The following is a 54,872-nucleotide window of genomic DNA, read 5'->3' as shown; positions in this document are numbered from 1 at the left end:
CACAGAGATAGCTGCCCCGGTGTCAAATAACATGCAAACCATATTCCCATTCAAATTAATCCATTCTCTAGGGCAAGGATCATGCACTATTTCCTCTTGGATCATATTTATACATTTCGACTTCTCCCTTTTATTCCCATAATTAAATTTTTCCATTTTTTTGACCCACCGCTTCTCGACCTCTGTGGTATATTTTTGCTATCATATAGTCATAAATACTGACATTCTCTCGCCACATGTCCTTCCTTGCGGCATCGAAAACATATATTATTTAAACTTTTATTCTCCGTTAAATTGGATATTTCTATATCCTTATTTTTCCCGCTTTCAAGAATTCTTACATTTGGAGCAATTTGAGCCATATCTCTCTGTGGAAAACCGCCCCTTGTATTGAAATTGGCAACATTGCAAACTTCCCTATTATGACCAAATCGTCCACAACCCGCACAACGTAATTTATCACGTTTTCCCGGGCAATAAGGAGCTATATGTCCAAATTTTCCACATTCGAAACATTTCGTTTCTTGGCAATCTCTTACCATATGGCCCTGTTTTCCACAATTATAACAATTAGATTTTCTCTTCCCCGTGGATTAAAACCTGGCCTTATTTCCATTCGTCTTCCCTGCGAATTTTCTCTTGACCATCTATATGGCCCCAATTGATTGTTCCCTCTATAACGGTCTCTTTTTTGCGTGTTATCAATCCTATCATTTAAATTCAACTTTCTTAGGCTACTATCAGTCCATCCTTTGATCAATTCCTGTACAGGTAACCAGGTTACCTTACCCATCACATCTTCTTCTCCATTATGTCCTTCGATGGTCAATGTTTGACCTTTAATCCTTACATTCCTACTCCTTCTAATTCTTCTTCCAAAAATTAAACTACATATCCATATTATTAAAATGACAAGTGCTCCAAGAATATTATACTGGATCTCCCAGTATTTTATGAATTTCAAACTTTTCATAATCAATTCACAAGAAATTAACTATAACTTTTATAATAAAAATTTTTATCACTTGGAGAGTTAAGAGATAAGATATGATCAGGACTGTGAATATTCCAATAAAGCACATATATATAAATATAATGGCTAAAACTTATATGTCACTACTATTCTTTGTATGATATTTTAGTTTACTCTGTTTCAAATAATTAATTCACGAAAATTAATGTAAAATTCGTTTTAAATTTCAGCAATTTAACTAATAATTTCACACAACAGTTATAATTTTTGGAATAGAGTTTTACTCGCTCTGATAATATTTGCAAATATCAAGCGACTTATTCGCTTTATATTTTTTTTAAATAGCGCTTTACTCGCTTTAAAAATATTTGCGAATCTCCCGCGTTTTATTCGTTTCAATTTCCTTTGTAACAGCGCTTTACTAGTTTTAAAAATCTTTACAAATCTAGCGTTTTATTCGCTTCAATTTTATTTGTAATAGCGCTTTTTTCGCTTTACTAATTCTTGTAAATTTGACAGCCGTTACTCGCTTCAATTTTATTTGTTTTAACGTTTCCGCCTTACTAATTTTTGTAAATCTCACAGCGGTTATTCGCTTCACTTCCATTTGTATTAGCGCTTTTTTCGCTTTGACAATATCTGAAAATTTATCAACGCTTTACCGTTTTAACTTATTGTGTTAGCGCTTTTTACGCTTTGACAATATCTGAAAATTTATCAACGCCTTACCGTTTTAACTTATTGTGTTAGCGCTTTTTCCGCTTTGACAATATCTGAAAATTTATCAACGCCTTACCGTTTTAACTTATTGTGTTAGCGCTTTTTCCGCTTTGACAATATCTGAAAATTTATCAACGCCTTACCGTTTTAACTTATTGTGTTAGCGCTTTTTCCGCTTTGACAATATCTGAAAATTTATCAACGCCTTACCGTTTTAACTTATTGTGTTAGCGCTTTTTCCGCTTTGACAATATCTGAAAATTTATCAACGCTTTACCGTTTTAACTTATTGTGTTAGCGCTTTTTCCGCTTTGATAATATCTGAAAATTTATCAACGCCTTACCATTTTAACTTATTGTGTTAGCGCTTTTTCCGCTTTGACAATATCTGAAAATTTATCAACGCCTTACCGTTTTAACTTATTGTGTTAGCGCTTTTTCCGCTTTGACAATATCTGAAAATTTATCAATGCCTTACCGTTTTAACTTATTGTGTTAGCGCTTTTTCCGCTTTGACAATATCTGAAAATTTATCAACGCCTTACCGTTTTAACTTATTGTGTTAGCGCTTTTTCCGCTTTGACAATATCTGAAAATTTATCAACGCCTTACCGTTTTAACTTATTGTGTTAGCGCTTTTTCCGCTTTGACAATATCTGAAAATTTATCAACGCCTTACCGTTTTAACTTATTGTGTTAGCGCTTTTTCCGCTTTGACAATATCTGAAAATTTATCAACGCCTTACCGTTTTAACTTATTGTGTTAGCGCTTTTTTCGCTTTGACAATATCTGAAAATTTATCAACGCCTTACCGTTTTAACTTATTGTATTAGCGCTTTTTCCGCTTTGACAATATCTGAAAATTTATCAACGCCTGACCGTTTTAACTTATTGTGTTAGCGCTTTTTCCGCTTTGAAAATATCTGAAAATTTATCAACGCCTTACCGTTTTAACTTATTGTGTTAGCGCTTTTTTCGCTTTGACAATATCTGAGAATTTATCAACGCCTTACCGTTTTAACTTATTGTGTTAGCGCTTTTTCCGCTTTGACAATATCTGAAAATTTATCAATGCCTTACCGTTTTAACTTATTGTGTTAGCGCTTTTTCCGCTTTGACAATATCTGAAAATTTATCAACGCCTTACCGTTTTAACTTATTGTATTAGCGCTTTTTCCGCTTAGACAATATCTGAAAATTTATCAACGCCTTACCGTTTTAACTTATTGTGTTAGCGCTTTTTCCGCTTTGACAATATCTGAAAATTTATCAACGCCTTACCGTAACTTATTGTGTTAGCGCTTTTTCCGCTTTGACAATATCTGAAAATTTATCAACGCCTTACCGTTTTAACTTATTGTGTTAGCGCTTTTTTCGCTTTGACAATATCTGAAAATTTATCAACGCCTTACCGTTTTAACTTATTGTATTAGCGCTTTTTCCGCTTTGACAATATCTGAAAATTTATCAACGCCTTACAGTTTTAACTTATTGTGTTAGCGCTTTTTCCGCTTTGACAATATCTGAAAATTTATCAACGCCTTACCGTTTTAACTTATTGTGTTAGCGCTTTTTTCGCTTTGACAATATCTGAGAATTTATCAACGCCTTTCCGTTTTAACTTATTGTGTTAGCGCTTTTTCCGCTTTGATAATATCTGAAAATTTATCAACGCCTTACCATTTTAACTTATTGTGTTAGCGCTTTTTCCGCTTTGACAATATCTGAAAATTTATCAACGCCTTACCGTTTTAACTTATTGTGTTAGCGCTTTTTTCGCTTTGACAATATCTGAAAATTTATCAACGCCTTACCGTTTTAACTTATTGTATTAGCGCTTTTTCCGCTTAGACAATATCTGAAAATTTATCAACGCCTTACCGTTTTAACTTATTGTGTTAGCGCTTTTTTCGCTTTGACAATATCTGAAACGCCTTACCGTTTTAACTTATTGTGTTAGCGCTTTTTTCGCTTTGACAATATCTGAAATTAAACGCCTTACCGTTTTAACTTATTGTGTTAGCGCTTTTTCCGCTTTGACTATATCTGAAAATTTATCAATGCCTTACCGTTTTAACTTATTGTGTTAGCGCTTTTTCCGCTTTGACAATATCTGAAAATTTATCAACGCCTTACCGTTTTAACTTATTATGTTAGCGCTTTTTCCGCTTTGACAATATCTGAAAATTTATCAACGCCTTACCGTTTTAACTTATTGTGTTAGCGCTTTTTCCGCTTTGACAATATCTGAAAATTTATCAACGCCTTACCGTTTTAACTTATTGTGTTAGCGCTTTTTCCGCTTTGACAATATCTGAAAATTTATCAACGCCTTACCGTTTTAACTTATTGTGTTAGCGCTTTTTTCGCTTTGACAATATCTGAAAATTTATCAACGCCTTACCGTTTTAACTTATTGTATTAGCGCTTTTTCCGCTTTGACAATATCTGAAAATTTATCAACGCCTTACAGTTTTAACTTATTGTGTTAGCGCTTTTTCCGCTTTGACAATATCTGAAAATTTATCAACGCCTTACCGTTTTAACTTATTGTGTTAGCGCTTTTTTCGCTTTGACAATATCTGAAAATTTATCAACGCCTTACCGTTTTAACTTATTGTATTAGCGCTTTTTCCGCTTTGACAATATCTGAAAATTTATCAACGCCTTACCGTTTTAACTTATTGTGTTAGCGCTTTTTCCGCTTTGACAATATCTGAAAATTTATCAACGCCTTACCGTTTTAACTTATTGTGTTAGCGCTTTTTCCGCTTTGACAATATCTGAAAATTTATCAACGCCTTACCGTTTTAACTTATTGTGTTAGCGCTTTTTCCGCTTTGACAATATCTGAAAATTTATCAACGCCTTACCGTTTTAACTTATTGTGTTAGCGCTTTTTTCGCTTTGACAATATCTGAAAATTTATCAACGCCTTACCGTTTTAACTTATTGTATTAGCGCTTTTTCCGCTTTGACAATATCTGAAAATTTATCAACGCCTTACAGTTTTAACTTATTGTGTTAGCGCTTTTTCCGCTTTGACAATATCTGAAAATTTATCAACGCCTTACCGTTTTAACTTATTGTGTTAGCGCTTTTTTCGCTTTGACAATATCTGAGAATTTATCAACGCCTTACCGTTTTAACTTATTGTGTTAGCGCTTTTTTCGCTTGACAATATCTGAAAATTTATCAACGCCTTACCGTTTTAACTTATTAGCGCTTTTTTCGCTTAAAAATATATGTAAATCTCTCCGCAATTAACTTTCAGGTTCTAGTGTTCAACACGGCACCAATTTCTTATTTTTATATATTTTTATATGTTTCGAAATTTCTTAGATATTGATATATTAATGTATCAATTTGGTATTTACTTTATTTCCACAAAAAAATAGAATAAAAAAAAATATAATAATCATAATTCTTCTTTTTCAGGGTTTTTATAACCCACATAAATAATAATAAAAAAAATATTGATAAAAACAAATAATATTGATTAAAAGAAATAATATAGACAAAAAAAAATAATATTGATTAAAATATTGACAACAAAAATATTCAAAATGACTTGCTATAAAAACAAAAAAAATATTTACAACAAATAACAATAAAAAAATACAAATTCTCTTTTATTTAATAATCCTATCCTTTCAATAAAAGAGGTAACTTTATTTCCTAAATTATTTTTCCATTTATTTTAGTATAAGTCTATTTCAATTATATCCCACCAATAAAAGATCTGTGATAATTAATTTTTCCTATTAAGCACCATCAAACCTATCATTGACCCTTAATAAATACAAAAATTTTCATGAGTCACAAATATATTATTTTCATTTTATTTGATTTTAGATTTTTATGAGTAAATTTATACCCAAATTTTACGTGACATAATAATTTACTGTTATTTATATATTTTTTAAATTAGTTATATTATTTTATATAGATAAGCAATGAAAAATATAAATTTTTTTATACCTAGGAATTCAATCTTTAAAAAAGATGTAACATTATTATCTATTTATTTTAGGATAAGTCAATTTCAATTAAATCTCACAGAGACAGAGAAAGGATCAAATTAAAAAATATATAATTTACATCTATAATTATATCTGTTAAATAGACACAGTGGCAGGCAAAGATGAGAACACAAAAATTTATTTATAAAAAATTAATTTAACATTGTTGAACATGTCTAAATTTTAAAGTTTATATAGTGTTATAAAATAATATGAATTTGTATAAAATAAGTTTGTAAAAGTCGCGATATATTTTATAAAAGGTCATAAGCGATATATTTTATAAAAGGTCGTAAGCGATATATTTATAAAAGGTCATAAGCGATATATTTATAAAAGGTCATCAGTAGAAATCGCGATGTATTCATATATTATAATTATTTTAATCTTATTTGAATTAATATAATTTATTTATTTTATTTTAAATAATTATCTCTAACATTTCTCTCTCTCTGAGAAGTCCAGTTACCGCGGTCGTCGGTTCAATTGGTTGTTGAACTGTTTTGTTTGTATGTCAATTTGTGGCATCAATAACTTTTAGTAGTATAATCATCATCGTCTTGGTTATCCGTACCACGTGTTAATTTGAGACAAAATAGCATCATCGTGGTGTTTATTAAGTTGTCACAATTTGAGATTAGTTACATCAAGTTTATATTCTTTAATTTCAATTATGAATATTCCCATTTATTTTTAATAAATTTTATCAAGTTTATATTTTTTAATTTCAATTATGGATATTCCCATTTATTTTTAACAAATATTATCAAGTTTATATTCTTTAATTTCAATTATGGATATTCCCATTTATTTTTAACAAATTTTATCAAGTTTATATTCTTTAACTTCAATATGGATATTCCAATATATTTTTCACAAAATTTATCAAGTTTACGTTCTTTAATTTCAATTATGGATATTCCAATATATTTTTCACAAATTTTATCAAGTTTATTCTTTAATTTCTATTATGGATATTCCAATATATTTTTAACAAATTTTAATTTTCATTTTAAACATTAATTTACGATTACGAATATATTTTAAATCTTTATTTTAAATATCATTAATTTAAGAATATCAACTTAAATTTTCAATTTACTTTAAATGTTTTATTTATTTTTTTTAAATTAATTACTTTAAATTATTTATTTTAAATTTTTCCTTAACTTTCCCGAAAATCTTGAAAGTAAGGTAGGATAGTTTGGCTTTATCGAAATTTATAAACTATATCATAACTTGTCATAAATAATATCACATCAGTACTATATTATTATAACAAATTGGAATGTTAAATTCATCATTAATCGGAGTTTATAGAATCGTTTTTTGCCAGGGGGTTGGTTTGAATTTTCGTCATCATATTTAGCTTTAGAGTCGTATAAGAATCATTTTTCGCCAGGGGTTGGTATAGATTTTCGTCATCATAGTTAGCTTTAAAGTCGTATAAGAATCATTTTTGGCCAGGGATTGGTTTAAATTTTCGTCATCATAGTTAGTTTTTGAAAAATATCATCCAATAATAATTTTATCTTTAACGTTCTCATCTATAGCTTGCCAAGTGCCCATGCGTCTTAAATTTATATTTAATTTTAATTTAGAATTTTTAAAATTTATTAATGAACCTTTACCGCTGCCACTATGTTAAATAGACACAGTGGCAGGCAAAGATGAGAACACAAAAATTTATTTATAAAAAATTAATTAAACATTGTTGAACATATCTAAATTTTAAAGTTTATATAGTTTTATAAAATAATATGAATTTGAATATAAAATTAATAAAATAAAATAATTTTGTAAAAGTCGCGATATATTTTATAAAAGGTCATAAGCGATATATTTTATAAAAGGTCGTAAGCGATATATTTATAAAAGGTCATCAGTAGAAATCGATTTTAATTAATATAATTTATTTATTTTAATTTTATAAATAATTTTCTCATCTCTAACAATATTCAAACAAAATGATTATATTATTCATTTGCCTCTAACTATTCTCATTTCTAAAAAAGTTTTATCTTTTGTTTAATTATTATTTATTGCTATTTAATATATTTTATTTTTTAATTTAATTTTTTACAAATAAGAATAGTTGAAAGCAAATAAGTAATTAAATTAGTTTGTTTGAATTATAGATGTAAATTTTATATTATTTAATTTGATCCTTTCTCTGTTGTGAGATATAATTATTGACTTATCCTAAAATAAATGTATAAAAAAGAATATCATCTTTTTTTTGAAAAGATAGGATTCCTAGGTATATGAGAATTTATGGTTATTCTTATCTATATAAAATAATATAGATAACTTAATATAAAAATAACGGTATCGCGTCATTACAGAGAAACCATTACAGAGAAAACTATTATAGAGAAACTTTTACAGAGAGAACAATTATAGAGAATGTCGTATATAGAGAATGATTTTACAGAGAATTATTTTATAGAGAATGATTTTATAGAGAATAATTTTATAGAGAATGATTTTACAGAGAATGATTTAATAGAGAATGATTTAATAGAGAATGATTTAATAGAGAATGGTTTAATAGAGAATGATTTAATTGAGAATGATTTAATAGAGAATGATTTTATAGAGAATAATTTTATAGAGAATGATTTAGAATGATTTTATAAAGAATGTATTTTATAGAGAACTATTTTATAAAGAATTTTACTTAAAGATATGATTATTTTATAAAAAAATGTTATATATAGTCATAGGAAAAAAAGAGTATTTAACATAATTTTAAATATTAAAATTACCTTGTATAAGCGAGTTTTCGATTATTAGATGAATTAATGGTAGAATAAAATTTTGACATGATTTATAAGGAATTTCACGAAATTTATTTTTAAAGATAAGTACAAAATAAAATAGATAGTGTTGTTATAAGTTACTTTGACAATGTAATGCAACTAGTTGAGTTAGTAGTTAAATTTTGGATGATATAACAAGTCCAGTTAATAGTTTTCTTTTTTTAAATATAAATAGCCATTAGTTACAATTATTTTTAGTGGATAGTAAATTCAGGGCTAGCCGGATCGATTAAATTACGTTAAATCGAATATTTATATTAATATAAATTCATTGGCTAAGATTTAAATCATATAATAAAAGAATGTTAAAAAAATTTACAAATTTAAATTTATTATTTAATTATATTTATTGAAATATATAAAAATTAAGTAACCAGTTAATTTTGCGCGGATGGCTATTTCATATGTCTTAGTGCATATAGCGCACGGTTCAAAAAAATCCGCTAATTTGCAATGCATACAAAACTGAAACAAATTTTGCTATGTACATAAAAATGTTAATGTCACTGGCATATGTACCAATTGAGAATGTAATTCATGGATTCGAGGAATTATGTGCCTCTAAATTTTATCAAGAAAATATTCTCTCCCACTTGATAGAATACTTTGAAGTAACGTGGATTGGAAAAATGATAGCGATGGAGAGGAAGTCGCCAATATTTAGCATTTCTCTATGGAATTACTACGAATTGACACTATCTCGTGAACCGAATACAAAGAATTAAGTGGAGGACTGGCATCAAAGTTTTTCGTCTCATATAAGTTCCCATCATCTAACGATCTGGAAATTTATAAAGAGTTAGTAATTATATTATATTATAAATTTTAGCATTTTAATTTTTACCACTCAAAGACGAAGATAGCCTGAATTGTTGAATATTGGAACAATATTCTTTAGGACTATTGGCACCGTTGTCAAAGAAAGAATATCGCGAAAGATCCAGATTTTTCTAATTGTTGAAGATTTTTATTCAAGAACCATACTGGATTATTTAAGGGCTTTATCCCATAATTTAAATGTTAAATTTAATCATATAATTGTATTTTTTATATTGGTATATTATTTATACTATGTTTATTTGGATTTTTTATGAATAAAAATTTATTTGATATTTCGAAATGAATATTGCTAAGCTCAGTATATTATCAAGGTTTATCTTATAAAAAATTCATATACAAATAGTATTAAACATATTCTTTAGGTCACATTGCCAAAGTAACTTTTAACAACACTATATATTTTATTTTGTATTCTTATCTTTAAAAATAAATTTCGTAAAATTCCTTACAAATCATGTCAAAATTTGTTTATCTCTTAGTGACAAATAACTTTTAAATTAAGAATGGATTATCGGTGTGTCTCATCTATAATTGAAAATTTTTAAGAAGAATAATAGAAAGAACTAAATAAATTTTGCTGAAGATAAAAAAAAGCTTATAGATGAATATTTCTACATTAATTTTGTCAAATTAAGTGGTTACCATTAACTAGCTACACTTTAACTAAAAAATATTTATAACTAGTTACATTTACAAAATCGTAACTGTAGCTGGCTACATTTTTAGAAAGTATGTCAAAAGTAACTAACTAGTTACTTAATTTAAATAAATATAATTAAATAATAAATTTAAATTTGTAAAATTTTTTTTTATTCTTTTACTATATGATTTTCCTTACAAATCATGTTAAAATTTTGTTCTAACAGTAACCGAGCTATACCTATTTAAAAAACGTGAAGTTGGCAGAACGACTTGAGGTGCAATTAACAAAAATTATGCTATTATTTAGAGCCTTAATTGCACCTAATTGCACTTCTATCCGGCCATCAGCAGAATGAACCGTTCGTGAGTTATGAGCAAAATAAGAAAGTGTTGGCACTTTGCCAAAACCGAAAATAAATTAGATTACCTTTTGAAACTTGGCAATTAATTAGTTTACAATTTGTGCTTTTTTAATATTCCCAAAACGGGATATCCGTATCATTAACCGCAAGCGAATAATATTTATTTATCTGAGAAGAGTGAAGTAGGCGGAATAATTTATAAAAAGTGAGGTGCAATTAGGGATACTTATGCCAATGTGTAGCCCTTTAATTGAACATCAAGAATCTTTAAACGGCATAACAGCAGAATTAACCGTTCGTGAGTTATGAGCAAAATAAGAAAGTGTTGGCACTTTGCCAAAACCGAATATAAATAAGAATAATTTTCGAAACTTGGCAATTATTTAGTAATCAATTTGTGCTTTAATATTCTCAAAACGAGATATCCGTATCATTAACCCCAAGCGAGTAATATTTGCTTATTTGAGGAAATTGGCGGAATTATTTATAAAAAGTGAGGTGCAATTAGCGATACTTATGCCAATGTGTAGCCCATTAATTGAACATTAAGAATCTTTAAACGGCATATCAGCTATGAGCAAAATAATAAAGTGTTGGCATTTTGCCAAAACCGAAAAAAATTAAGAATAACTTTCGAAATTTGGCAATTATTTAGTATTTAATTTGTGCTTTAATATTCTCAAAACGGGATATCCGTATCATTAACCGTAACCGAGTTATATTTATTTATATGAGAAGCGGAAATAAGCGGAATTCTTTGTAAATGTGAGGTGCAACTAGCGATACTTATGCTAATGTGTAGCCCGAACATACGGCATATCAGCAGAATTAACGGCTAGTGAGTTATGAGCAAAATAAGAAAGTGTTGGCACTTTGCAAACCGAACTTTCGAAACTTGGCAATTATTTAGTATTCAATTTGTGCTTTAATATTCTCAAAACGGGATATCCGTATCATTAACCACAAGAGAGTAATATTTATTTATTTGAGAAGCGGAAATAAGCGGAATTCTTTGTAAATGGGAAGTGCAATTAGCGATACTTGTGCTAATGTGTAGCCCTTTAATTGAACATTAAGAATCTTTAAACGGCATATCAGCAGAATTAACGGCTAGCGAGTTATGAGCAAAATAGGAAAGTGTTGGCACTTTGCAAACCGAAAAAAATTAAGAATAACTTTCGAAACTTGGTAATTATTTAGTATTCAATTTGTGCTTTAATATTCTCAAAACGGGATATCCGTATCATTAACCACAAGCGAGTAATATTTATTTATTTGAGAGGCGGAAATAGGCGGATATATTTATAAAAAGTGAGGTGCAATTAGCGATACTTATACCAATGTGTAGCCCTTTAATTGAACATTAAGAGTCTTTAAACGGCATATCAGCAGAATTAACGTCTAGCAAGTTATGAGCAAAATAATAAAGTGTTAGCCAATGATATATATAACTATAGATTGACGATTCATTCATTCAATGCATTATAAAAGTGTCCACACATTGTAATCAGCTGTAGCGCCATTTTGTAGTTTGGTTATCCATTATTTGTCAGCAAGAAATATTAATATATAGAAAACAAGTCTACTACGATAATTTAGTTTTAAAGGTTTCGATTTATGATATAATATTTTATAGTATCTTTTATTCTTAAATTTTCATAAGACTTTTTTTATGAATGTGGACTAGGTGATTATATTTAAAAAATGAATCTAAGACTAACCCACCTTTTAATTTTTTAAAATATAGTTTAACTTAATTCTGCACGGATTTATAAATCTTATGTTAATGCATCTAAGGATACATGCAAAACAGATCTTTTAATATCACTATCATTTATTATTTTATTTAGATAATGGGAGTGTGCTGTGTTCATAATTGTAATAAAACAAATAAAATGGAATCTAATACACATATTTCTTATCATAAGTATATATATTATTTTTTATATGCAACATATTTATTACATAAAGCATTATTAAGCTACAAACATTGAAAAAAAATCCTTATTTAGTAAAAATATAAAGTTTTCTCATTTTTACTGCTAGGACAAATAATGCTTCTTCCTCTTGAGTTGATAAGATTTCTATTTTGAACTTTGCCTAAATATTTTTCTGGATAAAATATTAAGTTAGCCATTTTTAAAATACATATTTACTATGATACAGTTTCATTTTTAAATATTTGTAAGAAATATGTAAACCATATATATATTAATAGAGGCTCTGCCAATCAACAAATTTTCACTGATTCAATACTATATTACTAATAACTGATCTGATATTAATATTGATTGTTATATACTATCTATCTTTGTATCAATGTCATAAATATATCTTATATTTTACTCATTATTATTCACCTATTTTTAAATATAGATTTCCATTAAAATCCAAAGAATTATTGGAAAAATGGTTACATGCTATAAATAGAAAAAATTTTATGCCTAATAAATATAGTATTATTTGTGGAAGGCATTTTAAAAATACTTGTTTCATTCAAACTATATCTGGAAAGATTTTATTGAAGGAAGATTCTATTCCATCGATATTTAGTATATCTAAGCCACTTCATGATGTATGTTAACAATATCATTACATAGTTAAAACAATATTTTAAAATATATACTTTTTAGATAACGATTGTTTATTCAAATATACAAACACCATTAAAAAGTGATATATTATATGAAAAAGATCCAATTATACATATAACAAATAATCATAATTATTCCGCGACATATGAAACATTAAAAAGAAAAATTATTTACCAAGAGGCTATAATTAAACGCTTAAAAAAAAGAGCACATGCTTATTATAGGAGCTCAAAAAGAGGAAAAAATAAAATAATCAATTTACAAACAATAATCACTTCACTAAAAGATGAAAATTTGTTATCAGATGATGTCGAAAATATTATAGACAGGCACTTTACAGGGACATCTGCTATATTCCTTAAAACACATATACACAGTGGAGGCATCTCAAACCCACAAAAAAAAATATATACAAGTGAATTCCGTCAATTTGCATTGACTATGCATTTTTATTCACCTAAGGCTTACAGATATCTCAAATCACACTTTTGTATGCCTTCGGAATCCACATTAAGGGCATGGAGTAGCAAGATTGAAATCATGCCAGGTTTATTATAATAATTTTAAAAAAAATAAATTAAATTAAATAAAGGTTTCCTTTATATTTCATTTACCCAAATTCAAAGCTACCAAAAAAAATCAGAAAAGCAGTTATATTGTGTACTTAGCCTTGATGAAATGCATATTAAAACACAAATAGATTATGACCCCCACAAAGCAGAATATCATGGTTATGTTGATTTAGGTGATGGGACAAAATCAACAAAGGAAGATAAATCTTGTCCAGAAGCAACAAAGGCACTGTTTCTTATGGCTACATGTCTTAATAGCAGCTGGAAAATGCCAATAGCCTATTTTCTAGTTTCACAAATGAATTCAGATATCCTAGCTAATTTAGTGAGAGTTGCATTGTTCAATATAAATGAAACAGGAGTTATCTGTAAGGCCATAGTATGTGATGGTTGTGCTGTTAATAAAAAAATGAGCAAACTGCTTGGTGTTAGTATGGATCCTGATAATATCATTCCATATATTGAGCTGGAATTTTATGAATCAGAAAAAATATACATGTTACTAGATGTTTGTCATATGCTCAAATTACTTAGAAATCTATTAGCGGAGGAGGAAATTTTAATAAATGAATCAAATGGAGAGGTAGCTAGCTAAATTTGGTTAAATATTTATTTTGTATTTATAGTTAATAGATTGGAAGCATATACAAAATTTACACAAATTGCAGGAGTGCGAAGGTTTACGTGCTGCAAATAAATTGCGCAAAGCACATATTGCTTTCCAAAAACAAAAAATGAAAGTTTGATAATAAATATATAATTATTAAATATTTTTTAAGGTAAAACTTGCTGTTCAAGTTTTTAGTGCATCTGTTGCAAATAGCCTTCTTTTTGCCCAGCATCAGGAGATTCCTGGATTTGATAATTGTGATGGTACAATTAATTTTATATTGATGATAGATCAGTAAAATAAAAATTATGATATAAATTTATGAATAACTTATAGAATGTTTGATTATCTTAATACAAGAAATTGTCTTGGTAAAGGATATAAAGCCCCTTTATATAATAATACAATTGCAGATTATGAAAATCATTTTGACAAGTGCATTAAAACTTTAAAATCACTCAAGTTAACAAATGGAACTTATGTCTATAAGTCTAATAAAAAAACATGTGTAGAAGGGTTAATTCTTTCTATGAAAAGCATCCTGGAAATGGGGAAGGAATTATTAACTGGGGAAACCCCAAAAATGAAGTATTATATTTAATTTATAACAAGAGTTATTCATAAAGCTATTATATAACAATTTTTTAAGGTTCTTTTTAACATATAAAACCTCTCAAGACCACCTAGAATTATATTTTTGTAGTATTCGTAGCAGAGGTGGATTTAATGATAATCCATCAGCATATCAGGTTCGATCTGCTGTTCGCATTTCCTTAATGGCAAAATTGGATGCTACAATTACAGGAAATTGCATTTCCTTAGATAATACTCAATTAATATGTTCAAATTTTCAAAATAATCATGACGATGATTTTAATTCTATCAAAACTATTTCAAATCCAATAATACCCCAGGCATTATCTTATTATTTTAGCCAAACAAATCCTCATATCCCAAAATTATCATTATATTTAGATAATGTAACAACTTATATTTCGGGATATATAGTACAACAACTTATTAAAGAAAAAAAGGTACGATGTGATGTTTGCATTAATGCAATGGTCAGTGATTCATATATTGATAATAATATAAATAATATGCTCATAAATTTTAAAAATAGATATTATGCCGAATTTGTGAAAGTTCATTTAGAACTTATCAAAATGATATTAAACGTAAAAATATTATTAAAAAAATGGAAGTGTTGGTTTTTTCCACAATAATTGGTACAAATATTTTTATTGATCTTACTGAACATATTAATGAACATGAGATTGGTTACAGCCATTTTCAAATTCTTGTAAAATCAATTGTTCAAAGGTAATCATTTATTAGTTTTATACTATTTTTTTAAAGATATTTAAATATTAGATTTTTTCATTTTGCTGACTTGAGAAACCAGGAAATGAGAACTGGTATGAGGCAAAATCTTACAAAAGCAATACAATTTAATAATCAATAAGTCATGTAAATTAATATTTATATCTTCTTTTATTTTTTAAAAATTATATTGTATAAAGAACAGGCCTTATATAAGACATATTATAAAAATTATGATATTATATATAATCTATGCTAATGTAAATATATTTTATTTTTTATAGGTGATGATAGAATCAAAAAGGATGAATGTTTATAATCAAAGATAATATGAATGTGAATCATCACATTGTTAAAAATACATTTTGTTTTTTAAAGTGTACTCTATATTTTTATATATTTATTGTATAAACCTTATTTAAATGATTTATATAATAATTTAAACTCATGCAAAAAATGTTATTATTACACTATGTTTTTATTGAAAAAAAAATAAAAGATGTTTTCATTTGTCATTTATAATTAAGATGAAATAATTAAAACAAAAAAAATTATAAATGATTATTACAATAAAAATTAAGTAAGATGAGCTCTCAACCCATCTTTTAAGATAGTTTAACTTATTTCATCTAGAACACATAATCCAAAATAATTTTTAATTGACAGGATATTTTTTTATAAAATCTTATTTTCTTAACATAATTAATTAATCTTCATCTACTTTTAGAGTATTGTAGATTTTATTTAATTATATCTATACAGATCTCTTTTTTTGTATAAATTTTGATTATTATTTTAAGGTATAAATTACTTACCTAAAATTAAAAGTACCAGCAACTACAATAAATATAAGTACATCATTTTTATTTATTAATAAGATATGAATCATAAAATATTATTATATTTAATAATAAGGATTCCATAAATGAACAATAAGTGGATAATAAGATTTTTAATGAAACATCAAGTGAATTTGATAAAATTATAAAAACTAATTTTATTAAAAAAATTAACAAATATATATAAAAATATAAATGATTTTGATATTTGCAATTAATATGTATAAAATAAATTAGATATTCTAATAAATGATTGGGGGTTAAATAATTGAGGAATGTTTAAAAATAAATTTATTTTTATAATAATATTAATCAAATAGATAAATTAACTTAAAACTATGATTGAAAGAAGTATTTTCTTGACTGAGTCAAAGGAATCTGTGTGATTTTTTTGGCAATTATATATAGGCAGTGGACCTTATTTGGTTGAATATTTGAGGGTGTATTAGATATAAGTATGGAATATTTTGTATGGGTATAATTTTGGTGATTTTTGTTTCAGTGATGTTGTAGCAATCTATGTTTCTGAATAATTTCTGGGTGAAAGTAATTTAATGATATTATGTACTACTATTGGATTAAATGTTGAGTTTTTTTATTTTAGAGAATACCCATGTAATTTAATTGAAGATCAGTTGAGGTTAGGATTCATTTGATTATTTTACATAATTACATTAAAAATTATTAGTAAAATTGTTAAATTTTTAAAAATTATTATCATTATTGAGGCATTTGATCAACGTACAAGCTACAAAATGGCGCTACAGCTGATTTCAATAGGTGGACGTTTTTTTATGCATGATCGTCAATCTATAGTTATATATATCATTGGTGTTAGCACTTTGCCAAAACCTAAAAAAATTAAGAATAACTTTCGAAACTTGGCAATTATTTAGTATTTAATTTGTGCTTTAATATTCTCAAAACGGGATATCCGTATCATTAACCGCAAGCGAGTAATATTTGCTTATTTGAGAAGCGGAAATAGGCGGAATTTATAAAAAGTGAGGTGCAATTAGCGATACTTATGCCAATGTATAGCCCTTTAATTGAACATTAAGAGTCTTTAAACGTCATATCAGCAGAATTAACGGCTAGTGAGTTATGAGCAAAATAAGAAAGTGTTGGCACTTTGCCAAAACCGAAAATAAATTAGATTACCTTTTGAAACTTGGCAATTATTTAGTATTCAATTTGTGCTTTAATATTCTCAAAACGAGATATCCGTATCATTAAGAGTTATATTTATTTATTTGAAGCGGAAATAAGCGGCATTCTTTGCAAATGTGAGGTGCAATTAGCGATACATCTTCATAGACAATTTTATCCCGAATAAAATTTCATTGCTATATATAAAATTTATAACTTCTCTATTTCTTGTGGTATATTGTCTTTTTCCTTAATTATATAAGAGATACGAGATGCCTTAGCGAGAGTAAAGAACTCTCTTATTTAATCTAAAAGATAAATTTATCAATAATCTACATAGGCAACAATTACCAATTTAAATGATATAATTATCAAATTAATTTAATAGCATTTGATGTATAGGCTGCAGGGGCGTCGCTAGCCTTTACAATCTCAGGGGGCTCAACTAAAATAATTTTATGGGGGGCTTCCTCCCCCATACCCCCCATTTGCGGGACTTCGGCCTGCTTTTGCCCGGCCTTCGGCCGGGTTTTATATTAATATTTTATACTTTTTAAAAATTTGCTAACTGAATAATTATTCTGAATTTCATATTTTGTCATTTATTATATTAAGCATACAAAATAAACTAGCATATAAATAATTAAAACAATATAAGACATTTCTAAAAATATTATTTTTTAATACAAAATCTATTTATTACAGTATAAAATATTTTCGATTGCTGATATAAAAAAAATTTGCGTCTAAAGAATTACAAGTGATAAAAAAGGTTAATTAATTCATACATATGCCTCAAATGATAGCAACTTACATTGACAAAAGATCAAGAAACTAATATAACACTCTGTTACCATTTTTAGATAATGTTTTATAGAATGGACTAATATGAAAAAATTGATAGGCCTAACCAAATCAACGATTCTTGAAGAAGAGAACGACCAATCCAAATTAAAAAAAATTTATTTTTTAGTTCAAGGGGATATTAAGGAGCCATTAAAAAAAAATTTTTGCTTCAAGGGGCTATTCAAGTTTTTCAGGGGGCTCTAACCCCTGCCCCCCCCTAGTGACGCCACTGATAGGCTGTAGTTTTTCTTAATAATTATGATTGCATTATCTGAATCATTAAGGATAGATCTTTAAAAATTACATAAAACACTAAGTTATAGAAATAGATTTATTCTTTCGATATGATATATTTAAATATAACTTTATTTTTAATACGTCTCATCAGCAATGAAGATTGCTAGATATTTTTTAATCAATTATTCTTTCATCATTAGGGTCATCTAATATATTAACGTCTCCAAGACATTACATTTTTGATATATTAATTATTCAGAGTCAGGACAAATCTTACTCTAACAAAATTCACTGGTAAATACAATAAGGAAAATTCTATTAACATTCTTATAAGTATAGCAACGTAAAATTCTCTAAATAAATATGGCTTTTTATGTAAACAGAGGCATATATTTATCTATTTGAGATAACGAGATTTTTATCTAATAAAATTCAGTATGTTGTCATAATATTATATTTTATAAATATAAAATGTATGACTTTAGATCAATAAAATTTGCTGGAGATCTAGAAACAATCACCAATAAAGTTAAGGAATCATCAGTTCAATTTTTTGTAATTTACCACCGATATGTACTCTCTCATGCAGTTTTTTGGAAGTATGGTTGATATCATGGCTTTTAATAGCACCTAGACTATGGAACATGCTCAGATTTTTATTTTAAATCGATTACTTATATGTATAAGAAAATATTGCTAGATGTTTAATAATATGGTCAATATATTTTTACTAAAATCATGAAATATATTTGTATGTAGTTGATCTGGGCAATATTTATTAAAAGTTATCATTTCTTCTGGTAGCCAATAGGGCATAAATAATTCACATGGGTAAATATGGTTCTGCTATATTAGATATATTCAGCGTCTACATTTACAATGGATGCAATTGATGATTAGCAATACAACAATATATTTAACCCTATCCATAAAATATTTATCATGCCCCCTTAAAAGTGCTTACCCTCCTACCCCCTTATAAAAATTAGGCAAAATGTACTTACACCCCACCCCCCCCCCCTCCCACCCCACCCCTATTCATGTAGATGCTGGATATATTAATTGATTTATATGTATAAATCTAGGATTTGATATAGATTGTTTGCACATTCAAATGACTTTCAAAGAATATATTTTTACTGGTTTCGAATTCTATATTTCATGGTTTCATTTGCTTTCAATACGCCAGGAACTAAATTTAATTTAGCACTTCTTCAATTTTTATCCCAGTAAGCGGTCTTTTATAATTATTATTATGCAATTTTAATTTAAGATATATAATTCACACATAAATTATACATATATAGTATATATTCTTTTAATCCTTAACACCTCAGCTGAACACTGTTTACAAAAAAGCAAAAAACAAAAAAAATATTTTAAAAAAGCTAAAAAAAACAAAAAAAATAGCAAAAATACTAAAAAAGCAAAAAAAAAATAGTAAAAAACAAAAAAACTTCTCAAATAAGCAATTATTACTCGCTTGTGGTTAATGATACGATCCCGTTTTGAGAATATTAAAGCACAAATTGAATACTAAATAATTGCCAAGTTTCGAAAGTTATTCTTAATTTTTTTCTGTTTTGGCAAAGTGCCAACACTTTCTTATTTTGCTCATAACTCACTAGCCGTTAATTCTGCTGATATGCCGTTTAAAGATTCTTAATGTTCAATTAAAGGGCTACTAATTGGCATAAGTATCGCTAATTGCACCTCACATTTTATAAATAATTCCGCCTATTTCCGCTTCACAAATAAGCAAATATTACTCGCTTGCGGTTAATGATACGGATATCCAGTTTTGAGAATATTAAAGCACAAATTGAATACTAAATAATTGCTAAGTTTCAAAAATTATTATTAATTATTTTCGGTTTTGGCAAAGTGCCAACACTTTCTTATTTTGCTCATAACTCACGAACGGTTAATTCTGCTGATATGCCGTTTAAAGATTCTTGATGTTCAATTAAAGTGCTACACATTGGCATAAGTATCCCTAATTGCACCTCACTTTTTATAAATAATTCCGCCTACTTCACTCTTCTCAGATAAATAAATCTTATTCGCTTGCGGTTAATGATACGGATATCCCGTTTTGGGAATATTAAAGCACAAATTGTAAACTAATTAATTGCCAAGTTTCAAAAGGTAATCTAATTTATTTTCGGTTTTGTCAAAGTGCCAACACTTTCTTATTTTGCTTATAACTCACGAGCGGTTGATTCTGCTTATGTCCGGATAGAAGTGCAATTAAGGCTCTAAATAATGGCATAATTTTTGTTAATTGCACCTCAAGTCGTTCTGCAACTTCACGTTTTTTAAATAGGTATAGCTCGGTTACGGTTAGTGATACGGATATCCGGGTCTGAGAATATGAAAGAGTAAATCAAATACTACATTATTGCCAAGTTTCAAAAAAGAATCTCTTTTATTTTCGGTTTTGGCAAAGTGATAACACTTTCTTATTTTGCTCATAACTCACGATTGGTTCATTAAGCTGATGTCCGGATAGAAGTGCAATTAGGTGCAATTAAGACTCTAAATAATGGAGTAACTTTTGTTAATTGCACCTCAAGTCGTTCTGCCAGTATCAAAATTTCACAATTTCCTTATTTTGCTCATAACTCACGAACGGTTCATTCTGCTGATGTCCGGATAGAAGTGAAATTAAAGCTCTTATTAATGACATCAATTTTGTCAATTGCACCTCAAGTCATTCTGCCAACTACGGAGCTGAAAAACCTTGTGCAAAGATAAACAAATAATTTTCTGTACCGATTAATAATTCAAAAACTTCCCTCTCTTATATAAGGTAATTCTAATATATAATATTATGTCAAATACTTTAATTTTTTTTCCTATGACTATAAATAACATTTTTTATAAAATAATCATATTCTTAAATAAAATTCTTTATAAAATAAATCTCTATAAAATAATATTCTTTATAAAATAATTCTCTATAAAATAATTCCCTATAAAATACATTCTTTATAAAATAATTCTATAAAATACATTCATTATAAAATAATTCTCTATAAAATACATTCTCTATAAAATCATTCTCTGTAAAATCATTCTCTATAAAATCATTCTCTGTAAAATCATTCTCTGTAAAATTATTCTCTATAAAATTATTCTCTATGAACGACATTCTCTATAATTGTCTTCTCTATAAGTGCATTCTCCATAAACGTCATTCTCTATATAAAACTTTCTCTATAAAATTTTCTCTAAAAACGACATTCTCTCTAATTGTTTTCTCTATAAGTGCATTCTCTATTTTTGTTTTATCTATAAAAGTTTCTCTGTAAAATACATTCTCTGTAATGGTTTCTCTATAATGACGTGGAACCATAAATAACATAGTAAATTATTATGTCACAAAAAATTAGGGTATAAATTTTATTATAAAAATCTAAAGTCTGATAAAATGGAAAATATGTCATGAAAATTTTTGTATTGGTTAAGGGTCTGATAGGTTTGATAGTGCTTAATAGAACAAATTAATATATACCCTTTATTGGTTGAATTTAAAATAAATGAATATTAAATTAAAAAGAATATGGGAAATAAGGCTACCTCTTTTATTGAAAGGATAGAATTATTAGGTGAAAGAGAATTTGTATTTTTTATTGAAAAATCTAAATAGTCAGATAAAAGGAAGAATCTTTACTTACGACTCATAGATTCTTGAAAAAATTGGTTAAGAGTCAATAGTAGGTTAGGCAGTGCTAAAGATTATATTTAGCCCATCATTAGTAATTTTAATTTATGTGCACAGTAATGAAAAATTTTAAAATAATCCCTGATCTTAATAAATATAAATTTCTGAATAACATCTCATAAAATAGGAAAATTTCTAATTTATCTATCATTGAATAAAGGAGAAAATTATGATTCCCCATCAATCTTGATGGGCTATCAGCTAGTTTAATATATAATGATATAAAATGTTAAATTTATACATAAATTCAAGAATTAAAATAGTCTTTAAATAAATATCTCATTCCTCTTGAATTGGTACTTGATGCATTTAAAGTTCTACGGATCCCTAAATTTTCAGGAATAGGTATAATATTGGTGTTTATTCAATTTTATAATGATCAATAATATATTTTATAGGCATTTTCAAATGAGCACTTTATAGCTTTAGAATTAATGGTTATCAGTTATGCCAAATGTGCATTTAATAACTACTTAACTTATAATGTTGCTTCTGGACTGGTATTTTTCATAGGATAAGGTTTCATAAGACTTTTAAGGTGAAGGCTAGATCAGACAATGATATTATTTGATATAGGTTTTTCTAATTCTAAAATAATTAAAAATTATTTATTAATATTAAAAATTATTTATTAATATTAAAAATTTACTTTGATATAAAGTACAATTTTTGAAAGTGCCACCATCACTTTGTTTTCCAGATTTTGCAGGACTTATTATTTTTATGTGCTTACCATCCAAGGCGTTTGGAAATCCATGTTTCTCTTTTCTGTAATCTAAAAATATATTAATATCTAAAATTATAATACCTTCTCCCAATGTTCACTAGTTGGAACTGGCAAATGAATATCTTTTAAAGTTTTCCATATAGCATCACATACCTCTGGAATGATGGTATCAATGCATTTTGCTTATTCTGCTTTTTAACTTGATTTGTTTTTTTTTATTTTGGAAGTTGGGTTTTGTTGAAGAATCTAATTTATAAAAAATAATATAATTATAAAAAAACTGAAAAAATTATACTTGGTTGTTGGATACCATTGTTTTGATATGTGAAGTGAATAAAATGGTAAGTGTATGAATGTTTTAATTTGGTATGATATTATCATTGGCCCGAATAAGCAATCGTATCGTATTATACACTGGGGAGACATCCCACAATTAAGTGGGCAATCCACCACCCCATAGAGGGCGTCTCCAGTGCAGTGAATTTGCATTCACTGTTTGGCAGTAATTTACCCTACTGTCAGGGTCCGTTTAATTTAAGAGGGCTTACGGTACCTCTCGTGAATAAGCAAAGATCCACTAAATTGATAATAATTTACCCTACTGTCAGGGCCCGTTTAATTTAAGAGAACTTACGGTATCTCTTGTGGATAAAGCTAGTACTGAGTTGATAAAGATATATTTTAATAGTAGGGTAAGAATTAGAAATTTATATTTAGTAAGAAAAAAAAGTGTTATTAAATATATGTATATAAGAAAAAAATAAGTAATAGTGATATAGGTAATAGAAGTAGACTAAAAGGAAAAAATTGGTAATTTGAGAAAAGATTTTTAGATTAAATTGAGAAAAATTAAGATTTGGAATTTGTAAGGTAAAAGAAAAAGAAAGCAGACGATTTGATAAATTGATAGAAGAGAAGGGAAAAAGCTGACAATTTAGTTTAAGGTTAAAAAATAACATGATGAATGTAATGTTATTAAAATTAAGGTTAATAAATTGTAAGGTAATTAAAAAATAAGACTAAAAAAGGGGGAGGGGAAGAAGGTATTAAATATTCTATTATAAAAATAATAAAAATTAAATTAAAGGAATTGATAAGGTTTTGAGAAATAGTGGTTAATAGATAATAGAGATAGGAAGATAAGAATGAGATAATAAAATTTAGTGATAAATAAATTCATTAAGGGAGGGGGGGGGGAAGAAAGAGTTATTCTTAAGGATTGGAGATTATAAAGAGTTATTTATAAGGATTGGAGATTATAAATAGGTTAGGATAAGGATATTTAAATATTTGAATATACTTGATTATCTTCTTAATTATTGGTTATGATAGAAAAAAATGAGTATAAAAAATTGTGATGTAAGTACTGACAAAAATTGTGAGTATGTTCAAAATAAATAAGAGAAAAATTTCATTAATGTGTAATTGATAATATGAGATGAAAATTGATAAGGTAATCTAAAAAATAAAGAAAGGATTAAGTGAAATAAAAAGTTAGCCTGAATTTTGAGAAATGAAGAGACATTGAAATTTGAATTATTTTTTTATTCACATCATTTATTTCGTCCATATTCAGAAAGTTGAGGGAATATTGTTTATATCAATTTAACATCAGCCATTTTCCCGCAGACGATTTTTTATTGGACAAATATTTTTTAAAAGAATAATATTGGCAATTTGATTGACATTTTTTAAGGATTATTATATTGATAGATGTCTACTTACTTTTTATAAAGAGATCTCTTTTAATTATTTGAACCTTGAGAATATTTTTAGGAAGAGGAATGATAATTAAATTTAAAAATAATTTAATATAGTTGATTAGTGATTTTGAACTCGGCTAATTACAATATTATATTTGTTAATTTCCAATTAATAAATGATTATATTTATTTAATTAGGGTTATATAATAATTTAAAAGTCAATTAAGCTTCACCTGTTAACTAGATTAATATTTAGTGAGTGATATTGGTATTCTATTTTTAACACAGAAGAAATTATAATTTATATATATTAATATAATCTGATAATTAAAGTAGTATTCATTTAATAAAAATTTAGATATTCTTATTAATTTTTAAATAATAAAATTAAATCCATATATTACGTAATAGAATTATAAAAAAAATTGTTCAGGGAGCATTCAAAAAAAACTTATTCTTAGTTCAAGTGGATATTAAGGAACCATTAAAAAAAAATTATTTTGCTTCAGGGAGCTATTCAAATTATTCAGGGGGCTTGAGCCCCTGCCCCCCCCCCCCTAGTGACGCCACTGAGACACTTGAGATGAAAATAACCATGAGATATGAATATTTCAGATTTTGCCTTTTCCACTATGATAATAGTAAATTTGTTATAGAATTTTAATATAGTAGCCCTGGGGCCGTGCTAGCTATACCTCCAACGTTAAACTACATTTGGGCCATCAAAGGACCGTACTATACCATTAAACAAGAGGGGGGTGTAGAACTGATTACGGTAACTTAATGGCCGTAGAAACGATAACAGGAAACGTTTAACTATCTAAGATTACCATTAGACATTATGTACATACGGAATTTGTTACGATGATTTCAAGATTCGTTCATCGTTAGATGCTCTTTAGGCCGTCCAAGGTTTTAGACCACAAATACGATGATGACAAATATGAGAAGACCTCAATGATTAGTGATTTAAACTGTAAAATGGGGACAAATGTGGTATATGAATTATCATCATGGAGTGTAAGATGTTTTGAATAAAAAGATTTAAAAATAATCAGAATGGCAAATGATTGTATTTTGTGATGCTCTTTGATATTATGATGTTATGGATTAATTTGGAATTTGTCCTATCGGGGGATGTTGACGCGAGGCATATATTGTTTATTTATAAGTAGTATAGTTATCTCTGTAATATCTTAGTGTCTCGCCGTCGTTTATTTATATAGGAATAGTTGTTATTTTTTTTATAATATTATTTTGCAATGTTATTTTTTTTAGAAAAAATAATGTTTATTTTTTTTAATATAATATAAATAGTGTAGAAAAAAATAATAGATAATTATCTTTGATTCATTTTTTTTGAAAAAGAAAAATAAATATTATTGAATATTATTGAGGTTTATATTTTTTTTGTTTTAGTTGATTTTTCTCCTTGTGAGAAAAGTATATTTAAAAGAGAAAAAGATTCGATTAATCTTGTTAGGTACAAAAGAAAAAGAAATTAAAAATTTAAATTGATAAGATAAAGCTTATCGTTTTCGTTCCGAACCCCTGTCCCCTATAAATTGTCCGTTTGTCAGTCTTTTTGATAAATTGGTGGCCAAGACGAGCATATCGTAAAAAAACTTTTAATTTAAGAATATAAAATCCTTTGGTGAGAATTTAGGTTACCCGTGCGGCGGAAGTTTAAGAATATAAAATCCTTTGGTGAGAATTTAGGTTACCCGTGCGGCGGAAGTTTAAGAATATAAAATCCTTTTGTGAGAATTTAGGTTACCCGTGCGGCGGAAGTTTAAGAATATAAAATCCTTTGGTGAGAATTTAGGTTACCCGTGCGGCGGAAGTTTAAGAATATAAAATCCTTTGGTGAGAATTTAGGTTACCCGTGCGGCGGAAGTTTAAGAATATAAAATCCTTTGGTGAGAATTTAGGTTACCCGTGCGGCGGAAGTTTAAGAATAGAAAATCACAAATTATTCGCGAAGTTTAAATACACCGAAGTGCTGCCCAAATTATTCGCAAAGCTTAAACACACGGAAGTGCTGCCCAAATTATTCGCGAAGTTTAAATATACGGAAGTGCTGCCCAAATTATTCGTGAGGCTTAAATACACGGAAGTTCTGCCCAAATTATTCGTGAGGCTTAAATACACGGAAGTACTGCCCAAATTTTTCGCAAATCATAATTGTACGGAAGTGCTGTCCAAATTTTTTGAAGAAATAAATTACACAAAAGTGCTATCAGTTTGGGTTAAAGAAATCAAAATACACGGTAAATTCGCGGAGAGCAATTTAGACAACATCCTATCAATAATAGGTATATTGATTATTTTGTTTGAGATTGTTGCATGTATATGTGCATTATTGGATTATTTACGTTAGTAATAATATCTTATCTATTAACTTTACAAATAACCAAGATTTTCATTTTAAAATTAATAATAAATTTTTTATAACGTTCGGATGAAAAGCTTAAAATTTGTTAAGTATTGGGAGGTTCAGTATAATATTTTTGGGGCGTTGGTGATATTAATTATATGGATTTGTAGTTTAATTTGGGGTAGGAGAATGAAGAGAAGTCGCAGTGTAAAAATCAAAGGACAAACTTTAACCATTGAGGGGCATAATGGAGAGGAAGATATGATGGGCAGAGTAACATGGTTGCCGGTTCAGGAGTTAATTAGGGGGTGGACGGATAGCGATATAAGCAGAAGTTTATATATAACTGACAAGCAGGATTGTAATGATAATCAGGCATTGAGACCTTATAGAGAACCAAAAGAGTACTCTAGGGGAAGGAGAATGGAAATAAGACAGAGTTTTGAGCCGCAAAGGAAAGGGGGAATGAATTGTTATAATTGTGGTAAACCAGGTCATATGCTTAGAGATTGTCGTGATACAAAGTGTTTTGGTTGTGGGAAATTTGGTCATATAGCCCCTTACTGTCCTGGCAAACAGGAAAGGTTGAGATGTGCGGGTTGTGGACGCTTTGGACATAATAAAGAGGATTGTAATGTAAGCAGTTACAGTAATAAGAATGGTTTTCCGGAGAGGGGGATGGGTCCAAATGCTTCAAATGTAAGGACTATTAAGCGAGAGAAAGTGGAAGGGGTTCGTGCGATCAATGTCAAGGAAACGGGGGAGATGGATATGGAGTGTTTTAGGTGTCGAGGGGCGGGACATGTGGCGAGGGACTGTGAGAATGTGTGACTATATGATGGCGAAAAATCGACATTACGGATCGGGGCGTGGCGGTTAGGAAGAACAGAGGAGAGATTTTTTCGGAAGATAACTAATAGGGAGGGGGTTTTAAATATGTTGCAAGATGGGATAATTAATGATCCTTGCCCGAGAGTAATGATTAATTTAGAGGGGAAAATTATTCCCATGTTATTTGATACGGGGGCAGCTATTTCAGTAATTGGATATAATAGATATCAAAGTATTTGGCCAGGGGAAATGATAGAGAATGAGGGGTTAAGGATAAGACAGTTTGATGGGACACTGATGGCGGCAATGGGTAGGGTGGAGATAATAGCAAAATTGGGGGAAAGAGTTGAAGTATTAGATTTATGGATTATCAATCATAATATAGAAGCTGTGTTGGGGTGGGACTGGATCACTAGGATTGGTCCCTGGTATGGTTTTTGGGGGGTATTTTCATGGTGGGGTGTATTTGTACCAAATACTAGTGAGGAGTATGCAGTTATGACATTTGAGGGTGAAAATGGAAGGTCGGGAGTTGAGACTGTATTGAAGCCTGACACCAGGGGAGACCATTCAAGGAGCGAAACAAAGGGGAACAACCCAAGAAGCGTAACAAGAGAGGATCCAAGGAGCGAAACAAAGGGGAACAACCCAAGAAGCGTAACAAGAGAGGATCCAAGGAGCGAAACAAAGGGGAACAACCCAAGAAGCGTAACAAGAGAGGATCCAAGGAGCGAAACAAAGGGGAACAACCCAAGAAGCGTAACAAGAGAGGATCCAAGGAGCGAAACAAAGGGGAACAACCCAAGGAGCGTAACAAGAGAGGATCCAAGGAGCAAAACAAAGGGGAACAACCCAAGGAGCGTAACAAGAGAGGATCCAAGGAGCGAAACTAAGGGGAACAACCCAAGAAGCGTAACAAGAGAGGATCCAAGGAGCGAAACAAAGGGGAACAACCCAAGAAGCGTAACAAGAGAGGATCCAAGGAGCGAAACAAAGGGGAACAACCCAAGAAGCGTAACAAGAGAGGATCCAAGGAGCGAAACAAAGGGGAACAACCCAAGGAGAGTAACAAGAGAGGATCCAAGGAGCGAAACAAAGGGGAACAACCCAAGGAGCGTAACAAGAGAGGATCCAAGGAGCGAAACAAAGGGGAACAACCCAAGGAGCGTAACAAGAGAGGATCCAAGGAGCGAAACAAAGGGGAACAACCCAAGAAGCGTAACAAGAGAGGATCCAAGGAGCGAAACAAAGGGGAACAACCCAAGAAGCGTAACAAGAGAGGATCCAAGGAGCGAAACAAAGGGGAACAACCCAAGGAGCGTAACAAGAGAGGATCCAAGGAGCGAAACAAAGGGGAACAACCCAAGAAGCGTAACAAGAGAGGATCCAAGGAGCGAAACAAAGGGGAACAACCCAAGAAGCGTAACAAGAGAGGATCCAAGGAGCGAAACAAAGGGGAACAACCCAAGAAGCGTAACAAGAGAGGATCCAAGGAGCGAAACAAAGGGGAACAACCCAAGGAGCGTAACAAGAGAGGATCCAAGGAGCGAAACAAAGGGGAAAAACCCAAGGAGCGTAACAAGAGAGGATCCAAGGAGCGAAACAAAGGGGAACAACCCAAGAAGCGTAACAAGAGAGGATCCAAGGAGCGAAACAAAGGGGAACAACCCAAGAAGCGTAACAAGAGAGGATCCAAGGAGCGAAACAAAGGGGAACAACCCAAGAAGCGTAACAAGAGAGGATCCAAGGAGCGAAACAAAGGGGAACAACCCAAGGAGCGTAACAAGAGAGGATCCAAGGAGCGAAACAAAGGGGAACAACCCAAGGAGCGTAACAAGAGAGGATCCAAGGAGCGAAACAAAGGGGAACAACCCAAGAAGCGTAACAAGAGAGGATCCAAGGAGCGAAACAAAGGGGAACAACCCAAGAAGCGTAACAAGAGAGGATCCAAGGAGCGAAACAAAGGGGAACAACCCAAGGAGCGTAACAAGAGAGGATCCAAGGAGCGAAACAAAGGGGAACAACCCAAGGAGCGTAACAAGAGAGGATCCAAGGAGCGAAACAAAGGGGAACAACCCAAGAAGCGTAACAAGAGAGGATCCAAGGAGCGAAACAAAGGGGAACAACCCAAGGAGCGTAACAAGAGAGGATCCAAGGAGCGAAACAAAGGGGAACAACCCAAGGAGCGTAGCAAGAGAAGATGCGTGGAACGAAACCAAGGGGAGTAACTCAGGGAGCGTAACGAGAGAAGCCAATCTAAGGAGCGAAACCAGGGGAAGTAAAAGGGGCGCAACAAAGGGAAGTGATGTTAGGGGCAGAGTAGGAGAGTTGAATTATAAGAGAGAAATAAGGGGGAAGACTTCTAGGGAAGAAATAAGAGACAACAATTATATAGATAAATCTAGGAAAATTTACCCGGGGTACGTTGGAGCTGTTAAGGAATATGGTGATATTAAGGAAAGGGAGGAGGAAGGAGATACGGGAAAAAGGGACGTAGGGATGCCTAAAGAAAATGGAGATGTGAATAATGCGCAAACCCAAGAAAATCGAGATGTGAATAATGCTCAACCCCAAGGAAGCCGGGAAGTGATTAATGCTAAGACACAAGAAAATCGGGCTAAGACTCAAGGAAATCGGGAAGTGAGGAATACTCAAACTCAAGGAAATCGGGAGGTGATGAAGGCTAGGACGTTGCACGATGATGAGGCGTTGCTAAATGATGAGGATGGAAAGGCATTGGGAATGGCCAAAGTGCAAGAAGGAGCCCGAAGATTAGTACAAAATTATCAAGTGATTTTTAATGAGGATTTAGGTTGTCTCAAAGATTATGAAGTAGATATTAAGTTAAAGGATGGTTACGTTCCAAAGTATTGTGCGTTGCGAAGGATACCTTTTGAGTGGCGGAGAGAAGTAGAAAGGGAGTTGGAGCAATGGGTAAAGAAGGATATTGTATGTCCCATAGAGTACAGTGAATGGGCGACCCCGTTGGTACCAGTGAAGAAAGCTAATGGAAAACTCCGTCTATGTGCAGATTTCCGGGTCACGCTAAATCCATGGGTCGTGGAGGTCAAATATCCATTGCCGCGTATTGAAGAAATATTGGCCAGTTTAAAGGGAAGTGTATATTTTTCAAAGATTGATTTCTCTAATGCGTACCTACAGTTGCGGGTGAAACCGGAGGTGAGAAGGTTATTAACGATTACGACCCCAAAAGGGTTATTTGCGTTTTGTAGATTGCCCTTTGGACTTAGTGTATCAGCTCCTATTTTTTAGCGGACTATGGCAGCGGTTTTTCAAGGATTGGAAGGAGTTTACTACTATATGGATGATGTGCTAGTGACAGGAAGAACTCCCGAACAGCATGAACAGAGATTGGAAGAGGTATTTCGGAGAATAAAAGAAAAAGGATTGCGGGCCAGTGCGGAGAAAAGCCTTTTGGGGGTCATGGAAGTGACGTATCTAGGACACAAAATTACAGGAAAGGAGGTGAGACCTTTGGATAAGAACATGACGGGAATTAGCAATATGAAGAGACCAAATAATAAAGCAGAAGTGCAGGCCTTTTTGGGAATGGTCAATTATTACCATCGTTTTGTGGAAGGATTTGCTCAGGTAGCCGCGCCGTTGTATCAATTGCTAAGGAAAGGAGAAAAGTTTGAATGGACAGAAGAACAAGAGGTGGCGTTTAAAGAGCTGAAATGCAGAATTGGAAAGGAACCTATATTAGTGTGCTTCAACAGCGAATTGGAGGTATTTGTGGCGGTAGACGCGTCGAATAAAGGGGTAGGAGGGGCTTTATTACATTGTATTGATGGGTTGGAAAGACCGGTGTTATTTTTCTCAAGGATATTTAGAGAGGCAGAGACTAGGTATTCCGTGATTGAGCAAGAAGCACTCGCCGTTATTTTTGGATTGACGAAATGCCGGGAGTATTTAATTGGGCGCAGGTTTGTTATTTACACCGATCATAAGCCGCTTGTGCATCTATTCAAGAAAGATAACAAGGAGCTGATGCTGTCGCCCAGGTTGCAGAGGTGGCTATTGCTCGTGGGTAGCTTTGACGTACAAGTGAGGTATCGCAGAGGGAAAGAGAACTACCTACCGGACATTTTATCTCGATGTGGAGCTGGAGAGGATTGTGAGGGGAAGGAACAGGAGGGACAAGATGAGAAGGAGGAACGAATACTAATCAGAACGATGGCTGGGATATCCAGGGGTGGGCCAGTGACATGGGAGGCAATTAAAAGGGAAACATTAAAGGATCGGGAATTGAGACGAGTCAAAGCGTGTCTCAAGGGACGGAAAACGTGGCAAGATGGGGACAAAACGTTCAAATATATAGAGAAGGAATTAGCAATTATAGATGAATGTCTAGTGCGAGGGAGTCGGAGTGTTATACCGTTCAAATTAAGGGAGGCCGTGATGGCAATGATTCATGCGGGACATCAAGGTATGGAGAGAATGAAACAGTGGGGACGGGAGTATGTATGGTGACCGGGAATGAACAAAGACATTGAAAATATCAGTCGAGCCTGTGTCAGATGTAATTCTTGGGCTCCGATGCCTCGAAAAGATAGGGAAAGTGTATGGCCAAAAGCTACTCAGCCATGGGAGCGTATTCACTTGGACTTTTTCGACTTTGATAACAAGATGTATATGTTGGTAGTGGATGCATTTTCCAAGTGGGTTGAATATGAGGAAGTCAAAGGATTAACGACTCAAGTGGTTATAAGGATATTGAAGAATCTATGGGCTAAGTTTGGAGTGGCCACTATAATAGTATCGGATGGGGGGCCGGCTTTTATCAGTAAGCAGTTCAAAATCTTTTGTGGGGAAACGGGAGCCAAACACATTTTAGCACCGCCGTACCATCCGAGTTCGAATGGACAGGCGGAGAGGATGGTGGCGATAGTCAAGAATTGGTTGAAAAAATCAAAGGATGGCGGAGGGGAAATGTGGGTAGCTGTGGCGTATTATAATAATAGCAGAAAAGGGGAGGAGCCGTCGCCGGCGGAGAAATTTTTAGGGAGGAGGACCAGGATTTGGTTGGATTCGCTAAGACCGACAGAGCAGAGGCAGGAGCCAACCGAAACTGGGAAGGCCTCGGAGTTCATAGTTGGACAGGCAGTATGGGCCAGAATATTCAACAGTAATAGAAAATGGGAGGCGGGAGTAATTTTGGAGAACATGGGAAACAAAGTGACTAGAGTGGGATTCGCGGATGGGAGAGAGGGGGTGCGTCATCGGGATCAGTTGCGTAAAAGAATAGAACCGGAGAGGTTGAGAGGGGCGCTGCGGGTGGTGAGAAGTAAATGAGGGTATTAATTGGACTAGGCTTAAACAGAATTCAGGGTACGGGAATATATGTAGAAAAAAAAAAGAAAAAAAAATATATATAATTAGTGGGGTAGGTATTGTTTTTCCGAATGTCAGCGATTGTCCCTACGTACGAAAAAGAGAAAAATAATATAGATAATTAGTGGGGTAGGTATTGTCCTTCCGGATGTCAGCCATTACCCCTAAATAAATATAAAAAATTGTACCGTCCGGGGTAGGTATTGTCCTTCCGGATGTCAGCCATTACCCCTAAATAAATATAAAAAATTGTACCGTCCGAATGTGGAGATTATTCTGAAATGTGTGCAGGTAGGGAAAAATGGGACCGAATATCTGGAATGAACCATTCGATGTGTGGGATCTTAACCATGTATGCAAAATGCAATAATTAAATTAATGGGGCCCGGAGTTTATATTTTATCGGGGCGTTTTGGGCACCTTTTTGACCCAAATACCTCGGGTATATTCTTAATAAGAAGCAATTATTGTAATTGATGCCGAGGTGATTTCGTAAAGGTTTAGCTTAATAGGAACCCAAATGAGTGTTTAATAAAGTTAATATTTAATTGGTAATAATTGCCTCTCTCTTTGTTAAAAGGTTTTTACGAAATTAGGTTTAGTTAAATAAGTTGGATATGTGCGCGACAGGTGTAGGGATAGTTAAGTAAAATAAGAATGTTTGAAAAATAAAAATGTTGACAAGCTAACTTCTCGATTTAAAAAAGAATGTCAAAATAAAAAGTTAAAAAAAAAGAGAAAAAATAAGAAAGGCAATAAATCATCCTAAATTTTTGAGGAAAGAAAGGGAGAATTAAAGTTAGGGTAACACATAAAATGAGATAAAATTAAATTTAAAAAAAATATATATATTTAATGATTTGGCAGAAGTTTGAGGTTTGGAAAAGGGAAAAAGTTTAGAAGATAATAAATCAAAATTAGGAATTGGGAGAATATTATGTCAAGATTTAGTTGGTGAGGAAAATCCTTTTAAAAAAAGGGGGATCATAAATCTGAAAATAAAAAGTTAACAAGTTAAATTTAGATCGTGAGTATAAAAGGGGGAAGAAAAACTAATTTATTTCACACTTCTTAATTGATAGAAATTCTGTTTAAAATTCTTGTGGTTATATTCGTCATTCATTGTGAAGGTAAATAGAAAAATTTTGTTATTAAGTTTAAATTAAAAGAGAAGGAGAAAGAAAAGGTAAAGTTCTTTTTTGGGTTGGGAGTTTTCGTGGATTCGTAAAGGAAATGGAGGTTTACATTTTTTTCATTAAAAGAAAAATTAATTAGATGAGGGAAGAAGGGAATTATTAACTAAAGAAAAGAAAAATGTATATGTGTTAGTTAAGAAATAAACAGTAGAATAAATTCTTTCTGTGAATTAGTAAGTGAAAGAAATTTTGTTTTAATCGTTTGATTTATTAGGAAGGAAAAGGAGAAGTTTGTTTTTTTTTTGAAATTGTTTCCACTTGTGTCTGTAAATTAATTTGTAAGAAAAATTTTGGGGGTTGAATCGTTGGTTTAATTGTTTTGGTGAATTATTACGTTGGTAATTGTTTTGATGAATGGTTAAGTAAAAGGGAATTTTTTTTAAAAATTTGTTTTCATAGTGCCGTGGGGATCGTATGATTTATTAAAAGGAAAAGGGGTTTTTTTTAGCATTTGTTTCTGCAAATTGTTTCGTTCAAAATTTGTTTCTATAGCGCCTGGGAATCAAATTATTCTTGTTGATTTATAAAATAAAGGGGATAAAAATTGGGAAAGGTGGATAGGTGTATAAGTTTTAAATGTATACATATATATATTGAGTATATAGATTGTGAGTACCTGTAGATCGCCAGTCCAGGATGAATGTTAGCAGAAGTTGGATTTTTGAAGACGTCGAATTGTATTGGATAATGAGACAGCGACAGGTCCCGGGTTGGTGGGGATAGATGAGAGTTCCGAATCTCACGATGAGGCCAGTTGTGGGAGAGCAAAGACGCTGTTTTAGATGTCACCAGATTGGGCATCTGCGCAGTCGATGTCCACAGAGGGGGTTGCGGAGGGAGAGCCGGAGGGTGAGAAGTCAACGGCAAGAGAACGAGGTGGCCCCGTGGCCAGTGGAGGAACCAGGGGACGCAGGAAGCCGTTGGAGGAACAGCGCGGAGGAGGAAGTGGTGTCTAGGGAAATTGAATTGGAAGAGAACGAGGTGGCCCCGTGGCCAGTGGAGGAACCAGGGGACGCAGGAAGCCGTTGGAGGAACAGCGCGGAGGAGGAAGTGGTGTCTAGGGAAATTGAATTGGCGGAGAACGAGGTGGCCCCGTGGCCAGTGGAGGAACCAGGGGACGCAGGAAGCCGTTGGAGGAACAGCGCGGAGGAGGGAGTGCAGGCGCCGGAGTCGGAATATACCATGGAAGAGCTTGAGGCAACTTACCTGACTCCGGAATTTATGGACTGGTTGGAGTATTCAATATCAGACGCCGACCGCGACTGGATTCTGGAGGGTGGGTAAGGTTTTTGAAGGGGATAGCTGTCCTATCGGGGGATGTTGACGCGAGGCATATATTGTTTATTTATAAGTAGTATAGTTATCTCTGTAATATCTTAGTGTCTCGCCGTCGTTTATTTATATAGGAATAGTTATTATTTTTTTTATAATATTATTTTGCAATGTTATTTTTTTTAGAAAAAATAATGTTTATTTTTTTTTAATATAATATAAATAGTGTAGAAAAAAATAATAGATAATTATCTTTGATTCATTTTAAGAAAAATAAATATTATTGAATATTATTGAGGTTTATATTTTTTTTGTTTTAGTTGATTTTTCTTTAAAAAAAAAAAAGCAAATTTGTTTAAAAGAAAAATTAATTAATTACTTAATAAAGTTTGTTTTTCTCCTTGTGAGAAAAGTATATTTAAAAGAGAAAAAGATTTGATTAATCTTGTTAGGTACAAAAGAAAAAGAAATTAAAAATTTAAATTGATAAGATAAAGCTTATCGTTTTCGTTCCGAACCCCTGTCCCCTATAAATTGTCCGTTTGTCAGTCTTTTTGATAGAATTTATTAAATGTTTATTATTTTATGAATAACCTATATAAAAAATATTGGATTTATTTATTGGTTTATATTTTAAGCACGTCAAGCAGTGTGTGACTTCAGAGATAGCTAGCTTAGATGCAATAATTGAGAGAGATTGGAGATCGTAAATAACCTAAAATAGGTAGCGTTGTTTGAAGCCGGGAAAGATCGTTTAATTGCAGATTGACAACTCTCTTAATTTTTTTTGATCAGTAGTTCATAGAATAGAGATTCCTTTGTTAACTTGAATAGAGATCTAGGTGCTTAAAGAATTTTAAGTATGTTAAAAAATTTATAAGATTATGTGATTAATGGACTAGTAAAATATGAAGACCTCCATGTTTTTGAGATTGGATATAGTTTTTGCGAAGAATTGCTGTATAACTGCGGCACCACAAATGGAAATCTAAGGGAGATTTGTGATGCCTTAATATTTTTGAAACCAAAACGGTTTAAGATTGAGAAAAAAGAGCAGAATTTAGTCTTGTTTCTCATTAAGTTTTAGTTATTAACTTGTATTATCTGTCGCGCTCTTTTAATCTCAAGGCGTGGTCCAGAGACTTATCGATTTATCATAAGTGAATATAGAAATTACAATTAACTAATATATTTTTGATGATACTGCACAGGACAAGATAAAACAAAAGACTCAATGGCTCGCTCTGAAATTTTTTTGAAGATTATAATAATTATTAAATTTTTTGAAAAAATTGTAATACACCGTTAAAGAAATTTTAGCACACCAGGTCGAACAAAAGTATAACAGGTCTGACCAGACAATCGTGTATATAAAGTTTTCGGGCCGGGATGGACATCTTATACAAAAAAATTATTAGGCGGCGACTATCAAATCTCTGATTTTTCATAAGATTTTGATAGGCCATCCTAGAGAATTTTAATTTAATTTTTTTAAATCTCAAGCTAATTTTTTATCTTGATTAATACTATTTGAAAATAACTACAATAAGCCTATTTTTTTTTCATTTTAAGGGCTATATAACCAAAATACGAAATCTATAGATAGTATAATAAATTAACAAAAAATAAAACAATATATTTGTGATATTATACAATTACAAAATACATACACGATTGATTTCTAAAATGGTTGTTGTAAGGAAAGCCACAGAGCAGTAGCGTCATTAGGGGGCACGCATGGGCTCGAGCCTCCTCAAAAATTTGGGGAGATCTTACAGAAAATTTAACGGAATATGGCGGACTTAATGCAAAACTTTAACGGGCCGGTAGAACATTTCGTAAAACTATAAAGTGCCAGGCCTTGCCAAAAATATCCGGGCTGGAAAACTTGTGCAAATATTCTTAACGGGCCGAAGCGGGCTTTGCAGACCTCCAATACAGATTGAATGACAAAAAATAAAAAAATTAAAGTTATCGAAATATTTTAAAAATTCCAATTGATGAATTTCCTTATATTATATATACAAAATGGATATTAATTATATTTTTAATAAGGTAAATATTTATCAATTAAAAAATAGTAACATTTTATAAATGTTAAATTTAAGTATTTTTTATTAAAATTAAAGTTGAATAGCAAAAGACACTCTCAAGTGAATTTTTCAAGTATTTGTTTATACAAGAGAAACGCATTTCCTTATTACTTTTTAAAAATTATTATGCCAAAGAAATAAAATTTTCTATTATATCGATGACTCTTGAAACTTGTATACTTTTATAAAGGGATATAATATTATTATGTGGCCAGCTTATGTACCATAGGATAACCATGCATCTAGAATTTGCCTGTTTTGGTAAATATCATTTTAAACTAATAAAAAATTTCCCCGCTACACACCCCCTGCCCCCTTTTCCCAATATATATTATAACAATATATTACTATAGACATTAATTTGAAAGAAAACAAATAAAAATTAATCATTTTTTAAAAACAACTATAATTCAAAATTTTTTCATAAAATTTCTTTTTTTTAAAAAAGTAAAAACACAAAAATATTATTAGATATAATATAGAACAAGGTCAACAATAAGTGGACTTAAAAACCTCTAGTAAAATATATGGCGCCCCCCCCCAATAGAGAAATCCTGAATTTGCTTATGGTAGGGTACTCAATTTATTATCATAGTCAGGGTTGTCAGGTCAAAATTTTCAAATGGAGAAATTAGTATTTTGCGGGAGAAATTAGTATTTTGCGGGAGAAATATTAAAATTGCGGTAGAAATATAAAATTGCCAAAAAAAAATTTTTTGCGGGCCAATTGACTTAATTATCCGCCTATTATTTTTTATAATTAGTTTATATAAATGCAAAGTCGGTAAATATTTTTCAAAATAAAATAACATCTTGATTTATTAAAATTTATTAATTTATAAAAAAAAACCAACGATCTTTTTTAAATATAAAAGAACTAGTTGATAACCCGTCAAAAATGACGGGGATGAGAATTTTATTCGTTCTTTTACGATAATTCTTTTTACCCTTCCCCCTCCTCCTTCAGGCCAATTCCAACCCATTAAGACTATGAGTGATGAATTGTCTTTTTTATTCAATGATTGATGAATAATATAAGTTCTCTTTTCTTCGCTCAATGTGGTTTCGTTTTTGAAGATGATGTTGTAATTTCCTTGCAGTTTGCCGTAAATAACCTGAAAAAAAACGTGTAAATTGAAATTATAAAATAGAATTTACTGTTGTTGGTGAGGAAGATGGTTTAGCGATGGTGAAGAAGTTCTCTTTTCTTTGCTCAATGTGGTTTCGTTTTTGAAAATGATGCTGTAATTTCCTTGCTCGTAGTTTGCTGTAAATAACCTGAAATAAAACGTGTAAATTGAAATTATAAAATAGAATTTACTGTTGTTGGTGAGGTAGATGGTTTAGCGATTTGAAGAAGTTCTCTTTTCTTTGCTCAAGGTGGTTTCGTTTTTGAAGATGATTTAAAGTTGGTGATTTGATGGTGAATAACAAAGTTGGTGACTTTTTTAAATTTCTTACAAATTATGAATTTAAGATTTCATTATATACGATATTTTGTGTGAATGTTTTATCATTTTTTAAAATTTTTCCTTGTAATTCTGATGGCAAAATCATAATTTTCATATTATTTTGAGATTTACATCTAGTAAGAGCCACATATAGTTGTCCATGGGCAAAGACGGGCTCAGGGAGGAATAAGCCTACATGATCAAAAGTTTGTCCTTGACTTTTATTTATTGTAATCACAAAAGCGGGAATTATAGGAAACTGTCATCTTTTTAAAGTAAATGGTAACTGAGAGTCACTTGGAGCTAGATCTATTCGTAGGAGAAAAACTCGAAATCTAACCTATCTCAAACCTTATAAAATGATGTAATTTTATATTTTCAACTACTCATTAAAATCTGCACCAGGGGGAATTTTTAGCATAATAAATATATCATGTAAAAAATATCTATCTTTCTTAGGTCAAATAGAATTTTAAAAAATTACCTGCAGTTTGCAAAAATAAATTCAAAAAAAAAACAATTGATGAATAAAATAGCATAAATATATAGCTATCTCTAGGGGTGCATCGAAAGTACTATTTGGAAGCTGATCCAATTCAATATTGAAATTATTAAATTAATAATAGCTGATTACTGATCTATAGTCTGTAAACATTTTAGGTTTTAAATTTTAATACATATATCTACTCATCTCATATACTTTTAATAGTATAACATCTATAATTTAATTATACAATAACATAAGTCCTTTAAATATATTGTAATGATTTTATTATAAAATATTCTTAATGATAAATCACTTATTTATATAACATTAATCTATATACATAATAAGTAATAAACAATTTTATCGGATTGGATAAAATTTTTTATATAATTGGCAAATAATATTTTTAAAAAGACGAAATATCTGTTCAATCTGTTAAAGATATTGGTAGATCCCTAGATATTTTTATTTTATAAACATGTAATATCAAAAACAGGCCCTTGACAACACTAATATCAGATCCAATCGACCTATAAAAATCAGTTGAACCAGAGGGATGTTTATAATAAAAAATCTTAAGGGTGGCATTATTTTGTACTCTGATTAAATTGGTTTGAACAAATCTTGCTAAAATATTGACCATCCAGACTGAACAATATTTTTATATAATTTCCTGTTGAACCTGATATAATTTAATTTTAAGTTGCATGTATTTTATACGTAAGAAAATAATTATCTTGAAAAAAATAATAATTGAATAAAATAGATTTACTTTTTGAGAAGTTAAGTTCATTTTCCTAGTATAGATATACTTGAGTAATGTTTTAAATGCTTGATTTGGGGCATCTTTTAATTCGATTTCATTACAATCTGGCAAAGATTTTTTCATTCCACCATATAAAAGGGCTCTATTTTTTAAACACTAAATTATATAGGTTACATATAAATTAAGGTAATAACCTAAAGTATTCGCTCCTTGAAGCTAGTATATTTTGTAACCTATAATTTCCTGTTGAGCCTGATATAATTTAATTTTAAGTTGCATGTATTTTATACGTAAGAAAATAATTATCTTGAAAAAAATAATAATTGAATATAATAGATTTACTTTTTGAGAAGTTAAGTTCATTTTCCCAGTATAGATATAGTTGAGAAATGTTTTAAATGCTTGATTTGGGGCATATATCTAAAATCGAATGAGGCATAGGGGGCCGATATTTCATAAGGAGTCTGTCTATGTGACTCCTCAAAGATATAAATGATGGTATCGCCTCAGAATAGTTTTCTATTTCTGGATCCTCCAAACATCTCTTATCCATAGTTTGTTGATAAATGTTTAAGCGTGTCTCAAAGAGATTCTAAGCTACAATGTTTTTGAGTGCTTCTTTAGTTTTAAGCATCACGAATGTCCCTATTTCAAAAGGATGATCATGTATACTCGAAGCAATATAAACACCATCAATGCATTTAGCATGACAATCAGCTACTCTACAACGATATTTTATAATGTCCCTATTTTGACAGTGAAATCTATATAGATAGTTCTGAAAGAAGAGTAACATTTTCCCCTTTTGGCTTTTGACAACGAGCCACTAGTTAATTAAAAATAATATTAATGCAATTTATTATAATTATTTTTACCATAAATATTTGAATTTAAGTCTAATAAGGCTTGTGCGATGTCAAGAGGGGAATCTAGATTTGTGTCAGGCACTATGGGAGAAACTTGTGGTTCCAAATGTGGAATACCATTGGGTGAAACTAGATTATAAAGAAAATTGTCAAATTAAGAATTTTTAAAATTTTTATTTACTTGAGATATCAGGCACTATGGGAGAAACTTGTGGTTCCAAATGTGGAATACCATTGGATGAAACGAGATTATAAAGAAAATTGTCAAATTAAAAATTTTTAAAATTTTTAGTTACTTGAGATATCAGGCACTATGGGAGAAACTTGTGATTCCAAATGTGGAATACCATTGGATGAAACTAGATTGTAAAGAAAACTGTCAAATTAAGAATTTTTAAAACTTTTATTTACTTAAGATATCAGGCAAAATCACAGAATCTTGTGATTGTGTTGATGGAAGACTAAGATGGGTGTTATCTAATTTAAAATAAAGATGTTTAAATATCTTAAATATTTATTTTATTACATTTACACTTCGCTGTGTGTTCTATCGTGATTATTATGTCCTTTAATGAGAGCTTAGCTCTACCAGAACAATTATCACGACAACTTAAGTGTATAAATTTTTTGTTGGCACTTTTTATGAGGTACTTGTACCCTTAATAAATTATTAAATGATTTCCTTTTTGAGTTTTCTTAAAAATAAAAAAATATATAAAAATATATAAAACAATATTACTTCAAATTTAATATTTTGAATCTTAAGGTAACATTCCAAATTATTGGCAACAGTGGCTATCATCTATAAATATTTGAATTATTTTTAAAAATTTATTAAGAATATATAAATCTATATTAAATCAGTGCTATTATAATTATTAGAGTAATACGTATAAATTATATTGTTACTGTTAACAATTGTAAAAATGGAATATCAAGATCACTCATAATGTCAAATATAGTATTGATAGTTTAAGCTTAATTGATTTAATATTATTAAGTTATTTTACAATCTTAATTAATTAAATATAATCATTTATTAATTGAAAATAAAATTAATCCAATTTAATGGTGTGATTTGCGTTGTCAAGTTCAATATCAATAATCAACTAAATCACTCTTTTTTAAATTTAGGCCTTTAAGAAAATTTCTAAAATTTAAATCAGTATCCAAAACTTCTTAGTGAAAACTCTAACTATATTTAATTAATACATCTTTATAAATTATATTATGATCATTAAGTTCAATATCAAAATTTAAGTCTCTAAGAAAATTTCTAAAATTTAAACCAGTATACAAAACTTCTTAGTCAAAGTCAGTATTCAAAACTTTTGAGTGAAAACTCTAACTATATTTATTAATACATCTTTATAAATTATATTATGATCATTAAGTTCAATATCAAAATTTAAGCCTCTAAGAAAATTTCTAAAATTTAAACCAGTATACAAAACTTCTTAGTCAAAGTCAGTATTCAAAACCTTAGTGAAAACTCTAACTATATTTAATTAATACATCTTTATAAATTATATTATGATCATTAAGTTCAATATCAAAATTTAAGCCTTTACTAAAATTTAAACCAGTATACAAAACTTCTTAGTCAAAGTCAGTATTCAAAACTTCTTAGTGAAAACTCTAACTATATTTAATTAATACATCTTTATAAATTATATTATGATCATTAAGTTCAATATCAAAATTTAAGCCACTAAGAAAATTTCTAAAATTTAAACCAGTATACAAAACTTCTTAGTCAAAGTCAGTATTCAAAACTTCTTAGTGAAAACTCTAACTATATTTAATTAATACATCTTTATAAATTATATTATGATCATTAAGTTCAATATCAAATCAGTATTCAAAACTTCTTAGTGAAAACTCTAACTATATTTAATTAATACATCTTTATAAATTATATTATGATCATTTTCAATATCAAAATTTAAGCCTAAGAAAATTTCTAAAATTTAAACCAGTATACAAAACTTTTAAAAAAACTAATATATTACTTGCACTTTTAATTTTTTATCGCTTCAGATATGGCGGCCATTTTTTGAATATGTTATTTTGAAGACGTTTTAAAACATACTCAATTTATGCTATTTTGCAGAGTTGTTAAAGTATCTAGATATAAAAATGTAGTATCTGTATCTAGATAGATTTTTTAGAAAGGTATCTGAATCTAGATATTTTTTTAGAGGTATCTGTATCTGTTTTAGATACTTTTTAAGATACATTTTATATACCCCTTTTTTTATTATAAATAAAAATATTTGACTGTAAAATTTATTTTATTTCATCTGTTTACCACTCTTAGATGCCTTACTTAAAGGGATTGAGGATAGGTAAATTAATATAATAAATTAAAAATATTTAATAATTCTAGGTTTATTGTGACCTTATTTGAAGATGATAATATTATAGCAACCATGCTCCACCCTTTTTTTAAACTTGATTGGACATGGTTGCAAATGGAAGAAAATCTTAATAAAAAAAACAATTGATACAAAGATAAGCTGGTGAATTATCAAAGTCATCAACTGACTGCAAGCAAATAACCTGCCAAAAAAAAACAAATAATTTAATTTCAGATTTTTTTCAGTACCCTACAGCAGATATAATTTCTAATAATGATTTAAATTTTGATAATCAACAAATTTTAAATAATTTTTTCAAAAATGAATGTAGAGATTTTAGCATTTTTAAAGAATACCCTGATATAAAATTGTTATTTATTAAATATAACACTACAATTCCTTCAAGCGTCCCTGTGGAAAGACTATTTAGTGTTGCTAAAAATGTCTTTACAGATAAACGAGGATGCCAATGATCAAAATTTTGAAAATATTTTATTACTGAAATCTAATAATTATTTAATCATATATTTTCATATTTTATATTAAAATCATTATTTTAGTTATATTCTGATAAATGTTATATCGCGTCAATAAATTTTTTAGCTCATTTCATGAATTTTCACAATATAATATTAATTTAGCTTTATGCAAACCTATAAGAGCATAATAAAAATGTATCTGTATACAGATACATTTAAAAATTGTATCGGTATATAGATACATTTAAAAATTGTATCGGTATACAGATACATTTAAAAATTGTATCGGTATACAGATACATTTAAAAATTGTATCTGTATCTTGATAACTTTTTAGACGCTGTATCTGTATCTAGATAACTTTTGAGACTATTTATCTGTATCTGTATCTAGATCCATTTAAAAAGTATCTTTTAACAACTCTGCTTTTTGAGCAATGCTATTTAGTGGTCAACCGTATGGAAGTGATTTGTGAATGAATGATTTAGTTTTCACATTGATTACCATTGATCAAATTTGCTATAATCATTTTGATTGGACAAATAATATTTAAAAGAAAACTATTGGCTAAATTTGATTGACATTTTTTGAGGATTATATATATAGATGTAAACAAGATAAAATTTTATAAAAAACAAACCATTTAATTTTACAATGTAAAAATTATGTTTTATGCGAATATTCCGCAAGACCGCAATTGGAAATCTACCGCACGTGTGTATAAAATTATTATAGAAATAGACGCTTAATTATCACGTATCAAGTTTAAATACATAATAAGATAATATTGTACTAATTTCAATGATAATTATTTTATTTATTATAGTTCAATCACATTATTATAATCAGTGCAGGGGAGTGTATCTACATTCATTGCAAAACAAAAATATTCTCCATAAATAAGAAATAATACAGATGCAATGCAACTACAGTTGCGGCAATTGTAATCACTTATCTTGTAGTACAACATTCACAGAGCTACTTATCATTACAATGTAGGTAGAATCTTTCCTCATAATATTTAACGACTCCAAGATAAATGAAAACTTTACTTGTAGAACAAAAATGAGCAATATCATCAATGTTTTAGAACTTGAATCCACTTGACTATTTGAAAGATGGGCATACATATGCAATTCTAACAGATGCATCTAACAAGGGAAATATTTAAATATTTCCCTTAATCCTCCCCTATTTCAACAAAATTAAGGACGTTTCAATTAAACTACTATATTTTTTCCCCTCAAATAGTGAAAAATCCAATTGTTAGGAGAAACAATTTTCTAATATATATAATCGCCATAATCAAGAAATGAACGTTTTCGTATAACCTTAATGTTAATTTTTAATTTTGGTATCAACTTTCCTATCATCATAATGTTAAATGAATCGAAGGAAACTATATACCTCTAATGTTAAATTATTATTTTTAAAAAGAAAACTTTATTAAATTTTTTTTTTATACATCAACGAGATTTGAACTACTGGCTTAACATTGATAGACAAACGTTCTTTCCAGTCACCGTCCTTCTATATTAAATTTTATAATACAATTCTTCTTATATATGAAACTATATTATGATAAAGTAATTTAAATATATCAATATTTATCTTTTTTATAGGAAGCTCCAGGCTTGGGATAACAATTTCAAAATTATTATCGGTTGGCCAGATTTGATATAAAATTTTTAAAATTATAATGGGACTGGTTGGGCTTGGAAAATATTTTTATAATATTTTTTTTATTGGAAGCTGAAAAAAATTTCAAAATTATTATCGGTTGGCCAGGTTTAAGAAAATTTTTTTCAAAATATTGGATGGGGCTGGGCTTGGAAAATAAATTATATTGGGCCGGGCTTGGGGAAAATTTTTCAAAAATAATATGAGCTTGGAAGCTTGAGAATTTTTTTATTATTAACTATGGGTCAGACATTGGCCTAAAACAAATTTTTTTTGCAAGCCTGGGCTCGGCCTGATCAAAAAACTAAGGCCCATGAAAATCTGATTTTGATTGTATTTTTAAATTCATTATGATTATTTAAATGTTTTATTTCAGTTCTCAACTACCAAAATTATTATAATCTTTCATTGGGCTTGGAAGAATTTTTTTAAAATTATTATGGCTTTGTACTTTGCCTAGGAATTTTTTTAATATTAAATATTAGGTATGATTAGACCCGTGCGCCGATCTCTCAATCAACGGCGGCGGTTTTTTAAATTTTTTTATCGGCGTTCGGCGGCGCGCAGATTTCGTCGCCGTCTACTAAATTGTCGGCGGCGCAATATATTTTAAAATTTTTTAATGAATTTAATTTATAAATCAATTATTTTTTAATGAATTTAATTTATAAATGAATTTATTTTTTAATGAATTTAATTTATAAATTAATGTATTACATTTTTTATAATTTATTTAGGCGATCTTTTTTAACACATTGTTAACATAGTTTAATTGATCTTAAATTATTTCCTGTCTCACTCCAATTTAAATTTATGTATTTTCTCATTCTCAGAAATAGACTAAGGAATTGTATTTTTACTTAGATCAGAGTCACATCAACAACACATATAAGAAATATTCTATTGATTTTTATTAAAATTAAAATAAATTTGGAATGCAAGCAAAATATAAAGTATGAAATATAATAAGTCAGAATTCAGATTTAGCAAAATTATAATTGTCATGAATAAACAGTATTTTATCAAGATTTGTGGGACATAAAGAAGTCCTTTTAGCATTGAGTATTAATACAGAAATGGATCTTTCGCTGTGCAGGTATACAATGAACCTTCCTAGCTAAATTAGCAAGCATAGGAAGTTCCAGTCGCTTTTTCTTCGAAAAGATTAATGTGTCCTCTTCTGGGATATTATTTTGGCTGAGCAAAATATGGCATTCTTGTTCTAGATTACTAATATTGTTATAATCGTTACTTGGAAGGGAATGTTTACGAGCTAATTTAGCTATATAAGAGCTTGATGTTTGACAATTAACTTGAATTTTACTCTGTGCATTTCTATCATGCTCTAAAAGTTTTAAATGTCGAATTAAAAATTGCAATGATGTCGTAGAATTCGAATTTAAATATTCTGAAACAACTTTAAGATTTTGAAATCTGGGATCAAGTAGAGTTGCTAATATCTAATGTTTAAAATATAATTTTATTAATAAAAAATATAAAATAACTTGAAGTTCAGTAATGGGAAACCTATGATCAAGCTTTTTTTCCCATATTTTCTTTTAAGCATATAATATCTGAGCAATCAGATCTATTGATTTGTATATGAGCTTCTATTTCACTGCGAAATAATAAACCTAAGTTTACTGTCAATCCTTTTTGGGAGGAAAGAAATTCCCTCTCGGAATGGATTTAATACTGCGTAAAGCTCATCAATCATATCCCATTCATTATTAAAGAGTTTTAAAGATTGTTTTCTTATTATCAACTGTAACCAAATTATGAAGTCCATGCCCTAAGCATAAATGATGCTCATAATTCCCTAATTTGACGCTTCTTTTGACGTTTGCCCCAGCATCAGTTACCATTTGTATTATTTTGGCTTTTAAATGGAACTCCTCTTCAATACTATCTCTCAGATAGTATTGTTTCCCCAGTATGCTTTTGAGTCACTTTCTAGTTGCTAGGGTAAAATATTTTAAAGCAAAATTTTCATCTAAATGATGAAGACTAAATGTGATATAATTTCGACGCTTGAAATAATCGGTCCATAAATCAAAAGTTATAGAACAAAATTTTGGTCCAGAATCAATTAGATTTAAAACATGGGCCTTTATAGATAAATAAATATCGTCTAGCACACCCCGACTAATGGTTGTTCTATTTGGTAATTCTGACGAGGAATAAATTATCTTATATTTCTATTTTTTAGGCAATTTATTTTTTAATAATCATTTTATATAAGTTTTAAACCTTTAGAAAATCTGTCATTCCTTTATTGTTTATAGAATCAAATGGCATTAAATCGAAGCAGAACATCAAAACATAATTTCGCCCTATTAGATTTCATATTTATTTTAAACATTTAAAAGATATTTAAAAAACATCAAAATAATTACAACTGGAATGAAACAAATTATAAATTAGATTTAGTTTTAACTTTCTAAATAAAGTTTTACATAATTAATTTAATAAATTATATATTAAGTTTATACATTAAAAAGACATTTAAAAAACATAATAATTAGAGTTGGAATGAAACAAATTATGAATATGATTTAGCAGTAACTTTCAAAATAAAGTTTTACATAATTAATTTAATAAATTATATATTACGTTTATATATTAAAAAGATCTCAAAATAGAGCTGGCAATAAATAAACTAAAAATTTAGTTGTTTTGAACTTTCAAAAAAAAGTTTAATAAAATTAATTTTAACAAACCAGTTAAAATTTTTAAATGAATAATAATAAACTATAATACTAACATAAGAGCCATTTTTTATTTTTTATATTATTGCTGCATCTTGCTGTTGACTTAAAAATATTTTTAGACTTTGAATGGATTAATTATTATTCATTTTTTCTGATAGTTTGTGATAATTAATTAAGTGCCGAGATAGATTACTTGTACTTATATTTTTACTAAAACATTTTATTTCATAACTAATCCAATTACCTCAGCTTCATATTCTCAATGACTGATACCCCCTAATCACAGAATCGGCGATGAGAAAAGCAAATAAGAACAAGAGAGGAATATTCAGATGGAAGAAGAAAAACTGAAGGGCAAACTATGAAAACTCATAATTCTTTTAAATCATATGCTCAATTTATTATATTAATTTACTATATATTTATTTATATTAAATATATTATTATTTATCCTTAAAAGATATACTAACAAATGTGATTATTTTTTAAATTGAATTAATGAAATTTACACTAATACTAATTAGATAAATATTTTAAATATAAAATATATATAAATATAAGTCTAAAAAAAATAAATTACTGTGAAAATGAATTATGTTTATTCGTGTCTTCCTCACCTTTTTTCGCCAATTTTAAACAAGGTTCACAATAAATATAATCAGGCATTATTGTGCTTTTCTTATTTTCATTCTTCAAAATAAGATTTCCAAAGTACCTCCAGACATAACTTGATTTATGATTAGTAGAGAGAGTTGTTATTTCATAATTGTATATAGGGTGGTTTAAAACGTGCAAGTCCATGAAAATAATTAATATGAATTACGTGATACGTGATATATAACGCTTTTGCCCTCTAGTGTTGAAAGTTCAACAGAGCTACGCTAGGTTTTCCTCATTTCCATCTTATTGGAACTAATTTAATTTGGGTATAAAGTAAAAATATGAGGAGCCCTCCACACGTTTGTGAGCAAGCCTCACGTACTTGTAGGCGCAACATTTCAAAAAATGTTACTTAAACCTCTATAGGCTTATTTAAAAGGGAGTGGGGCAAAAAAACAGCCATACCCTAGAACTACAGTAAAATAGAAAACATTTGATAATGATGAGTTGAATTAATATTGAGATAGGAAACATTAGATGATGATAATGATCAAGGAATTCTGAGATACGTTTTCATTTGAGGTAACTTTTTTGATGCGAAACAGCTTTTTAATGGATCTTTTACTGTTGTTTAGTTTAATGAATTGTTTCATATTAACATTTAGATCCATTATATCTTTTATTGTTCTATAATACCATAAGGATTTGTATTTTGTACATTGTTTTCCCTTATATGTGTATAGCCATGCTAGGCGTCGTGAGCTAAATTGTTATCGGAGTTCCTTATTATGTGGGCTAAGAACTGGATCCTGCGTTTTTTTGGAGTGATATTTATTGGCGTGTGAATTGACTTTTTCCAAAGATTAGAGTTTGAGATAACTCTAGGATAAAAATGCCGTTTATTGTACGTAAATTATTAATAAATGATTGTAGATTCCTTATTTCTGTTTTATTTGCCTCCCAAATATCACCTCCATATAATACGATAGGAACTATAATCGAGTTATATATCCTCAATCTAGTAAATACCGAGATTTCTCTAGCTTTCCATATTTTCATATATTTATAAAACGCTCCTCTAGCTTTTTGTATTCTCATCCTCATCTCTTCTTTGCAACTTCCTTTATTAACTAAAATTACTCCCAAGTACTTTATTTTCTCCAATTTTTATTACGTTCTTTTCAACTCTAAGATTTTGAATCGGTGGCGCATTTGGGGAGGGGAGAATAACAGTTTTGTTGAAGTTAATCCCAAGTCCTACTCTATGGCTCACGGTCTCTATTAGATAAAGTAGACTTTTGGTTTCTTCGATACTCTTGGATATTACCACAATATCGTTCGCATAGGATATTATTCTATTTACAAAAAATATTTTCTCATTTGACCCTATATCAACTAGATCAGCCGCTCCTAGTACATCTTTTATAATTTTATAGATAATTATATTGAAAAGGAAAGGTGAGAGGGTGCAACCTTGTTTTACACCCTTTTTATCCTAAAGAAGGGAGAGATTTTATCATTAATTTTAAAACAAGCAGGTAAATTGGAATAGTGAATTTTAAGATGAGGATTTGAGGTTCTATACCGCATTATACTAGCGTCTCCCAAAGAGCTTCATGGTTAACGTTATCAAAAGCTCTGCTAAAATCAATGAATGTGTAGAAAGAGGATATCTTGTATTTATGGCATTTCTGCATTATTATTTTTAAGGATAACATTGGTTCCAATATATTTTTGTTAGGTCTAGAAACGCAAATGTGTTTAGAAAAAAGAAGGGGCGTCGATGGTACAATTTTGTTTTTTACTAGCACCATAAATATTTTGGATACACAGGATGTAAGTGCGATAGCGCGATAATCAATAAATATTCGTGGGTTTTCGGTTTTGGGGAAGCTACATAAGAAGAACATGTTCCATTCTGCTGGGGTGTCTCCACTCTCCCATATTTTGTTGAAAAGGACTAGAAGGAAGGAAGAGGTCGTCCTAGGTGCTATCTTTAAATACTCAGCTGTAATGTTATCAAGCCCCGGAGCTTTGTTACTACGTAATTTTTTTATTACATTCATTATTTCATTTACAGAGAAACCAGACTGGGCTGGAACAATGTTTGCGTTTAAGATAATTGGTGTTATTGCTTCCTGCGAGTCAAAAACCATCATATAGTGATCAAGCCACAAGGCAATTTGTTCGTCTTGGTCAATGATTACTTTTCCATTATTTAAAACAATTGAGGGCAGCTTTCTAAAACTACCAGGCTTACAAAAATATTTTAATTTTTTGTATGCATCGTAGATCCTATTTTCCTTCATATCTTTATCAATATCGATAGCTTTTTTCGCAATAAAAATCCGTCTATCATTTCGGAGTAATCTTTGGATATTTTTCCATAGATCGCTGCTAAAACCGTTCTTCGATCTTAGTAGGTTGATTTTTTCTAAGGTTTCCCTTGACATGTTTGTGGAAATAAAATATGATGTATGAATGAATGTAAATGATATACACTAGTCAATTATAAATAGCAATAGAATATAATTCATATTTTAATTTTATTAATGTTGTATTCAAATTAAAATAATAATAATTTTATATATAAATATAATTAATATATAAATATAATTAATATACTTTCTAAAAATTACACACGCCCGCCGCCGCCATAATAAAAATCGAAGCGCTGATCTCAATCGGCGGCTTTTCCGGCGTGAATAAAAATACTGGCGGCGCACAGGTCTAGGTATGATCAGTAATATTTAACAAATAATATTGGTATTATCAAGTAAAAGCTTTAAATATATTTATACTCAAACCATAGTATTTACACTTAATTTTAATGGATTGAACTTGGCCGTAAAAATAATAAAAATTGGATAAATAACAGGTAACAACTATCATAAAAGTAAGAAGAAAATTTTCATTCCCCGTCATTTTAGACGGGCTATCTACTAGTTATATATAATATCTTATGCAGGATCGTAGCCAAGAATTTTCATCTATGGGGGCCAGCTGCTTACTTAGAGGGAGAGGGGCACTATTTTTTTAAAATAAAACAAATAATTAAGCATTCATATAAATTTTTTGTTATTTTTTTAAAAAATTTATTAATGTAATATTAATACAAAATAATACTTTTATATGAACATACAAAATAATACTATAATAAATATGATGATTTTTATTTTTAAATTTTAACATAAATGAAAAGGATAAATTTTGTGTTAATTGACTCTCTAGTGCCCGATAGAACTCTCTTTAGTGTATTGAACGAGGCCTCACAAAAAGCCGTTGATACCCAATGCTGATGGCTGCTGAGTAGCATTTATATAATTCTTTAAATGCATGATGATATTTTTTTTATACATAATATTTAAGATATTTTCAAAATTGTGTTTTTTTTAACTTCTGCAGCTAATAATCTTTAGCTATTTTCATTTCATGATGTAACGTTTCTTTAAGTTTAATAATGATTCTAATGGGACCATTTTATCTGATATATAATAATCAGGGTCAAAGGGGGACAGTTTATTAAAACATGATAGAAAATTATAATCATCTTGTGTAAATCTACCTAAAAAGCGATCAACAAACTAATCAATAATTTTATAATAATTCCTTTTTAAAGCACTCCATTTGAAATCTTTTTCACAATCATATTGTAATTTAGTCTAGACTAAAAAATCTTGAAGACTTACAGGCGTTTTACGTACCCTTGATGATTTTTAAGGAGTGAGAATTAATTTTGCTAAAAGATTTTCAGCCTTAGTTCTAATCGAATCAAAAGAAATATCACTTCTTTTATATTTTAATATATATATCGTGGAAAAAATACAATTTTTAACCCCCACTAGATTAGTACCTACTGACTGTAGATATTTATTTAGTAGATCTATTGTTATTAATATCTCATAAATTATAATGGTTAATATAACGTAATTTTTATTAACGCATTGAGATTAAAGACCATAGGCTTCGACTGAATCATGAGTGGAAACCTCTGAATTAAGAGTTCTATTAGAAAAGTAAAATAATAGTTCACCAATAGCCTCAAAATTCTCATAAATGATGGAGATGTTTCTAAATGACCAGTACACCTCTGCAGGGGTGAACTGGCCACGATACGGCCTCGTAGGCATTTTTTTTATAACGGCCTCATTTTTATGGGGGCTTGGCCCCCATACTCCCATTTGCGGGCCTTTCGCCCGCTTTTGCCCGGTCTTCGACCCCTTAAATGGCTTCTTATTTACATAATTTTTATTATTTTATTTTAAAAAATTGTGCATCTAAGATCATATTCATTGCCTATATGAAAAAATATTCATTGCACATATATAATATTAGATTTACAACGTCATTGCACTATAAAATCAAATCATACAACACTTAAATATAAAATTATACATACTCAATATAACAAATCAATTATTAACACATAAAAATTATTGCAATTATACAATATTGCACAGAGAATAAAATTACTGAACTTATAAAATCAGGCACCGTTCATATTGTCAGGGTTGGGCAAATTTTCAGAAAATTGTATTCGGATACAGATACTATATAAATTTTGTATTTAAGATACAAGATACTTTAGAAAAATTTCAATAAAATATAAGATACAAGATACTTGTATCTTTTTTAAAAAAAGTTATCTAAGATACTAGATACTTTTTTAAAAAACTTTAAATAGTCAAAATCAAATGTATAAAGCTTTAATTTCTTATCTATAATATAAATTTATAAAAAAAATTTTAAATAAATTGTAGAAAATAACAAATTTATTATATAAGATAATGCGATATTTTTTTTAATAATTGTATGATTAGTAAATAATAATAAATCAGCATTATTTTTAAATATTATTAATTTTTAAAATAATTTATCGTTCAATCTTTGACGATTTAGTCTATTAACCATATTAGCAATGATAATCGTTCAACGGGGGTAGAGGAAGGTAATATTGTGTTTTAATAAATATTTCTTTTATATATTTATAACTATTTAACATATTTATACTGCGCCTGTCATCTTTCATATAATTTAGGACCTCTTATTCATTATCGTTTATTGAATTATTAAAATTGGATATGGTTAGACATGTGCGCCGCCGGTCAAATGCGCCGCCGCCATTGACTTTGACCACGCCGACGCCGCGCACCAAAAAATTGTCAGCGCTCAACACGCCGCCGCCGATGTATAAATTCGACGGCGTGGCGGCGGGATACATATTTTTTATTATTTATTTATTTTATATATTATTTATGAATTGTAATTATAAGAAAAATATTAAATATTTTTTGAATTATTAAAAAATGCGATTTTATTTTTTAAAATTAATAAATATTATTTGCTATAAATTTGATTTGTAACAATCCATATTCGCTCACTTTGGGCAGGTGTGTGACCAACGTGCTAGATAAAATAAGATTAGGATTGAAAAGGTAATTCTATATTTTATTCTTTTATTTTGATGCTTCAAATAATTTACAACTCGTTATATAAAATTTATTTTTTATCATAATAGGAAATTTTAATTAATGATTTTTATTTTGTTGTCATTATAACATATATAAAAATACCAGGACTAAAACAATTATAATGGATGCAGCATTGCAATACCCTGTAACAAAATATAGTATATCCT

The 54,872-nt window shown here is 29.6% G+C and overlaps 3 protein-coding genes and 1 long non-coding RNA gene across 4 annotated transcripts; 2 read left to right on the top strand and 2 right to left on the bottom strand.

Moving 5' to 3' along the window:
- Positions 1-209: 209 nt before the first annotated feature.
- On the bottom strand, positions 210-542 carry LOC135924328 (CCHC-type zinc finger nucleic acid binding protein-like). Its single transcript, XM_065459388.1, has one exon. It carries the CDS (start codon positions 540-542, stop codon positions 210-212), a length of 333 nt encoding a protein of 110 aa, XP_065315460.1.
- An 11,331-nt stretch (positions 543-11,873) lies between these two features.
- On the top strand, positions 11,874-12,939 carry LOC135931154 (uncharacterized). The gene is made up of 3 exons (XR_010572958.1): positions 11,874-11,989; positions 12,233-12,309; positions 12,759-12,939. It is a non-coding gene; the product is annotated as an uncharacterized LOC135931154 (long non-coding RNA).
- Positions 12,940-27,276: 14,337 nt separating this feature from the next.
- On the top strand, positions 27,277-27,918 carry LOC135924322 (CCHC-type zinc finger nucleic acid binding protein-like). The gene has a single exon (XM_065459379.1). It carries the CDS (start codon positions 27,277-27,279, stop codon positions 27,916-27,918), a length of 642 nt encoding a protein of 213 aa, XP_065315451.1.
- Positions 27,919-37,970: 10,052 nt separating this feature from the next.
- LOC135931125 (uncharacterized) lies at positions 37,971-41,712 on the bottom strand. The gene is made up of 9 exons (XM_065468013.1): positions 41,586-41,712; positions 41,414-41,533; positions 40,881-41,364; positions 40,733-40,790; positions 40,545-40,694; positions 39,326-39,503; positions 39,156-39,277; positions 38,993-39,112; positions 37,971-38,949 (listed from the first exon to the last, which is right to left on the bottom strand). Exons 6-9 carry the CDS (start codon positions 39,398-39,400, stop codon positions 38,889-38,891), a joined length of 378 nt encoding a protein of 125 aa, XP_065324085.1. The 5' UTR covers positions 39,401-39,503; positions 40,545-40,694; positions 40,733-40,790; positions 40,881-41,364; positions 41,414-41,533; positions 41,586-41,712; the 3' UTR covers positions 37,971-38,888.
- Positions 41,713-54,872: the final 13,160 nt, after the last annotated feature.

Source organism: Gordionus sp. m RMFG-2023, chromosome 1 (assembly GCF_954871325.1).
Source record: "Gordionus sp. m RMFG-2023 chromosome 1, tfGorSpeb1-WG-v2, whole genome shotgun sequence".
In the NCBI taxonomy this organism is placed as follows: domain Eukaryota; kingdom Metazoa; phylum Nematomorpha; class Gordioida; order Chordodea; family Parachordodidae; genus Gordionus; species Gordionus sp. m RMFG-2023.
This window is presented reverse-complemented; position numbering and strand designations above follow the sequence as displayed.

What these genes read in the sequence shown, in the direction of transcription:
- LOC135924328 (XM_065459388.1), bottom strand. Translation starts at nt 542, where the DNA reads ATGGTAAGAGATTGCCAAGAAACGAAATGTTTCGAATGTGGAAAATTT.
- LOC135924322 (XM_065459379.1), top strand. Translation starts at nt 27,277, where the DNA reads ATGAAGAGAAGTCGCAGTGTAAAAATCAAAGGACAAACTTTAACCATT.
- LOC135931125 (XM_065468013.1), bottom strand. Translation starts at nt 39,400, where the DNA reads ATGAAAATTATGATTTTGCCATCAGAATTACAAGGAAAAATTTTAAAA. An exon ending in AAACATTCACACAAAATATC is followed by an intron (nt 39,278 to 39,325) that starts GTATATAATGAA and finishes AATTTAAAAAAG; the next exon opens with TCACCAACTTTGTTATTCAC. An exon ending in CATCTACCTCACCAACAACA is followed by an intron (nt 39,113 to 39,155) that starts GTAAATTCTATT and finishes GTTTTATTTCAG; the next exon opens with GTTATTTACAGCAAACTACG.